The sequence below is a fragment of the Zea mays genome, chromosome 1, assembly GCF_902167145.1.
Source record: "Zea mays cultivar B73 chromosome 1, Zm-B73-REFERENCE-NAM-5.0, whole genome shotgun sequence".
Lineage (NCBI taxonomy): Eukaryota > Viridiplantae > Streptophyta > Magnoliopsida > Poales > Poaceae > Zea > Zea mays.
The window spans coordinates 23,974,007-24,045,585 of NC_050096.1; the positions used below are offsets into that span (position 1 = coordinate 23,974,007).

Consider the following 71,579-nt stretch of genomic DNA (forward strand, 5'->3'; position numbering starts at 1 on the left):
GACCATCACCATCAAAATCCCAAAATATATGATGTGCCTCTGTTATAGGCATGGGTTGTTCCAACTTCGTCAAATCTATGACAAAAGGAGGAAATTTAACTGGACAATGTAAGGTCGCTGATCTCCGAGCTTGCTTCCAAAAAGAGGCAAATCAGCACATGATGAAATGACCCAGGAGAAAAAGGGAACACTCGCTCGCCGACCGTGTCCCACTAATTATATTATCATGAATATTATCCAAGCAATTATATAGAAAAGCCAAGCTTGCGACACCAATTGCTCTATGAATGCCTTCTGATATCTGAACGGCCATCTGAAATACCCCAGGACGAATGTATTGGCCAGCTTCAACAGGAATGCAATAAGTGCATAGCCAAGCTGTTATAAATGCAGCACGGTAAACCGTTGAAGGATATATAGATCGGTAAGATAATGTCTCGGCACCAAGAATGGCTGCAAGACGGTCACCTTGAACCGCGACATGGAAACGAAGCTTCTGAAGTAACGGATCTTTGGGGTTAGCAAAGCCATCCAATAAAGAACTGCCAAAAGAATCAGCTTTATCATCAAAAAAGTGGTCTAACCAAGCGGTAGGACTCACTAATCCTAGGCCTGGCTGCAGCTCTGATGGGCATAAGCTAGCATAAATAGTATAAAGAGTCTCCAAGTGACCATGAACGTCAAAACAAGGAGGAATAAATTCTTCATAAAGTCGACCTGAGATAGGGATCCCCATCGCGTTAGAGATAGTATGTAGTGGATATCCCATCTCCCCTTGACTGGTAACCAATGTATGTCCATCAACATTCCAATATGTCAAGAAGGCAGCTACCAACGATGGGTCAGCTTGAAAACAGTAAAGTGAAGCTAGTACACTGCGATAGATATCAGATTTTTGTAGCATACTTCGGTCTTCGTGGTTCACCAGCATCATACGGGCCCATATCAACATCTTCTGACATACAGGCATGTCCAATCGAAGCTGTGGTTGGCAGTCGTTGAACCACCTTGATGAGGGATGCTTGACCATTTTTTGGGCTAGTGTGGAGGTGGAGCTAGGAATGTCGAGTGACCTTTTGGATGAGTCCAGTACCGGGTAAAGAATGTGTGCACGACCAGCGTAATCTGACATAGGCGGTTCTTGTGGGTTCTTTTGAAGGCCAATGGGAATATTATCCGGGGTTGTGGTCGAGAGGGTCCTCGATGAAGTTGGAACACGACATCGTTTCCGATTTTTTGTTCTTTCTCAATAATTTCATGTGTTGGTTCAATAACAAGCTGATAACCTCGTCCAAGGCCTAAACAATTAGCCACCAAAGTCATAAAATCATCAGGATTTTCTTCTTTCACGTTGTCGACGTTCCCTGCATGATGCATTACTGAGTTTGCATCTGCAAAAAAAATCAAAATCTTTGCGCCAGAGATATATCTCTTCCTCTTCCTCTAGCGGTGCTTGTTCTGTAGACCCACTAAATAAGGTATAAAATGTGCGCTCGCCAGGGCTCATATTTTGAAAAATGGGAGGCAAAAGCATAAGAACAGTTTCCTTCTATGGTATGTTAATAAAAAAGAGAGAAGAAAGAGGATATGATATATAGATTACCCGTGAATGTACACTGGTAATGACGCGTCTGGTATTCGTGGATGGATCATGACACTGGTGTGCGGAGGGGTTGATAGTCTGACTTGGATGATGATCAGGCCTATCACCAGATCTAATTCTCTGGCCTGCTACTTCTTGGGTGTTCCGGTCATACGAGCGAGGGAAGGATGGCTGAGCATGGAAAGTATTCATATTCTGCGAGAAGTCACCTTGGCAGCGTGATCGACCCCTCAGCGGCATGGCGTTAAGTCTCTAAATTATTAACTTGGCAAGAAAGCTAAAAAGGGGCAACAGAAATAGCCGAAGATTCAGAAGTATGTAGCCAGTATTCAGATCCTCATTAGTTTATACTTACATGTGTGAGATCCACAGATATAATCAGAGAAACTGTCAGGCCTCTTCGCTAGCTTATGGCAGCGTGTCACCGAAACTGCAAACTATTTAAGAAGTAGCAGGGCCTTCTTGTTAGCCTGTGCTTGCGTGCTGCAAGAATAGCAGATGCGATATATAAAATAAATCCCAAGACCTCTCGCTAGCTTCTTGTTGACGAATAGAAGGACGTTGGCAGGAGGTGTTTGAAAGACCAGGCTGATTAGCGTGGTGCCTTTTGATCAGCCCCACAGTGAACAAATATATAGATCACGATCAATGCATTGCATCTATAACTGCCTAAGCAATTTGAGGGTCGATTCTTAGGTTTCCACCAAGTTGAATCCGAAATTGCTGTGCCTTCGAACCCAACTTGGCGGGGGGTTGTTCAATGGATTTTTATATGCCGGTACATGTACGTACACGTTGAAAAATAATAATAGAATAATAATAAACAGTTCCGGTGATCAATTAATATAAAAAAGGGGCTGAAGATAAGATATAAAAGAATGGAGCTGTGGTTGGTTACGTGATGACTTTGGGATCTTTCTATCCAACCCATGCATGCATGAATATCCTTATTTATCTACAAATGTTGGCTGCATGCACTGTGATCCAAAATATTCGCGTGATTAGTTGACCGGAACAACCTGAGCAATAAGTTATCTTCAGCGCCAATCATTTAAATCAAATGGCATCCGCGTACATGTATGCAGTCCTTATCTAACTAACAGGCACATGCAAGCGATGGAGGACTTATCCTTACGTGAAGTTCATCCATTTACCAGCTACCTATAAAGAGGGAGGCCATCGCAGATCAAAAAAAGGGGACATCACAGGAAGCAAGCGATCAAGCCAGAGAGATTGGACAGAAGAGAAGACGCGCAAAAAAAAGCGAAGACAGCCGCAGGAAGCCAACGCAGAAAAAAGGCGAAACCAGCCCAGCCGCCGTTGCCAGAGAGGAGCAGACTAGCCGCTGTCCGCCAGGAGTCAGCCCGTAAGCAAGCAGCACTGTCAACCATCTCCCGAAGCCAGCAGCTAGGGATGCGACCAGAAAAAGAAGAAGAAATAAACAGCTCCTGTTACCAAAAAAAGAGAGAGAAACCAGATCAAGATCAGTCACCAGCAAATCAAGACCAGCCGTCAGCAGGTCAAGAAATTTTGCAGCCACCGCAGAAACAAGCAGCCCTTCTCGCAAATCACAGCACCTGCACATTAGCAAAACACTTGTCAGCAACAACGCAGATCATCACCAGATCAGCTTACAATCATATGGTGTTTACAATATCTATGGGTGAAACCAATATTTAATATTTTATTTTGTTGTCTACCCTACAGTGACTTGTCATGTTGAAGGGCCTATGACTTGTGTTATGCACCACACGTCCAGTAAGATCCGATGATTTATTTCGGATGTCGAAGCACCCTACGACTAGCATTTTAAAATGCATCCAAGAAGATCTGATGATTTATTCCAGATGCTGAAGCGTCTAAAAAATCTGATGGTCATGCCGGATCAAATTTAATTTGATAATCTAATGTTGCGCTTGTGCTCCAGATTGGTCTACTGGTACAATGGTTATTCTGGATTAATCTAGAAAAATCCGATAGTCATGCCATTTTAATTTCTACACAAAGGGGCGAACTCTTTTCTCGCTACCTAGAAGGGCGAACTCAATGTTTGATAAAGTGGTAGCCAAATTATTGGCGAAATTTATCATTATTATTCCAACGACACGTCTTGTGTAAACGAGATCAAACACATTGTTGTTGGGCACCGACGAGGCGAAGGCAATACATACGTTCATGCTGATGAAGAATGGCGGACACACGACTGGGCACCTATCGGCGTTTCGGACCCGGGGGACCCTTAACCGAACTGACTAGTGAATTTTGTGCCGCGTGTCCCTGTCCAGATGGGTTGATGCAAGATGAAACACAAGAGGAGGGATGAGGCTTATATTATCTTGCACCAGGGTGCTTGCAGTAGGGGCTACAAGCTTCATGAGAGAGGGAACCGGTCCCAGGCCTCTTGAGAAGTCTAGTGTTGCGGAGTGGAATTCGATGTTTGAGTGAGTTCGTCTCCGTCGTCCTTGCCGCCTCCGCGTCCCTCTCTCCCCTTGAAAAGGCCCTGGGCATCCCCTTTTATAGATACAAGGGGATGGTCCAGCTGTACATATGGGGGTGTAGCTATGTGCTAACGTGGCCGGCGGAGAAGTGCTTGAGCCCTGTAGAAGCGTAGCTAGCGGTGCGGCCCTGGGTCCTGCTGGCGTTTCTTTGCCTTCGTAGAGAGCTTGAGAACAACCGACGTCATGGACGCATGCGGGGAGCCATCATTACCTGTTACCGGAGTAATCTAGATGTGACACCGGTCTTGTTCCTTCGTAGCCTGAGGCGGCTAGCTAGAGGTAGGGTAATGATGTATCCCCTATAGCGTAGTCGGTCTGAGGCCGAGGTCGGGCGAGGCGGTGACTTCTCCTGAGGCCGAGACCGAGGTTGGGCAAGGTTGTGACTCCTCCCGAGGCTGAGGCTGAGGTCGGGCGAGGTTGTGACTCCTCCCGAGGCCGAGGCTGAGGTCGGGCGAGGTGGAGACCTTCTCCCGAGGCCAAGGTTGAGGCCAAGGCTTGGGGTCGGGCGAGGCGGAGACCTTCTCCCGAGGCCAAGGTTGAGGCTGAGGCGTGGGGTCGGGCGAGGCGGAGCTCCCTGTTGCGCCCGAGGCTGAACTCGGGAGAGGCTGTGACTCACTGTTGTTAGTCTTACCCTGGTGGTTGGCACAGTAGTCGGAACGGGGTAAATAGTGTTGTTTTCCTGTCAGAACGATCAGTAAAGGGGCGAAGTGACTGCGGTCATTTTGACCTTGCCAATTGAGGCGCGCGTGTCAGGATAAGGTGTCAGGTGATCCCTGCATTAAATGTGCATGCGATACGGTCGGCGGTAAGGCGATTTGGCCGAGGTTGCTATACGACAAAGTTTGCCCGAGCTTAGCCTCGGGCGAGCCGGGGTGCACCCGCTGCCTGAGGAGGCCCTCGGGCGAGGCATGAATCCGTCCGAGACCACTGTTCTTGCCCGAGGCCGGGCTCGGGCGAGACGAGATCGGGTCCCTTGGTAGATGAGGCTTTAACTTTGCGCTGTGCTTACCAGCCTTTTCGGTCTGTTTTGAAGATGTTTTCTAGCCATGCTTAGGAGTATTGTGGGTACCCCTAATTACGGTACCCGGCAGTAGCCCCCGAGCCTCAAAGGGAGTGTAGGCACTCGCTTGGAGGTTTTGCCGGATTTTTTGCAAAGGGACTTGCCTTTCTTGGTCATATTTTGTTCCGATGGGTGCGCGCGAGCGCACCCGTCGGGTGTAGCCCCCGAGGCCTCGGAGGAGTGGTTTGACTCCTCTGAGGTCTTAATTTTTCTTGTGATTCCTCGGTCGGCCTTGTTGTTCCCTCATGCAGCCTGGCCGCAACCCAGGTGCATGGTCAGGCTCCGAGTTTTTAAGCTGGTTTGTCGACGTGGTCGACAATTTGGCCGTAGCCTGGTGCGAGAGCAGCCCTAGAGCCTCTGCACGGAGCGAGAGGACGATCGAGGATCGTCTCGGCTTTTTATTTTACGCCCCTTCGTCGCCTTTCCGCAAGGAGGGGGGAACGTGCCATGCTACCCTCGGTGGGCGCTGAACATGGTGTTTTCGATGAGTTGCTATTGGGTAATCCGAGCGGACGCCCGAGCTCTGTTCGATAAGGGTCGACTAGTAACCTAGAGGCGCGCTCCAAAAGTACCTGCAGGTGATTTGCTGGACCCGGACACATTCGATAGGGTCCGAGGGCTCGGTGCCTCCCTTCGGTGGGATTCCATTACAAACCGTTCCCGCTGGTCTCGGAAATGTCTTAGGGTACCTCGAGAGCGTAGCCCGAGCCTTGGCCATGTAACGGACGTACCCAGGGTCATCCCTGACTCTGCATGTTCTGGGGCGGCTGTCGAATCCCTTCGAGGGGCCAGCCTTCGAACCCCTGATCAGTAAAGGGCTCAGAGCCCGAGTGCTCTAGGGCGGTCGCCGAACCCCGCGGGGCGCAACCTTCGAACCCCTGATCAGTAGGAGGGCTCGGGGCCCATTTCCTTCGCTGCGAAGGACTCCTTCGAAATGTCCCGTTTCCTGATCCCTGCGGAGAGAGAGAAAGAGAGAGGAAAGGAAGAAAGGAGATATTTCGAAACAGTGTGGCGCACATTTTTTTTGAGGCAGTCATCATGACGGAGGCGAAACGGTGCCTGCCCGCCTGCCAGAGGAGACGTGTGTCCTGCCAGGGAGTTAATGCGACGGGACAGGCGATTCGCAGGGTATCTGTTGCACGTGCGCGAGCCATTCGAGGAATGGAACACGAGTGCGTCGTCTTTATGCTGTAGGAGAGGGCTCCCCTACCGCTTCAGGGGAGGATGCGAGCCTGTAGGTGGGACCAGGGCCTGGTTGGTGGTTGGGCCGCTGCCTCCGCCTGTTGCTGCAATTACCGCCGGTCCGCCTATGGTCATACCGACTGTCGTGTCTATCCCCACGGCTGACTGACCCGTGACCGTCGCACTTAATTGGCACTGTTGGGTCATGCGCGGGGCTACCTCAAGTCGCTGCACTGGTTCTGTAGTCTCGAGAAGACGTGGCATTGGCGCAAGTGGCGATGCGGTTTCTTTGCACGTGGTAACCGGTGCGTCGGTTACATGACATGTAGGCCCGGGCCTCCATGCTGGACCGCCAGTTGCAACAAAGCCGAAAGGATGCACAACCGTGGTGTGGTTGCATGCTTCTCACGTGGCGGCCCGCCATCTTCGTGTTTCGAGTCAGTTTGTATGACATGTGGGACCTAGCCCCCGTGTCGTAAGGCGGGAACCCTAGAGCACATCGGAGGAGACTTTGCCCGTGATCCTTTGGGGCGCGAGTGGGGAGATCTGTCTTTAAAAAGGGATCGATCTCCCGGGCAGTAGCCATGCCTTTGCTCTTCTCGCATTCATCGCGTCTTTCCATCTTCCGGGCCTCCAGATGGGGTGCACCGGCGTTGCCTTCTTCTTCCTGCCGTTGGAGGAGCACGACCTCGTGGGGGTTAGCGCTCTTTAGTCATCGCTCGGCTTCAAGGATTTTCATCATGCAGCCCGGCTGCCATTCCCCACCAGTGGTAACCCAGAATGATGACCACCAGCCTTGTGGCAGAGAACAGCGAGCCGGGCTGTGGCCTCCCCCCTGCCCTCAGCTTCAAGGATGTTCATCATCCGTGCCGGGGGCGAGGGCAAGCCGAGTTGGGGCCCTGCCTTCTGCATGGGCTGGCGACCCGCTTCTTCCTCCAACATTCAGGGGAGAAGGGCGTTCACCAGCCTTGCGGAGGAGGCGAACTGCCACCTGCTGCCTGGTCTGGGTGTGGCTGTTCGTCCACCGCACGGGTGACGGTCGTGCCGTGCGCAGGTCGGCCACATCCACGGCTCGTCCCGCGCCGCCGGCCACACCGGGGGTCGTACAAGACGTCGTACGCCGCAGGGGTGGTGTCCGCGTTCCTGGATGGCCTTGTCCTTACTCCCGTAGCGAGGACGGGAGCGAGGACCTCCTTGTATGCGCCGGGGCGGCCGCCATTCGCCGGTGCGGCGTTGGTGCGCAGGTGGCCGCTGTCGTCGGTGCTGAGGTGGTGGCTGCCATAGGTGAGGCTCCCCACTGCAGAGGTGGTTGCTCCGCCGATGAGACCGTCAGTGCCACCTGCGGCCGGACCTCCGGCTCTTTGGCTTTAATGGCTTGTTCTCTCCCCCCCCCCGTGTGGGGACGGGGGCGAGGGCCTTTTCACAGTAGCATTTGCCCTGGGGCAATCGCTGCTGCTGTCTAGCCGCCCAAGGCAGAGGTCGTTGTTGCTGCTGGTGCAGTGGTCGCCAGTGAGTCGCTTGGAGTTTGTTATCTTGCAGCCCTTCCGGTGTGGAGGTAGTTCATTCCTGCGGGAATGGAGCTGGGGTCCCGTTTGTAAGGGAATGTAATGGCATTTGCCTAAGAGCAAAATGTAATTGCTTTAAATACTAAGACATCTGCTGCAAGTCGGGAAAACCGCCGAGGGTGCTGCCGACGTCTAAGTCTATGTAGCATAGTTATCCCAAGTATGTGTGTTTGTTTTCTGTGGCTGCTGAGGCCTGAACATTTGGGTATTTGAGTATAAAGTCGTGTTTCTTTCCTCTTATTTCGAGCATTAGGACTTGTTTGTCGGTAGCAGAATCACTTATCCGAGCGTGAGCTACCTTTCGCGGAAGGTGATGAGTAAGGTATCCGTATCCCGGAGGCATAGGAGTCCCTCGGCTCGGTCGACCTTGCCGTTCAAGGTATCTGTATTCCGAAAGGCACGAAAGTCGTTTGGGTAGAAAACTTTTCCGAGGAAAATTTTGACGCAGAGGGGATTCTCCCCATCCTAGATCTGAGGCGACCGCTCGGGCCGGGACCCTTGCGGAGGGCCTGGCCGCGGCCATCGCGTCTGCCCGGTCCGCCCAAGCCATGGCCTCACAGCAGCATGCCTGGGCTGAAGGTATGTTTTGCCTGCTTTGCGACTTTGTTTTAGCTTCATCCTTTTCGTCGTGTCTGAAGAATATCGTCCGGCTGTCTTCAGGGTTCGAGGCGGCTCTCGACGAGTCCATCAAGAACTGCAAGGCGCTTGCCCATGTGGTTGAGCAGAAAGAGGCCGACCGCATGGCCATGTCTGAGGCCATCTCGGCCTTCTACCGGATCTTTGGCCTTGACGACGTCCCCTCGGGCAGCTCCCCTAGAGTCGCCTGCGGGCCTTGGGTGGCCACGTGCGCAGCAGACTCCGCGGGGCGCTGCACCACGACGTTAGGCGGGCCTTCGCCGTCCTTGCTTCCCACTATGACGTGGATTTGGAGCGGGTCAGCGAGGGCTACTGCCTACCTGATGACGAGGACGCCGCCCTGGCGGAGGTCTGAAGGCTTGATGCGGCTGCCGAGGGCCCAGGCGCGGCGTTGGCTTCCTTTTTGAGGTGGAGATCCTTCCGCTTGTGTCATCGTCCGAGGCCGGGCAAGATTCCGCCGTAGGTAGGAACGACGCCGAGGGTGCTGCTCCTCCCCCTGCCGACACCTGAGCCTGTGGGGAACAGTTCATTCTAAGAATGTGTATGTTTCTTGCGGCCGCTGAGGCCTAAACATTTTTAGTGTTAGAGTATAAAGCTGCGTTTTCTTTCCTCTTGTTTCGAGCGTTAGGACTTGTTCGTCGGTAGCAGAATCACTTATCCGAGCGTGAGCTACCTTTCGCGGAAGGTGATGAGTGAGGTATCCGTATCCCAGAGGCGTAGGAGTCCCTCAGCTCGGTCGGCCTTGCCGTTCAAGGTCTCTCTTGTCATTTTTAGGATTTCGCCATCGATATAGTCGAAAGGCACGAAAGTCGTTTTGGTAGAAAACTTTTCCGAGGAAAATTTTGACGCAGAGGGGGTTCCCCCCTTCTAGCCCCCGAGGGAGGGCCGGTTTTTTGCTGAGGCAAGGCCGATCCTCCCTTGACAGCTAGACTTTTTATTTCTACATGTAAAGGGACTGAGATACATGAATGACTTGAAACACTTTAAGGGTAAAAGCGACGTAGCTGTTCGATGTTCCAAGCGTTGCTGTAGACCTCGCCTTGATCGTTGCCTAACTTGTATGTCCTGGGCTTCAAAATTTTGGCGATGATGAACGACCCTTCCCAGGGAGGAGTAAGCTTGTGGCGCCCTCGGGCATATTATCGTAGCCGAAGCACCAAATCTCCCACCTGGAAGCCTCGGGGCCGAATCCTTCGGGCGTGGTAGCGTCGCAGAGACTGCTGATATCACACAGAGTGTAGTAAGGCTACATCCCAAGCCTCTTCCAGCTGGTCCAATGAATCCTCTCGGCTGGTCTGGTTGTTTTGGTCGTCGTATGCCTTTATCCTCGGGGAGCCGTATTCTAAGTCCGTGGGTAGGATGGCCTCGGCCCCATAGACTAGGAAAAACAGCGAGAAACCCGTGGCCCGGCTCGGCGTGTCCTCAGACTCCAAACCATCGAGGGTAGCTCTTTTATCCACCGCTTGCCAAACTTACTGAGGTCGTTGTAGATCCTTGGTTTTAGCCCTTGCAAAATCATGCCATTGGCTTGCTCCACCTGCCCATTTGTCATTGGGTGAGCTACGACAGCCCAGTCCACACGAATGTGGTGGCCTTCGCAGAAGTCTAGGAACTTTTTCCCAGTGAATTGCGTGCCATTGTCAGTGATGATGGAGTTCGGGATCCCAAAGCGGTGGATGATATTTGTAAAGAACGCCACCGCTTGTTTGGACTCGATGCTGGTTAAGGGTCGGACTTCGATCCACTTGGAGAATTTGTCGATGGCGACCAGCAGGTGCGTGAAGCCCCCAGGTGCCTTTTGCAAGGGACCGACGAGGTCCAGACCCCACACAGCAAACGACCAAGTGATAGGTATTGTCTGTAGGGCCTGAGCGGGTAGGTGCGTCCGTCTCGCATAGAATTGACACCCTCGGCAGGAGCGTACAATCCTAGTGGCGTCGGCCACTGCGGTCGGCCAGTAGAAACCTTGTCGGAAAGCGTTTCCTACGAGGGCTCGAGGTGCTGCATGGTGACCGCAAGCCCCCAAGTGTATTTCTTGTAACAGCTCTTATCCTTGCGCGATGGATATGCATCGTTCGAGAATGCCCGAGGGGCTGCGGTGGTACAACTCTTTTTCATCACCTAGTAAAACGAATGACTTGGCGCGTCGAGCCAGTCGCCGAGCTTCGGCCTTGTCGAGGGGCAGCTCTCCTCGAAGGAGATATTCTAGGTATGGGGTCTGCTAGTTTAGGTTTGGTGTGACCCTATTCTGCTCTATCTCGATGCGCAGGGCCTCACCCTCGGCGGCCGAGGGTACCTTGGGCTGGGCCGAGGTCTCCTCGGGTTTGGGTGCGTCGTTGAGTTTGACGGATGGTTGATATATTTCCCTGGAGAAGACATTCGGGGGAACTGTTGTCCGTCCCGAGGCGATCTTAGCCAGCTCATCTGCAGTCTCGTTGTACCATCGAGCAACGTGGTTGAGTTCCAGCCCATAGAATTTATCTTCCAAGCGCCGAACTTCGTCGCAGTAGGCCTCCATTTTCTGATCGCGGCAGTGAGAGTTCTACATGACTTGGTCAATAACGAGCTACGAGTCGCCACGGGCGTCGAGGTGCCAAACCCCTAGCTCGACGGCGATGCGCAACCCATTAACCAAGGCCTCGTATTCGGCCACGTTGTTTGACGCCGGAAAATGGAGGCGTATCACGTAGCGCACATGTTTCCCGAGGGGTGAGATGAAGAGCAAGCCGGCACCTGCTTCGGTTTTCATAAGCGACACATCGAAGTACATGGTCCAAAGTTCGGCCTGGATTGGAGCCGTTGGCAACTGGGTGTTGGTCCATTCAGCCAGGAAGTCGGCCAAGACTTGGGATTTTATGGCCTTCCGAGGGGCAAATGAAAGTGTTTCCCCCATGAGTTCCACTGCCCATTTTGCTATTCTACCCGAAGCCTCTCGGCACTGGATGATCTCCCCCAGAAGGAAAGATAACACCACAGTCACCGGATGAGACTCAAAGTAGTGTCGCAGCTTTCGCCGTGTTAGAATCACTGCGTACAGTAGCTTCTGGATTTGCGGGTAGCGGATTTTGGTCTCGGATAGCACCTCGCTGATGAAGTAGACTGACATCTGGATGAGCAGTGCGTGCCCCTCTTCTCGTCTCTCGACTACGACTGCAGCGCTGACCACCTGAGTGGTTGCGGTGACGTAAATCAAGAGGGCTTCTCCCGCAGCGGGGGGCACCAAGATGGGCGCATTTGTAAGGAGTGCCTTTAAGTTTCCGAGGGCTTCTTTGGCCTTGGGAGTCCAAGTGAAGCGCTCGGCCTTCCTTAAGAGGCGGTACAAGGGCAATCCTTTCTCGCCAAGGCGCGAGATGAAGCGGGTCCCATGTTGGTGATGGCCGCGATTTTCTCCGGGTTGGCCTCGATGCCTCGTTCGGAGACGATGAACCCTAGGAGCATGCCTTGGGGGACTCCAAAGACACACTTCTCAGGATTGAGTTTTACGCTCTTCGCTTTCAGGCACCTGAATGTCACCTCAAGGTCAGAGAGGAGGTCAGAGGCTTTCCTTGTTTTGACAACGATGTCATCGACGTAAGCCTCGACCATTCTACCGATGTGCTCTTCGAACACATGGTTCATGCACCTTTGGTATGTTGCACCTGCGTTCCTCAAACCAAATGGCATAGTAGTATAACAATACATGCCAAAAGGTGTGATAAAAGAAGTCGCGAGCTGGTCGGATTCTTTCATCTTGATTTGGTGATAGCCTGAATAGGCATCGAGGAAAGACAGGGTTTCACACCCAGCGTTGGAGTCCACAATTTGATCGATGCGAGGCAGAGGGTAGGAAACCTTGGGACATGCTTTATTTAACCCAGTGTAGTCTACTAGGGATGGCAATGGGTCAGGTTCGGATCGGGTAGAGTAAATACCCGCCCACGACCATACCCGCGGGGATTATCCATATCCGCCCATGACTCTACCAGTGGGTAAAATTTTGTACCCATGCCCGTACCCATCGGGTATCGGGCGGATATCGGGTATCCGTCGGGTATAGCAGCTTGGTGCATTCTCCCTAAATGAAGTCTAGTGCAATTCTGAGCATCGCACATCACCATGATCATCGGAGGCACATAATGTTGTTGCACAGTGCAGTCGTGTAGTTGTAGCCCTAGACATGTGTTGCTAATGTTTTTTGTTAATAAACTTCCAACTCGTCAAAATCGGAGAGTAGCTAGCATAGTCGTTTGGTGTATTAACACTCTCTTAGCTCATGTACTTGTACTAGATAGCACTGGTACTACGTACTGGCACTTTATCAAACGTACTGGCACTAGTACTAGAACCAGATCGGAAGCATCGGCAGACGGGGAGGAATGGTAGTAGGATGAGCTGTCGAGGGTGGACGGCTAGCTAGCGTACTGGTAGGTTGAAAATCTAAAATCACTATTTTCGGATATCCGTCGGGTACCCATGGGTAAGAAATCAAATCCGTACCCAACCTGTAATAAAATCGAGTCAGGTACGGGTAAGACCCACGAGTCAAATTTCGTGCCCGAACCCGTACCCGACGGGTCGGATATCCGGTGGATATCCGAACCCGCGGGTAAAATTGCCATCCCTGTAGTCTACACACATCCTCCATCTCCCACCTTTTTTCTTCACAAGTACAAGGTTAGCTAACCATTCTGGATGGAATATTTCTTTGATGAACCCTGCAGCCATTAGCTTGTGGAACTCCTCGCCTATGGCTCTGCGCTTTTCTTCATCAAAACGGCGCAGGTGCTGTTTCACGGGTCGGGCTCTGGCTCCGATGTCCAGTGAGTGCTCGGCGACATCCCTCGGTATGCCTGGCATGTCCGAGGGACTCCACGCAAAAATTTTGTCGTTTGCATGGAGAAAGTCGACGAGCACTGCTTCCTATTTGGGGTCAAGCTCGGAGCCGATCCTGACTTTCTTGCCGGTGTTGTTGCTGGAGTCAAGAGAGACGGACTTAACCGCCTCGGCTAGTTCGAAGTTGCCGGCGTGCCGCTTCGCGTCGGGCGCCTCTTTGGAGAGGCAATCCAGGTCGGCGATGAGGGCTTCCGATTCGGCGATGGCTTCGGCGTACTCCACACATTCCACATCACATTCGTAAGTGTGGCGATATGTGGATCCAACGGTGATGGTTCCCTTGGGGCCTGGCATCTTGAGCTTGAGGTACGTGTAGTTGGGGACGGCCATGAACTTGGCGTAGCACGGTCTTCCCAACACCGCGTGATAGGTCCCTCGGAACCTGACTACCTCAAAAGTGAGGGTTTCCTTTCGGAAGTTAGAGGGAGTTCCGAAGCAGACGGGCAAATCAAGTTGCCCAAGGGGCAGGACACGCTTGCTGGGGACAATCCCGTGAAAGGGTGCTGCACTGGCTCGGATCATGGATCGATCAACCCCCAAGAGCTCTAGGGTCTCGGCGTAGATGATGTTGAGGCTGTTGCCTCCGTCCATGAGGACCTTGGAGAGCCTAGCGTTGCCGATGACAGGGTTGACGACAAGAGGGTACCTTCCTGGGCTCGGTACGTAGTCGGGGTTGTCGTCTTGGTCGAAGGTGATGGGCTTGTCGGACCAGTCTAGGTAGACTAGCGTCGCTACCTTCACCGAGCAGACCTCCCGGCGTTCTTGCTTGCGGTGTTGAGCCAAGGCATTCGCCACTTGCCCACCGTAGATCCTGAAGCAGTTGTGGACCTCTAGGAACTCTTCTTCCCTATCGCCTCCTTTCTTGTTGTTGCCTTGGTCCTTGCCACCCTCCGCCGAGGGCCCAGCCTTATTGAAGTAACGCCGGAGCATGTCGCACTCTTCAAGGGTGTGCTTGACGGGACCCCTGTGAAAGGGGCACGACTCCTTAAGCATCTTGTCGAACACGTTGGTCCCTTCGGGAGGCTTCCGAGGATTCCTGTGCTCGGCAGCAGCGACGAGATCCGCGTCAACGGCGTTGCGTTTTGCTTGCGCCTTCTTCCTGGTCTTCTTCTTCATGCCACGCTGGACGGACGCCTCGGGGTCGTCTTCCTTCTGCCTTCCCTGAGGCTGCTTGTCCTTCCGGAAGATGGCTTTGACCGCCTCCTGACCAGAGACAAACTTGGTGGCTATGTCCATCAATTCGCTCGCCTTGGTGGGTGTCTTGCGTCCCAGTTTGCTTACCAGGTCCTGGCAAGTGGTGCCGGCGAGGAATGCTCCGATGACGTCTGAGTCGGTGATGTTAGGCAACTCGGTGCACTGCTTTGAGAACTGCCGGATGTACTCTCGCAGGGATTCCCCTAGCTGCTGACGGTAGCTCAGGAGATCCCACGAGTTCCCCGGGCGCACATACGTACCCTGGAAATTTCCAGTGAAGGCCTTGACTAGGTTGTCCCAGTCGAAGATCTGCGCAGGAGGCAGATGCTCCAGCCAGGCCCGGGCAGCGTCGGAGAGGAAAAGGGGGAGGTTGCGGATGATGAGGTTGTCGTCGTCCGTCCCTCCCAACTGGCACGCCAGCCGGTAATCCACGAGCCACAACTCTGGCCTCGTCTCCCCTGAGTACTTGGTAGTGGTAGTCGAGGCTCGGAACCGGGGCAGGAACGGCGCCCGTCGTATGGCCCGGCTGAAGACCCGCGGACCTAGTGGTTCGGGCGAGGGGCTCCGATCCTCCTCACTGTCGTAGCGTCCCCCGCGTCTGGGGTGGTAGCCTCGGTGCACCTTTTCCTCGAGGCTGGCCCAACAGTCGCGGCGGTGTTGCTCGTTGCCGAGGCAATCCCGGGCTGCAGGTGTCTCGTCTCCTGTGAGCTCAGTGTGGACCGAGGCCTCGTGCATGTGTCGGGAGGACGTTGCGTGATGCTCCAAGGGGCATCCTCGCCTTCAGGAGGCAGAGCTCTCGGCTCGTCGGGCTACGGCATTTTCCAGGAGGTCCTTGAGTTTGCCCTGGATACGTCGCCCCTCAGTGGTAGATGGCTCCGGCATCGCTCGAAGTAACATCGGCGCTGCAGCTAGGTTCTGGCTGGCTCTGTTGAAGGCCGGGGGCAGCATTGCCCTGGCATCGTCAATAATACGGTGCTGGACATCCCAGGCCCGATGACGCGCTCCTCCGGCGGGCACTCGGCCTACCCACTCTTGCTCGAGGTTTTGTTGGAGCAGCACAAGTTGCCTCATTTCTTCGTCGAGCTTGGCCTGCATCTCGAGGAGTTGCTCGAGCTATGTGCCCTGACCCCCCGTAGGGACCTGGGCCACAGCTAGCTCCCGCAGGATCTCAACGCGAGACGCAGGTGCAAGGGCGCCGTCGTTTCCTAGCATGCCAAGGTGGTTGTCTCCGTCGTGATCTTCCTGATCGATATGGAAGCACTCGCGAGTCGGGTCGTAACCCTCGTCGTCAAGGCTGTGGCCATCGTTAGAGCAGCCGGAGAGGCAGTGGTCACATGTGGATATGAAGTCTCACATGGCACTGGGATCACGGAGTCCGGAGAAAACCCAACTGAAGTCGGGGTCGTCCTCTTCCTCGGAACCCGCGGGTCCGGAGGTTGAGACGACCGTCAGTAGGTCCCAAGTTGACCACATATGGTACCCTAGAAGGTCAGGATATGCCCTTGCGAAAGCGCTTACCGAAGTGGGGTCTCTTGGTGGGTCGAAGCTGAATCTAAAGGGAACAGGATGGAAAACTGATGGTACCTCCTGGTTGGTGGACGGCGGTGAAGTTGCATCGGAGATGGAATGTGTCGTTATCTCAGGTGCGAGACTAATGCCTGACAAGTCCCTCGCAAGGGTGTCGACGTCATCAGTCCGCCTGGGGTTGGCACGTTGCGGGGAAGCGACACCTGTCGTTGTCCCAGGTGCGAGGATAACACCTGACATGTCCCCCGCAGGGGTGTCGGCGTCGTCGACTCGCTCTGGTCCGACAGCCGATGAGGTGCTGCCTCCTGCCTGGCCATGGTTGCCCCATCTCCGTCTTCTTCGGCGAGGAGGGTGGCGGGGTTGACTCGGGTGTTCCTCTTCCGCTCCGGGGAGATGTCGTCGTCGGGTTCGCCCCCGCCGGGCGAGCCGACGACCGTCGTCGTTGTCGTGCTGCGGGGGGAGGAGTACCATGTCGTAACTGCCATCGAGGGACATGAACTCGAGACTCCCAAAGCGGAGCACCGTCCCGGGCTGAAGAGGCTGCTGAAGATTGTCCATCTGGAACTTAACGGGAAAGTATTGTCAACACGCAGCGTCCCCTACCTTGCGCTTCAACTGTCAGCGTTTCGGACCCGGGGGACCCTCAACCGAACCGACTAGTGAATTTTGTGCCTCGTGTCCCTGCCCAGATGGGTTGATGCAAGATGAAACACAAGAGGAGGGATGAGGCTTATATTATCTTGCACCGGGGTGCTTGCAGTAGGGGCTACAAGCTTCATGAGAGAGGGAACCGGTCCCAGGTCTCTTGAGAAGTCTAGTGTTGCGGAGTGGAATTCGATGTTTGAGTGAGTTCGTCTCCGTCGTCCTTGCCGCCTCCGTGTCCCTCTCTCCCCTTGAAAAGGCCCTGGGCATCCCCTTTTATAGATACAAGGGGATGGTCCAGCTATACATATGGGGGTGTAGCTATGTGTTAACGTGGCCGGCGGAGAAGTGCTTGAGCCCTGTAGAAGCGTAGCTGGCGGTGCGGCCCTGGGTCCTGCTGACGTTTCTTTGCCTTCGTAGAGAGCTTGAGAACAACCGACGTCATGGACGCATGCGGGGAGCCATCATTACTTGTTGCCGGAGTAATCTAGATGTGACACCGGTCTTGTTCCTTCATAGCCTGAGGCGGCTAGCTAGAGGTAGGGTAATGATATATCCCCTGTAGCGTAGTCGGTCTGAGGCCAAGGTCGGGCGAGGCGGTGACTTCTCCTGAGGCCGAGGCCGAGGTCGGGTGAGGTTGTGACTCCTCCCGAGGCCGAGGCTGAGGTCGGGCAAGGTTGTGACTCCTCCCGAGGCCGAGGCTGAGGTCGGGCGAGGCGGAGACCTTCTCACTACAACACATGTGACCTTCTATGACATTTAGATTACGTCACCAACAATGGTATTTTTGTCATAGCATAAGTGGTTGTGACGACTTTATGACAAAAACACTATCATCACAGAAGTGTCGTGTTAAAGCACCTTCTATGACGAATGGTTATGAAACGTCACAGATTTAATGACGACCACGTATTTTCGTCATTAAATCTATGATGCTCCAAATCATCATAGATGAGGGGAAAACGTCATTAAGTGTAGCACTAGACAGGTTGCCACATGGCTGATGACGTGCGATATGACGTGGCAGGTGACGTGGCAAAATTTTTTGACAGATATATTCGTCATAAATAAGCTTACGTGGATGTTGATGTGGCAATAACTTTGTGACAATAAATTTCATCATAAAATGGATGACGTGGCAGATGACGTGTCAAATAAATTATGACGAAATTTATTGTCACAAAACACTTGTATGGTTGATGACATGGCAGGTGACGTGGCAATCATATTGTGATATTTTGGTTCATCACTAAATACATTGATGCCTACAACCATCCAAAACATAATGCATATATTTCACAATCATCCAAAGTCACAACTTTTTCCAACATCCATATATTTCAAGCATAATATGTCCAACACACAAAAGAACATGGTTCATAATTCTTTAACCAGACAAGTACTAAAACTCTATAGCAAGAGAACACATATAATAGACTGTAAGTTGCAGTTCCATATAGCAAACATAAGGATAAAAAGAGGTCCACAGTTTTGTGAGATGTGTCTTCAGGATGGTTGACACCAGCATCTTAGCAAGCATGCTTAAGGATTCACCTGATCACGACTAATACTTAATATCTGTCGAAGTAGGATGCTATTTTCTGCTAAGGACTTCTTTAAATCTGCAATCTCAGTTGATTGATTAGCAATGGTTGCCTCAGATGCTTGTGACTTGGCTTTTAAGGTATCCATATCTTCTCGAAGTCCATCTTTTTCTCACCTCTCATTGACCAATTGAGACCGAAGGTCTTGCATTCTTGCTGAAACAGTCCCTGTGTTGCTTCTCTTGGAGGAGGGCAAAGGGCCAGCATTGTGAAGAAATTTACTTGAACCCGGCAGCACATTGGAAACAACTTCTGTTGCAGACTTTGCAAGCTGTCCATCTTCAGCTGGTGTTGCCACCATTGCTTCCATATCACCCTAGCATAAGTATTAAAACTTAATATTGTGTAATACAAATTGGAATGTAGTAACAAAGAGAAAAACATGTACTTACTATGGCTTTCTGAACAACTTCACTAAATCCTTTTTTCTTGCTGCAATGCATCTCCTTGAAAAGATCAATTGCACTAGGTTTGACATCTTTATATTTTTCTTGTCTCTGAAATGAAGTCAAATAAATTTGATCAGCATGGAGATCAAAACATAAATTAATTTCAATGCAACAATTTGATCAGCATGGAGATCAAAACATAAGCTAATTATAGCAAGGTTTTCTCATGAGTAATTAAATGATAGCAAAAGTATACATCAGCTACTAATACAACTATCAGGTCTGAATTCTTAGCTACTAATACATCAGCTGCTATGCAAAATTATACATCAGCTATCAACAACTAATACATCAAGTGTTGTTCGCCTACAGTTGCTACAGTGCAACTGTTGTTGGCCTGATGTTACTGCAATGCAGCAGCAGGATGCAATTGCTTCCAAAACAATAACAAGTGAACATGTTGGAAGACAATTGGCACACAACAGTGGACAATGCCATGAACATGATTATGTGCTTCATTCAGGTGTATACGCTAACAAATAGGAACCAGGAACTAGGAACAATGCTATAAATACACACTACTGCTAGCAAAAAGCCACTCAATTAGATGCAGCTACACTACTGTAAATACACAAAAAATATTGTTGAAAAAATAGACAACCAGGAATCAGTGTATACACTAACAAACAAAAGATGTGACTCAAATATTAGAGATAATGAAGCGATTGTGTTGGTAGCAGTAGCCATTCATACAATAACCAAGATTGTGAGAAGCAACAAGTTCCTCCAAGCATAACATAATTAGTTTCTTACCACTACATAAGCTTTTGCAACATATGATTGAGATCCTGTGCACTGTGGAAATTGCACCTTCTCACGATTAAGTTTGTTCTTCACACAATTGTTCTGTATGTAAAATACAATTTTAAGGTAGACAAAATAGCGATAATAAATTTATAGATTATGTTTATGAATATACAATCAACGTTAGTCATAAAACGGGTGCAGCTTGCAACATATTTTCATAATTGTAGGAGCTATCTTTTCATCACAAATACAAAACAAAAACAGACTACTTTTAGAAGATAATATGGACATTGAAAAGCATATAAGACACTTCAATAATTTTGTCTTGGGTTACATTAATATTGAGTGAAGGTAAATAATAAGTCTGTCAACTCATATATCACATGGAAAATTCAGAAATTCAGAAAACTGGTTGAAACTGAAATGGTTGCTTGCTTGTTGTTCTTGCAGCGAGTAAGACAGAAAACCGGTTGAAACTGAAACAATTGTTGAACCATTTGCTGTTGAAACTGAACGGGTTGCTGCTTGCTGTTCTTGCTGATCAGAAAACAATTTTTGGTGTGCTTGCAAGTGAACTGCTTGCTATTGAAAATGAACTAGTTGCTGCTTGCTGTTGTTGCTAATCATAATTTTTAGAAATCATGTTGCTTGCTGCTAGCATCAGAATTCTTGCTACTTCATTTCTTACAGCATGACAGCAAGCAACACCTTCATTTGATGGAACGGCAAGCAGCACTTTACCAACAGCAAGCAAAACTTGGCCATGACCGTGTTAGAGAAGAGAGCGAGGAGGGAGAGGGAAGGGCACTGTCGGGTACAATAATTAGGGGTACCCCCAACGCTCCTAATCACGGCTGGTTAACACCCTCACACCAACTGACGGGTGCGGTTCAAGCCAAGACTTCGTCTGCCCAAGGAACGCGATCTCACCCGAGCCCAGCCTCGGGTTGGAACAGTGGTCCCAGACGAATTCACGCCTCGCCCGAGGGCCTCCTCAGACGGCAGGCGCCCCCTCGGCTCTCCTGAGGCCCGGCTCGGACAGGCTTCGTTGTGAAGCAACCTTGGCCATACCGCCTCACCAACCAACCGCTTCGCAGGCGCATTAAATGCAGGGGACGCCTAACGCCGTATCCTGACACACGCGCCTCAGTCGGCCAGGCCGAAGTGACCGCAGTCACTTCGCCCCTCCACTTTACTGTCCAATATGATAGGAAAATAACGCTGCTCGCTCCGTTCCGACTGCCGTGTCAGCCACCCCGGCAACGACTGACAACAAGTCACGATCAACCACCAAGTTCAAGCCTCGGGCGCAACAGGAAGCTCCGCCTCACCCGACCTCACGCTCCAGCCTCAGGAGGAGGTCTCCGCCTCGCCCGACCTCAGGCTCCAGCCTTGGGAGGAGGTCTCCGTCTCGCCCGACCCCCAGACTCGGCCTCAACCCCGGTCTCGGGAGGAATCGCGTCCTCGCCCGACCCCGGCCTCGGCCTCAAGAGAAGTCTCCGCCTCGACCGACCCTGGGCTCGGACTGACCGTGCTGATAGGGGATGCATCATTCCCCTATTCCTAGCCTGCTCAGGCTAGGAGGAACAAGACCGGCGTCCCATCTGGCTTACCCCGGCGACGAGTAATGATGGTGCCCCGCGTGCGCCATGACGCCGGTGGCTCTCAGCCCCTTACGACAGCAAGGAGACGTCAGCAGGGTCCTCGCAGTGCTGCCAGCTGTGCTCCTACAGGACTCAGGCGCTCCTCCGGCGGCCACGCCATCACATGTACAGCGCCCAAGCTCTCCCCCAACGGCCACGTTGGCATGTACACAGGGCTTAGGCACTCCACTACCGGACACGTTAGCGCATAGCTACGCCCCCCGTTGTACACCTGGACTCTCTCCTTGCCTCTATAAAAGGGAAGTCTAGGGCCACCCTGAGGGAGGTTCACGCGAGGGAAGCAGCGGACGAGCTCTGTGTCCCCCTCTCTCTCTCCCTCACGCGACGCGCTTGTAACCCCTACTGCGAGCGGCACCCCTGGTGCAGGATAATACAAGGCTTGTCCCACATCTTGTGTTCCATCCCGTGCCAACCCATCTGGGCAGGGACATGCAGCGACAATTTACTCGTCGGTCCAGGGACCCCCCCCGGGGTCGAAACGCCGGCAGTTGGTGCGCCAGGTAGGGGCCTGCTGCGTGTTAACGAACACCTTCCCGTTGAGATCCAGATGGGGAGTCTTCAACAACCTCTCCAGCCCGGGACGGTGCTCCGCTTCGGGAGTCTCGAGTTCATGTCCCTCGATGGTAGCTACGACATGGTACTCCTCCCCCCGCGGCGTGACGACAACGACGGTCTTCGACTCGCCCGGTGGCGGCGAGCTCTACGACAGCATCTCCCCGCGACAGAAGAGGAGCACTCCGGTCGTCCTCGCCACCCTCCTCGTCGGAGGAGGCGGAGACGGGGCAACCATAGCCACGCAGGAGGCGGCACCTTGTCGGCTGTCGCACCAGAGCGAGTCGACGACGCCGGCACTCCCCCGCGGGACATGTCGTACATTGCCCTCGCACCTGAGGCGACGGTGGGTGTCACTTCCCCACGACGTGTCAGCCCCAAGCGGACTGATGACGCCAGCACCCTCGCAAAGGCCTGTTGGGCGTTACCCTTGTACCTGAGATGACGGTGTGCACCGCCCCCGACGCGACTTCACCACCGTCCAACGACCAAGAGGTACCGTCCGTTTTCCATCCCATACGTTTTCGGTTCAGCTTCGATCCACCTAGCGACCCCGCTATGGTGAGCGCCTTCGTAAAGGCGTATCTAAACCTTCCGGGGTACCACATGTGGTCGACCTGGGACCGACTGACAGCTGTCTCGACCTTCGGACTAGCGGATTCTGAGGAAGAGGACGACCCCGACTCCGGTTGGGATTTCTCTGCCCTCAATGACCCCGGTGCCATGCGGGGCTTCATGTCCGCATGTGACCACTGCCTCTCCGGTTGTTCTAATGATGGCCATGACCTTGACGACGAGGGTTACGGCCCAAGTCATGAATGTTTCCACATCGATCTGGGAGATCACAACGAAGGCAACCACCTCGGTATGCCAGAGGTTGACGATCCCCCTGGGCCCTCATCTCGCGTTGACATCCCGCGGGAGCTAGCTGTCGTCCCAGTCCCTGTGGGGGGTCAGGACATATAGCTCGAGCAAATCCATGAGATGCAGGCCCGGGTCAACGGGGAAGCAGGCCGGCTTGTACAGCTCCGACAGAACATCGAACAGGAGTGGGTAGGCCGATCACTCGCCAGAGAAGCCTGTCATCGGGCCCAAGACATCCGGCACCGCATCGTCGACAATGCCAGGGCAGCGCTGCCTCCGACCTTCAGCGAGTCCGGCCAGGACCTAGCTGCAGCGGCGATGCTGCTTCGGGCCATGCCGAAGCCATCCACCACCGAGGGACGGCGCATCCAGGGCGAACTCAAGAATCTTCTAGAAGGCGCCGCGGTTCGACGAGCTAAGAGCTCCGCCTCCCGTAGGCGAGCTGACCCCTCGGAGAATCACGCAGTGTCCTCCTGGCGCATTCGGGAAGCCTCGGTCCATCCCAAGCGTACATGGGACGAGGTGCCCACCGCCCGGGAACGCCTCGACAACGAGCACCACCATCTCGACCATCGAGCCTGCCTTGACGAGAAGGTGCGCTGAGGCTACCATCCTAGGCGCGGGGGACGCTGCAACAGCGAGGAGGACCGCAGTCCTTCGCCCGAACCACCTGGCCCGCGAGTCTTCAGCTGGGCCATACGACGAGCACCGTTCCCTGCCCATTTCTGAGCCCTGACTACTATCACCAAGTACTCGGGGGAGACGAGGCCGGAGCTATGCCTCGCGGACTACCGACTGGCCTGCCAGTTGGGAGGGGCGGATGATGACAACTTCATCATCCGTAATCTACCCCTTTTCCTCTCCGATGCCGCCCGAGCCTGGCTGGAGCATCTGCCTCCTGCGCAGATCTCCGACTGGGATGGTCTGGTCAAAGCTTTCGCGGGGAACTTCCAAGGCACGTACGTGCGCCCTGGGAACTCATGGGACCTCCGAAGCTGCCGCCAGCAGCCAGGGGAGTCCCTCCGAGAGTACCTCCGGCGGTTTTCGAAGCAGCGCAGCGAGCTGCCCAACGTTACCGACTCGGATGTCATCGGGGCTTTCCTTGCCGGCACCACTTGCCGAGACCTGGTGAGAAAACTGGGGCGCAAGACTCCCACCCACGCGAGCAAACTGATGGACGTCGCCACCAAGTTTGCCTCGGGTCAAGAGGCGGTTGAAGCCATCTTCTGGAAGGACAAGCAGCCTCAGGGGGAGCCGAAAACAGACGCCCCTGAGGCGTCCGCTCAGCGGGGCACGAAGAAGAAGGCCAAAAACAAGTCACGAGCGAAGCACGACACCGCAGACGTGAATCTCGTCGCTGCGGCCGAGCACAGGAACCCTCGGAAACCACCTGGAGGGGCCGGCGCGTTCGACAAGATGCTCAAAGAGCCGTGCCCCTATCACCAGGGGCCCGTCAAGCACACCCTCGAAGAATGTGTCATGCTCCGATGCCACTTCCATAAGACCGGGCCCCTGGCGGAGGATGGCAAGGGCCATGACAACGACAAGAAGGAGGGCGGCAAGGAAGAGGGATTCCCGAAAGTCCATAACTGCTTCATGATCTACGGTGGGCAGGCGGCGAACGCCTCGACTCGGCACCGCAAGCAGAAGCGCCGGGAAGTCTGCTTGGTGAAGGTGGAGGCGCCAGTCTACCTAGACGGGTCCGATAAGCCTATCACCTTTGACCAAGGCGACCACCCCGACTTCGTGCCAAGCCCAGGAAGGTACCCGCTCGTCGTCAATCCGATCATCGGCAATGTTAGGCTCTCCAAGGTCCTCATGGACGGAGGCAGCAGCCTTAACATCATCTACGCTGAGACCCTGGAACTCTTAGGGGTTGATCGGTCTGAAGTCCGGGCCAGTGCGGCACCCTTCCACGGGATCGCACCCGGGAAGCGAATCCTACCCCTCGGACGGATCGACTTACCTGTCTGCTTCGGAACTCCCTCTAACTTCTGAAAGGAAGCTCTCACCTTTGAGGTCATCGGGTTTCGAGGAACCTACCATGCGGTGTTGGGAAGACCATGCTACGCCAAGTTCATGGCCGTCCCCAACTACACCTACCTCAAGCTCAAGATGTCGGGCCCGAATGGGATCATCACTGTCAGATCCACGTACCGCCACGCGTACGAATGCGACATAGAGTGCGTGGAGTACGCCGAGGCTCTCGCCGAGTCCGAGGCCCTCATCGCCGACCTAGAACGCCTCTCCAAGGAGGCGCCGACGCGAAGCTGCATGCCGGCAACTTCGAACCTGTTGAGGCGGTCTAGTCCGTCTCTCTCGACCTCAACAACGACGCCAGCAAGCAAGTTCGGATCGGCTCCGAGCTCGACCCCAAATAGGAAGCAGTGCTCGTCGACTTTCTCCGCGCAAACGCCGAAGTCTTTGCGTGGAGTCCCTCGGACATGCCCGGCATACCGAGGGATGTCGCCGAGCACTCACTGGACATCAGAGCTAGAGCCCGACCCGTGAAGCAAACCCTGTGCCGTTTCGACGAGGAAAAGCGCAGGGCCATAGGCGAGGAGATCCACAAGCTACTCGCGGCAGGGTTCATCAAAGAGGTATTCCATCTCGAATGGTTAGCTAACCCTGTTCTTATAAGGAAGAAGGATGGGAAATGGAGGATGTGTGTAGACTACACTGGTCTAAACAAAGCATGTCCGAAAATTCCCTACCCTCTACCTCGCATCGATCAAATCGTGGACTCCCCTGCTGGGTGCGAAACCCTGTCATTCCTCGATGCCTACTCAGGCTATCACCAAATCAAGATGAAAGAGTCCGACCAGCTCGCGACTTCTTTCATCACACCTTTTGGCATGTACTGTTACACCACAATGCCATTTGGGTTGAGGAATGCAAGTGCCACTTACCAGAGGTGCATGAACCACGTGTTCGGAGAACACATCGGCAGAACGGTCGAGGCTTACGTCGACGACATCGTTGTCAAGACGAAGAGAGCCTCCGACCTCCTCTCTGACCTTGAAATAAACGACATTCAAGTGTCTGAGAGCGAAAGGCGTGAAACTCAATCTCGAGAAGTGTGTCTTCGAAGTCCCCCGAGGCATGCTCCTTGGGTTCATCGTCTCCGAGCGAGGCATCAAGGCCAACCCGGAGAAAATCGCGGCCATCACCAACATGGGACCGATCAAAGATTTGAAAGGAGTACAGAGGGTCATGGGATGCCTTGCGGCTCTAAGCCGCTTCATCTCACGCCTTGGCGAGAAAGGCTTGCCTATGTACCGCCTCTTAAGGAAGGCCGAGCGCTTCACTTGGACCCCCGAGGCCGAGGAAGCCCTCGGAAACCTTAAGGCGCTCCTTATGAACACGCCCATCCTAGTGCCCCCCGCCGCAGAAGAAGCCCTCTTGATCTACGTAGCCGCGACTACTCAGGTGGTCAGAGCCGCGATCGTAGTCGAGAGACGAGAAGAAGGGCATGCACTGCCCGTCCAGAGGCCAGTCTACTTCATGAGTGAAGTGCTTTCCGAGACCAAAGCTCTCTACCCACAGATCCAGAAGCTGCTCTACGCAGTGATCCTGACACGGCGAAAGTTGCGACACTACTTCGAGTCTCATCCGGTAACTGTGGTGTCATCTTTCCCCCTGGGGGAGATCATCCAGTGCCGCGAGGCCTCGGGTAGGATAGCAAAGTGGGCGGTAGAGCTTATGGGCGAAATGCTATCATTCGCTCCTCGGAAGGCCATAAAATCCTAAGTCTTGGCAGACTTCCTAGCTGAGTGGACTGACACCCAGTTACCGACAACTCCAATCCAGCCCGAGCTCTGGACCATGTACTTTGATGGGTCACTCATGAAAACAGGAGCGGGCGCTGGCCTGATCTTCGTTTCACCCCTCGGAAAGCATCTCCGCTACGTCATTCGCCTCCATTTTCCGGCATCAAACAACGTGGCCGAGTACGAAGCACTGGTTAACGGGCTACGCATCGCCGTCGAGCTAGGGGTCCGATGCCTCAACGCTCGAGGCGACTCACAGCTTGTCATTGACCAAGTCATGAAGAACTCCCACTGCCGTGGCCGGAGGATGGAAGCCTACTGTGACAAAGTCCGGAGCCTAGAGAACAAGTTCTACGGGCTGGAGCTCAACCACATCGCCCGGCGGTACAACGAGACTGCGGACGAGCTGGCAAAAATAGCCTCAGGGCAAACAACAGTTCCCCCGGACGTCTTCTCCAGAGACCTACGTCAACCATCCGTCAAGATCGACGACGCGCCCGAGCCTGAGGAAGCCTCGGTCCAGCCCGAGGCACCCTCTGCCGAGCCCGAGGTACCCTCGGCCGCACCCGAGGCACCCTCGGCCATCGAGGAAGAGGCCTTGCCCGTTGAAGAGGAACAGAATGGGGTCACGCTAGATTCGAACTGGCAGACCCCGTACTTGGAATATCTCCTCTGAGGAGAGCTTCCCATCGACAAGACCAAAGCTCGGCGGCTGGCTCGGTGCGCCAAGTCATTTGTCCTGCTGGGTGATGAAAAAGAGCTCTATCACCGCAGCCCCTCGGGCATCCTTCAACGATGCATATCTATCGCCCAAGGACAAGAGCTGTTGCAAGAAATACACTCGGGGGCTTGCGGCCACCATGCAGCGCCTTGAGCCCTCGTGGGGAATGCCTTCCGACAAGGTTTCTACTGGCCAACCGCGGTGGCCGACGCCACTAGGATTGTGCGCTCCTGCCGGGGGTGTCAATTCTACGCAAAGCAGATGCATCTGCCCGCTCAGGCCTTGCAGACGATACCCATCACCTGGCCATTTGCTGTGTGGGGTCTAGACCTTGTCGGTCCCTTGCAGAAGGCACCCGGGGGCTTCACGCACCTGCTGGTCGCTATCGACAAATTCTCCAAGTGGTAAACAGCATCAGGTCCGAGCAGGCGGTGGCATTCTTCACCAACATCATCCATCGTTTCGGGGTTCCAAACTCAGTCATCACCGACAATGGCACACAGTTCACCAGAAAAAAGTTCCTGGACTTCTGCGACGACCACCACATCCGTGTGGACTGGGCCGCCGTAGCTCATCCCATGACGAATGGGCAGGTGGAGCGTGCCAACGGTATGATTCTGCAGTGGCTCAAACCAAGGATCTACAACGACCTCAACAAGTTCGGCAAGCAATGGATGAAAGAGCTACCCTCGATAGTCTAGAGTCTGAGGACGACGCCGAGCCACGCCACGGATTTTACGCCGTTCTTTCTAGTCTATGGGGCTGAGTCCGTCCTCCCCACGGACTTAGAATACAGGTCCCCGAGGACCAAGGCGTACGATGACCGAAGCAACCAGACCAGTCGAGAAGACTCGCTGGACCAACTCGAGGAGGCTCGAGACGTCGCCTTAGTACATTCGGCACGGTACCAGTAGTCGCTGCGGCGCTACCACGCCCGAAGCGTTCGGTCCCGAGGCTTCTAAGTGGGAGACTTGGTGCTTCGCCTGTGACAGGACGCCCGAGGGCGCCACAAGCTCACTCCTCCCTGGGAAGGGCCCTTCATCATCGCCAAGATCTTGAAGCCCGGAACATACAAGCTAGCCAACGACCAAGGCGAGGTCTACAACAACGCTTGGAACATCCAACAGCTACGTCGCTTCTACCCTTAAGATGTTTTAAGTCGTTCATATACCTCGTTTACATACACAAAGTCTAACCGTCAAGGAAGGGTCGGCCTTGCCTCAGCAAAGCTCGACCCTCCCTCGGGGGCTATAAGGGGGGAACCCCTCCGCGTCAAAATTTTCCTCGGAAAAATTTTCTACCAAAACAACCTTTGTGCTTTCGACTTCCGGAGAGTACACGTAAGCGGCAAGGCCGGCCGATCCGAGGGACTCCTACGCCTCCGGGATACGGATACCTCACTCATCACCTTCCGTGAAAAGTAACTCCCGTTCGGATAAACGATTCTGCTATTGACAGACAAGTCATGATGCTCGAAACAAGAGGAGAGAAGATGCAGCTTTTTAAACATGGCGATAAAGTGTTTAGGCCTCGGCGGCCACAAAAAAGCATGTGCATGCTACAGACAAACTGTTCCTGCAGGTTCTGGCATCGGCAGTGGGAGCGGCAGCACCCTCGGCATTGATTCCACCCTCGGCGGAACCAGGCCCAGCCTCGGACGGCGACCCGAGCAAAAGGACCTCCACCTAAGGGAGGATGCCAACACAGCGCCAGCAGATGTCTTGGCCAAGCTCCAGCGGCTGCTACCACATCTTCCTCGGCCTAGGAAGTCGCCATCTCCCGGGCCGATGAAGTCTCTTTCTGAGCCGACTCCGCGTCTGTCCGCGCTAACACCGCTGCCTCCGGCTCCGGCTCATCGCAGAGCAGCCGAGGGTTCCAAAAATTGAGCAAGGGAAGCCTAGAGCGGCAAGGCCGACAGAGCCGAGGGACTCCTATGCCTCCGGGATACGGACACCTCACTCGTCACCTTCCGCGAAAGGCGACCGACGCTCGGTTAAGTGGTTCGGCCAGCCAACAGACAAGTCCCAGTGCTCGGAATGAGGAAGACACACAGCTTCACTCTCGAATACCCGAATGTTCAGGCCTCGATAGCCACAATGAACATACACTGGCACTCAAGGTGCCATTACAAATGGGACTCTGGTTCCGTTCCCGCGGGTACGAACAACCTCCACATCGGAGGGCCTGCGGGATGACAAACTCCAAGCGGCTCGCTGGTGACCTCTGCAGTAGCAGAGATAACGACCTCCACCTTGGGCGGCTAAACAGCAGCAGCGATGACCTCAGGACAAACGCTGCTGTGAAGAGGCCCTTGCCCATGTCCCCACACGAGGGGCGAGGACAAGCCGCTAAGGCCGAAGAGTCGGAGGGCGCCAACCGTGGGTTCGAACCCACTGACACCACGCCGGCGAACAGCGGCCGCCCCAAAGCGCACCGGCAGGTCCTCTCTCCCGCCCCCGCTGAGGCCGCCCCAGAACACGAGCACCGCCCTCGCGGCGCGCAACGTGCAGGGCAACCCTCTGGCGCGACTGACGGCGCGAGGAAGACCTAGACGTGGCCGTCGCGTGCGCGGCACGACCGCCACCCGGACGAAGGATGGAAAGCTGCACCCTGTCCAGGAAGCAGCAGTTCGCCTTCCCCCGCATGGCTGGAGGAAGCCTCCGCAGGGCTAGAGGATGCTTTTCTCCCCCAAATGCTGGGGGAAGAAAAGGGTTACTGGCCCACGCGGAGGCAACCCCCTACTCGGTGCGCCCCTCCGCCTCAGCAAGGATGACGAAGATCCTTGAAGCTGAGGGCAGGGCGGAGGCCGCAGCCTGGCTTGCTTCTCCCCACCAAATTGCCCATTGGTGAGGGAATGCAGCCGGGCTACACGACGAAAATCCTTGAAGCCGAACGATGGCTGAAAGGTACCGATCTCCACGAGGCCGCGCTCCTCCAACGACAACAAGAGCAAGGCGACGCTGGGGCACCCCATTTGGGGGCTCAAAAGGCGGAAAGGCGCAAGGCATGAGGGGAGGACGAAGGCATGGCCACTGCCCAGGGGATCGATCCCCCTTTTATAGGCAGACCTCCTCGCTTGCACCCCTTAGCATCATGGGCGAAATCCCCACTGGCATCCTCTAGGGTTCTCCCCCCACGACACGGGGGCTAGGACCCACACGTCATACGAGCTGATCCGAAGCACGAAGAAGGCGAACCGCCGCGCGCGTGTCATGTAATCGTCCCGCGGTTACAAGCGCTCTCCCATCTTCGCAGAAACCGGTGGTCGAAAGGGTGGACTGCCACGCGACCAGCATCCAACTGCACCACAACTGTGCGCCCCTTCGGCTCCATCCACATCCGGTGGACCAGCGCAAAGGAAGCGGGCCCGCATGTCATGTAACCTGCGCGCCGGTTATGACGTGCAAGAAGCTACAGTCACTCACGCCAATGTTGCGCCTCCTCGACTGTGGGACCAGTACCGCGATTGAGGTACCCCTGCGCATGACCCAACAGTGCTAATTAAAGGCGACGCCCATGGGTCAGTCATCCGCGGGGTAGGCACGATGGTTGGCATGGTCAAAAGTGGGTCGGCAGTAACTGCAGCGGCAGACGAGCGGAGGCAGCAGTCAAGTCGCCTGTAGGCTCGCATCCCCTCCTGAAGCAACGGGAGAGCCCTCTCTCACGGCGTGAAGACGACTCGCCCGTGCCCCGTTCCTCGAATGGCTCGCACGTGCAACGGGCGCCACGCGAATCGCCCGTCCCGTCGCATTAACTCCCCAACGGAGCAGGCAACACCTCTAGCAGGCGAGGCAGGCGTCGCTTCGTCTTCCCCTCCTCAAAAAAGGTGTGCCACCTTATTTAAATTCATATCCTTCCCCTCCTCCTCTCTCTCTCTTGCCACAGGGACCGGGAAAGGGGATGTTGTGGAAAGGATCCTTCTCGGTGGAGGAAGCGGGCCCCGAGCCCTCCTACTGATCAGGGGTTCGAAGGCTGGCCCCTCGGAGGGGTTTCGACAGCCGCCCCAGAGCGCCCGGGCTCCGTGCCCACTACTGATCAGGGGTTCATAGGCTGGCCCCTCGGAAGGGTTCGATAGTCGCCCCAGAGCATGCAGAGTGAGGGATGACTCTAGGTACGTTCGATACATAACCAAGAATCGGGCTACGCTCCCAAGGTACCCTAGGACATTTTCGAGACCGGCGGGAACGATTTGTAACGGAATCCCACCAGAGGGAGGCATCGAGCCCTCAGACCCTGCGAAGGGGTCTGGGTCCAGCGAATCACCCGCAGGTACTTTTGGAGAGCGCCTCTGGGCCACAGCCGACCCCTAACGAACAGAGCACGGGCGTCCACTCGGATCACCCATTAGCAGCTCACTGGAAACACCATGTTCGGCGCCATCCAAGGGCAACATGGCGCCTTCCCTCCCTCCTCCTTGCGGAAAGGCGACGCAGGGGCGTATAATAAAAGTCGGGAAAGTCCTTGATCATCCTCTCGCTCCGTGCAGAGGCTCGAGGGTTGCTCTCGCACCCGGCTACGGCCAAAACTGTTGACAGCGTCAACAAACCAGCCTGATAACTTGGAACCCGACCACGCACCCAGGCTACTGCCGGGCTGCATGAGGGAACGATCAGACCAGCCAAAGCACCACGAAAAGCATTCAGACCTCAGAGGAGTCAAACCACTCCTCCGAGGCCTCGGGGGCTACACCCGGCGGGTGCGCTCGCGCGCACCCACCAGAACAAGGCAAAAACCGAGAAAGGCCGGTCCCCTCACTGAAAACGTGGCAAAAGCCTCCAAGCGAGTACCATCACTCCCATCGAGGCTCAGGGGCTACTATCGGGTACCATAATTAGGGTTACCCCCAACGCTCCTAATCACGGCTGGTTAACACCCTCAGACCAACTGACGGGTGCGGTTCAAGCCAAGACTTCGTTTGCCCAAGGAACGCGATCTCACCCGAGCCCAGCCTCGGGTTGGAACAGTGGTCACAGACGAATTCACGCCTCGCCCGAGGGCCTCCTCAGACGGCAGGCGCCCCTTGGCTCTCCCGAGGCCCGGCTCGGGCAGGCTTCGTTGTGAAGCAACCTTGGCCATACCGCCTCACCAACCGACCGCTTCGCAGGCGCATTAAATGCAGGGGACGCCTGACGCCGTATCCTGACACACAAGCCTCAGTCAGCCAGGCCAAAGTGACCGCAGTCACTTCGCCCCTCCACTTTACTGTCTGATATGACAGGAAAACAGTGCTGCTCGCTCCGTTCCGACTGCCATGTTAGCCACCCCAGCAACGACTGACAACAAGTCACGATCAACCACCGAGTTCAAGCCTTGGGCGCAACAGGAAGCTCCGCCTCGCCCGACCTCATGCTCCAGCCTCAGGAGGAGGTCTTCGCCTCGCCCGACCTTAGGCTCTGGCCTCGGGAGGAGGTCTCCGTCTCGCCTGACCCCCGGACTCGGCCTTGACCCCGGTCTCGGGAGGAATCGCGTCCTCGCCCGACCCCAGCCTCAGCCTCAAGAGAAGTCTCCGCCTCGACCGACCCTGGGCTCAGACTGACCGTGCTAATAGGGGATGCATCATTCCCCTATTCCTAGCCTGCTCAGGCTAGGAGGAACAAGACCGACGTCCCATCTGGCTTACCCCGGCGACGGGTAATGATGGTGCCCCGCGTGCGCCATGACGCCGGTGGCTCTCAGCCCCTTACGACAGCAAGGATACGTCAGCAGGGTCCTCGCCGCGCTGCCAGCTGTGCTCCTACAGGACTCAGGCGCTCCTCTGATGGCCACGCCATCACATGTACAGCGCCCAAGCTCTCCCCCAACGGCCACGTTGGCATGTACACAGGGTTAGGCACTCCACTGCCGGACACGTTAGCGCATAGCTACGCCCCCCGTTGTACACCTGGACTCTCTCCTTGCCTCTATAAAAGGGAAGTCCAGGGCCACCCTGAGGGAGGTTCACGTGAGGGAAGCGGCGGACGAGCTCTGTGTCCCCCTCTCTCTCTCCCTCACGCGACGCGCTTGTAACTCCTACTGCGAGTGGCACCCCTGGTGCAGGATAATACAAGGCTTGTCCCACATCTTGTGTTCCATCCCGCGCCAACCCATCTGGGCAGGGACACGCAGCGACAATTTACTCGTCGGTCCAGGGACCCCCCCAGGGTCGAAACGCTGACAGGCAGATTAGTCCTACACCCATAATACTCAATTAAATTATGTTGGCCAAAAAAATATCACTGTGATGTACAAGGTGTTTTTGTAGCCAATAGGAAACTGCTCATTTTGTAGCAAACTAGTGTTCTCATGTCCTAAATGAGGTAACATGCAAGAGGCTCTGATAATGATCAATACAGGCCACACATAAACGGTTACTGAACTATTGGAGGTGGAATCAACCACTAGGTTCTCAAATAGTACTAACAAAGAACAATTTTCCCAAGAAAAAGAAAAGTTGCATTCCAAACACTTCATAAATGAAAATATTATTTATATAGAGGGATAAGTGGAGCTTGATCGCAAATACCTTGTGGTTTGGGCTAGACCACATTTGTACCAACTCTCTCCATTGATCATCAGTCATACATGAAACAGGTGATGTAGTCCTCACTTGATTTGCAGGAACTCCAGTGAAGTACTTTTTTCAGCCTATACCTCATTTGGCGCTGTCCACCCTTTAGCATATCAACACATGCATCTTTTACTGCATTACTCTCAACATCCATGGTGAATTGACCCTAGCAAAGAAGTGGTGACTCTATGATACTCAATTGAAAAGGGCAATGAACTGTAACTGAACAAGTGAGGGAAAAATGACTTACAACAAGCTTCCCAATGAAGTCTGTAATTTTACCCTCGTTCTCTTGATTCTTGTACTCCTTCTAGTGCGGAAATATTGGAATGTGTTGCCTCAATATGATCCCACCCTCCGATGCAAACTTTGCAGTCTGAATAGGTGGCTCTGGCCTTCGCTTCCCATTAGAGATTTGGATTGGAATCTTAGTGCCTAACCCTCTGCTCAAGGATTCAAGTTGTTTGCCCCTACTTCTTTGCCTTGGTACCAATTCTGGTGATTACCATCATAAAAGGCAAAAAGATATTAAATTTTCAAACTAGCAGAAACAATCTAGTGAATGGCAAAGATCATATGGGTTCTGGTGCATGTGAGCATTTTCCCTAGACAGAGCAGAACATACAGTAATATCTAGACAAATATGCAACTTCATTGCTCTAGCCTTGTTCTATGTTTAACAGCCCAATAATCAAAAATCAAGTACTAGTTGCATCTGTTACCTACACATGCATTCTATAACTGAAATCTGTATATAGAGGATTTGTTACCTACACAGGCACTCTGTTACACGAAGATCTTTGTGCTTAGGCTTTTTATCAATATTATAAATAGCTACTACAGATCATGAGAATGACAGATTAATTTATTTGAAAAATTTTAGATTATTTGATACATTAATAAATGCATTGAATAACAAATAATCACTTGCCTTCATCTCTATTGTGGTCATTGACCTCAGCTTGTGTGGGAGATCTAGGTTGTGCAGCAGTAGTCAGGCCTGCGGTGTAATCTTGCTCAGTGGCAACACTTGAAGTAAATTGTGTTGCAGCAGCCAAGTTTTGGGTGGATTCTTGGTTTGTGGTGGCTCTTGAACCAGCTTGTGTAGTAGTAGTTAGGCTTAGGGAGGATTGTTGATTTATGGCAGCACTCATTTGCCTAGTGAATCTAATCTATTGTCCATGAACATTAGGGGCCACAACCCTTTTAGAACCTCGTGCTTGTTGTGTAGGTTTGTCAGCAACATGAGTTGGGTTGTGGCTACGTACACCTTGTGCAACATGGGAATCCTGTAGGTATAACACAATAATGATCAATGGCTATTTTCAACAAAAATGGGGGTTGTGTGGCCATTGATCATCGACCAGAGGCTCATACACCTCACCCCACATATGTTTCCTTACCATAGATCACATTCTTGGATTTTTGGTGGAGAACATTTCTTGGTCAAAAATCCGTAGGTGTTAACCTTCGGTATTATTGAAAATTATCATTCATGGCTATTTTCGACAAAAATGGGGGTTGTGTGGCCATTTATCTTCGACCAGAGGCTCGTACACCTCACCCCACATATGTTTCCTTGCCATAGATCACATTCTTGGATTTCTGGTGGAGACCATTTCTTGGACAAAAATCCACAAGTGTTTGCCTTCGCTATTATTGAAAATGGTCGTTCATGGCTATTTTCGACAAAAATGGGGGTTGTGTGGCCATTTATCATCGACTAGAGGCTCGTACACCTCACCCCACATATTGTTCCTTGCCATAGATCACATTCTTGGATTTATGGTGGAGACCATTTCTTGGTCAAAAATCCGTACGTGTTAGCCTTCGGTATTATTGAAAAGGGTCGTTCATGACTATTTTCGACAAAAATGGGGGTTGTGTGGCCATTGATCATCGACCAGAGGCTCGTAAACCTCACCCCACATATGTTTCCTTGCCATAGATCACATTCTTGGATTTCTGGTGGAGACCATTTCTTGGTCAAAAATCTGAATGTGTTAGCCTTCGGTATTATTGAAAATGGTCGTTCATGGCTATTTTCGACAAAAATGAGAGTTGCGTGGCCATTGATCTTCGCCAGAAGCTCATACACCTCACTACACATATGTTTCCTTGCCATAGATCACATTCTTGGATTTCTAGTGGGGACCATTTCTTGGTCAAAAATCCGTAGGTGTTTGCCTTCGCTATTATTGAAAATGGTCGTTCATGGCTATTTTCGACAAAAATGGGGGTTGTGTGGCCATTGATCATCAACCAGAGGCTCATACACCTCACCCCACATATGTTTCCTTGCCATAGATCACATTCTTGGATTTTTGGTGGAGAACATTTCTTGGTCAAAAATCCGTAGGTGTTAGCCTTCGGTATTATTAAAAATGGTTTCATGGCTATTTTCGACAAAATGGGGGTTGTGTGACCATTTATCATCGACCAGAGGCTCGTACACCTCACCCCACATATGTTTCCTTGCCATAGATCACATTCTTGGATTTCTCGTGGAGACCATTTCTTGGTCAAAAATCCGAATGTGTTAGCCTTCGGTATTATTGAAAATGGTCGTTCATGGCTATTTTCGACAAAAATGGGGGTTGTGTGGCCATTTATCATCGACTAGAGGCTCGTACACGTCACCCCACATATGTTTCCTTGCCATAGATCACATTCTTGGATTTCTGGTGGAGACCATTTCTTAGTCAAAAAACCGTACGTGTTAGCCTTCGGTATTATTGAAAATGGTCGTTCATGGCTATTTTCGAAAAACAATGGGGGTTGTGTGGCCATTGATCATCGACCAGAGGCTCATAAACCTCACCCCACATATGTTTCCTTGCCATAGATGACATTCTTGGATTTCTGGTGGAGACCATTTCTTGGTCAAAAATCCGAATGTATTAGCCTTCGGTATTATTGAAAATGGTCGTTCATGGCTATTTTCGAGAAAAATGGGAGTTGTGTGGCCATTGATCTTTGACCAGAGGCTCATACACCTCACTACACATTTGTTTCCTTGCCATAGATCACATTCTTGGATTTATGGTGGAGACCATTTCTTAGTCAAAAATTTGTAGGTGTTAGCCTTCAGTGTCATTGAAAATGGTCATTCATGGCTATTTTCGACAAAAATGGGAGTTATGTGGCCATTTATCATCGACCAAAGGCTCGTACGCCTCACCCCACATATGTTTCCTTGCCATAGATCACATTCTTGGATTTCTGCTGGAGACCATTTCTTGGTCAAAAATCCGTAGGTGTTAGCCTTCGGTATTATTGAAAATGGTCGTTCATGGCTATTTTCAAACAAAATGGGGGTTGTGTGGCCATTGATCATCGACCAGAGGCTCGTAAACCTCACCCCACATATGTTTCCTTGCCATAGATCATATTCTTGGATTTCTGGTGGAGGCCATTTCTTGGTCAAAAATCTGTAGGTGTTAGCCTTCGGTATTATTGAAAATGGTCATTCATGGCTATTTTCGACAAAATGGGGTTGTGTGGCCATTGATCATCGACCAGAGGCTCTTACACGTCACCCCACATATGTTTCCTTGCCATAGATCACATTCTTGGATTTCTGGTGGAGACCATTTCTTGGTTAAAAATCCGTACGTGTTAGCCTTCGGTATTATTGAAAATGGTCGTTCATGGCTATTTTCGACAAAAATGAGGGTTGTGTGGCCATTGATCATCGACCAGAGGCTCATACACCTCACCCCACATATGTTTCCTTGCCATAGATCACATTCTTGGGTTTCCGGTGGAGAACATTTCTTGGTCAAAAATCCGTAGGTGTTAGCCTTCGGAATTATTGAAAATGGCCGTTCATGGCTATTTTCGACAAAAATGGGGGTTGTGTGTCCATTTATCATCGACCTGAGGCTCGTACACCTCACCCCACGTATGTTTCCTTGCCATAGATCACGTTCTTAGATTTCTGGTGGAGACCATTTCTTGGTCAAAAATCCGTAGGTGTTTGCCTTCACTATTATTGAAAATGGTCGTTCATGGCTATTTTCGACAAAAATGGGGGTTATGTGGCCATTGATCATCGACCAGAGGCTCGTACACCTCACCCCACATATGTTTCCTTGCCATAGGTCACATTCTTAGATTTCTAGTGGAGACCATTTCTTGGTCAAAAATCCGTAGGTGTTAGCCTTCGGTATTATTGAAAATGGTCATTGATGGCTATTTTCGACAAAAATGGGGGTTGTGTGGCCATTTATCATCGACTAGAGGCTCGTACACCTCACCCCATATATGTTTCCTTGCCATAGATCACATTCTTGGATTTCTGGTGGAGACCATTTCTTGGACAAAAATCCGCAGGGGTTTGCCTTCGCTATTATTGAAAATGGTCGTTCATGGCTATTTTCGACAAAAATGCGGGTTGTGTGGCCATTTATCATCGACTAGAGGCTCGTACACCTCACCCCACAAATGTTTCCTTGCCATAGATCACATTCTTGGATTTCTGGTGTAGACCATTTCTTGGTCAAAAATTCGTACGTGTTAGCCTTTGGTATTATTGAAAATGGTCGTCCATGGCTATTTTCGACAAAAATGGGGGTTGTGTGGCCATTGATCATCGACCAGAGGCTCGTAAACCTCACCCCACATATGTTTCCTTGCCATAGATCACATTCTTGGATTTCTGGTGGAGACCATTTCTTGGTCAAAAATTTGAATGTGTTAGCCTTCGGTATTATTGAAAATGGTCGTTCATGGCTATTTTCGACAAAAATGGGAGTTGTGTGGCCATTGATCTTTGACCCGAGGCTCAAACACCTCACTACACATATGTTTCCTTGCCATAGATCACATTCTTGGATTTATGGTGGAGACCATTTCTTGGTCAAAAATATGTAGGTGTTAGCCTTCAGTGTCAATGAAAATGGTCGTTCATGGCTATTTTTGACAAAAATGGGGGTTGTGTGGCCATTTATCATCGACCAGAGGCTCGTACGCCTCACCCCACATATGTTTCCTTGCCATAGATCACATTCTTGGATTTCTGGTGGAGACCATTTCTTGGTCAAAAATCCGTAGGTGTTAGCCTTCAGTATTATTGAAAATGGTCGTTCATGGCTATTTTCGACCAAAATGGGGGTTATGTGGCCATTGATCATCGACCAGAGGCTCGTAAACCTCACCCCATATATGTTTCCTTGCCATAGATCACATTCTTGGATTTCTGGTGGAGACCATTTCTTGGTCAAAAATCCGTAGGTGTTAGCCTTCGGTATTATTGAAAATGGTCATTCATGGCTATTTTCGACAAAAATGGGGGTTGTGTGGCCATTGATCATCGATCAGAGGCTCATACACCTCACCCCACATATGTTTCCTTGCCATAGATCACATTCTTGGATTTCTGGTGGAGACCATTTCTTGGTCAAAAATCCGTACGTGTTAGCCTTCGGTGTTATTGAAAATGGCCGTTCATGGCTATTTTCGACAAAAATGGGGGTTGTCTGGCCATTGATCATCGACCAGAGGCTCGTACACCTCACCCCACATATGTTTCCTTGCCATAGATCACATTCTTGGATTTCTGGTGGAGAACATTTCTTGGTCAAAAATCCGTAGGTGTTAGCCTTTAGAATTATTGAAAATGGTCGTTCATGGCTATTTTCGACAAAAATGGGGGTTGTGTGGCCATTTATCATCGACTAGAGGCTCGTACACCTCACCCCACATATGTTTCCTTGCCATAGATCACATTCTTGGAAATCTGGTGGAGACCATTTCTTGGTCAAAAATCCGTAGGTGTTTGCCTTCGCTATTATTGAAAATGGTCGTTCATGGCTATTTTCGACAAAAATGGGGGTTGTGTGGCCATTGATCATCGACCAGAGGCTCATACACCTCACCCCACATATGTTTCCTTGCCATAGATCACATTCTTGGATTTTTGGTGGAGAACATTTCTTGGTCAAAAATTTGTAGGTGTTAGCCTTCAGTCTTATTGAAAATGGTCATTCATGGCTATTTTCGACAAAAATGGGGGTTGTGTTGCCATTTATCATCGACCAGAGGCTCGTACACCTCACCCCACATATGTTTCGTTGCCATAGATCACATTCTTGAATTTCTGGTGGATACCATTTCTTGGACAAAAATCCGCAGGTGTTTGCCTTCGCTATTATTGAAAATGGTCGTTCATGGCTATTTTCGACAAAAATGCGGGTTGTGTGGCCATTTATCATCGACTAGAGGCTCGTACACCTCACCCCACAAATGTTTCCTTGTCATAGATCACATTCTTGAATTTCTAGTGGAGACCATTTCTTGGTCAAAAATCCGTACGTGTTAGCCTTCGGTATTATTGAAAATGGTCGTCCATGACTATTTTCGACAAAAATGGGGGTTGTGTGGCCATTGATCATCGACCAGAGGCTTGTAAACCTCACCCCACATATGTTTCCTTGCCATAGATCACATTCTTGGATTTCTGGTGGAGACCATTTCTTGGTCAAAAATCCGAATGTGTTAGCCTTCGGTATTATTGAAAATGGTCATTCATGGCTATTTTCGACAAAAATGGGAGTTGTGTGGCCATTGATCTTCGACCAGAGGCTCATACACCTCACTACACATATGTTTCCTTGTCATAGATCACATTCTTGGATTTATGGTGGAGACAATTTCTTGGTCAAAAATCTGAGGTGTTAGCCTTCAGTGTCATTGAAAATGGTCGTTCATGGCTATTTTCTACAAAAATGGGGGTTGTGTGGCCATTTATCATCGACCAGAGTCTCGTACGCCTCACCCCACATATGTTTCCTTGCCATAGATCACATTCTTGGATTTCTGGTGGAGACCATTTCTTGGTCAAAAATTCGTAGGTGTTAGCCTTCGGTATTATTGAAAATGGTCATTCATGGCTATTTTCGACCAAAATGGGGGTTGTGTGGCCATTGATCATCGACCAGAGGCTCGTAAACCTCACCCCATATATGTTTCCTTGCGATAGATCACATTCTTGGATTTCTGGTGGAGACCATTTCTTGGTCAAAAATCCGTAGGTGTTAGCCTTCGGTATTATTGAAAATGGTAATTCATGGCTATTTTCGACAAAAATGGGGGTTGTGTGGCCATTGATCATCGACCAGAGGCTCATACACCTCACCTCACATATGTTTCCTTGCCATAGATCACATTCTTGGATTTCTGGTGGAGACCATTTCTTGGTCAAAAATCCGTACGTGTTAGCCTTCGGTGTTATTGAAAATAGTCGTTCATGGCTATTTTCGACAAAGATGGGGGTTGTCTGGCAATTGATCATCGACCAGAGGCTCGTACACCTCACCCCACATATGTTTCCTTGCCATAGATCACATTCTTGGATTTCTGGTGGAGATCATTTCTTGGTCAAAAATCCGTAGGTGCAAATACTAAATGCCTCTGGCTTGTCACGGTTTTCAACTTTCCCATCAAAGTCTTTCTTTTTTCTCCATGGATGATCCTTTTCAAGAATCGTCGATGCCCAATATAGCAAATCTTATTCTGTATTCTTCTAGAGTAGGGATTTTTGTCACAATGCAGACAAGCATAATACCCTCTGGTGACTCTACCAGACAATGTGCTTAGCGCTGGATAATCATGTATGCACCATAGCACCGTAGCATGTAGAATAAACTCTTTTCCAGCTCTTGCATCAATAGTATTGACACCCAACCAAAGATCTTGCAACTCGTCAATTAGTGGCTCTAAAAGACATCAAAATCCTTTCCTGGGCATTCTTTGCCAGGGATGAGTAGACACATCATGAAGTTTGATTGCTCGACACATACCCATGGAGGAAAGTTGTAAGGGATAACAAAAACAGGCCACATACTATAAGAGGAGCTCATTTTCCCAAATGGATTGAAACCATCTGTTGCAAGACCAAGCCTGATATTCCTAGGATCTTCTGCAAACCAACCGTGTTGCTTATCGAAGTCCTTCCATGCCTTACCATCCGCTGGATGGTTGAGCTCATTTTCCACAACTTTCCTCTTCAACTTATGCCATTGTGCCTCCTCAGATATTTTTTTCGAGGAAAACATCCTTTTCAACCTAGGAATCAAAGGAAATGTCGCAGTACCTTTTGAGGACTCTTATTTTTACCTTCACCATCTTTCCATCTAGATTCTTCACACACTGGGCATTCATCTTTTTTTGCATAATCCTTCCGAAACAAAACACAATTATTTGGTCACACATGGATTGACTCATATCCGAGTCCTAATACACGAATAAGTTTCTTTGCTTCATTATAAGATGCTGGAAGGCTACATTGTGGGAATGATAATGATAATAACTTCAAAATTGCATTGAATGCCACATTGCTGATCCGATAAAATGACTTGATATGAAGTAACCGAACCACAAAAGAAAATTTTGTGAATGGTGAACCTGGGTGAAGTGTCTGCTTCATCTCATCTAACACAACTGCAAACATGGACTTCCCTGTACCTTCTTCAGATGTGAATAACTCATGCACCATATCTGGTAATCTATCATCAGGGTTATCTTGTTCATACTCATTCATACTAGCATCCTCATTCAAACTAGGTTGTTCATCTAGATGGTCAGCATTTTCATTTATCCATAGTGGCTCTCCATGATGTATCCATGTTGTGTATGTGCTCGCCATCCCATTAATATATAAGTGATCCTCTACTTCTGATTTATGTTTAGAAAGTTGATTCAAGCACTGTCGACATGGGCATAGGATCTCCTCGGCATCAGGAAATCGCTCTTCAACAAACTTCATGAACTCATCCACCCCGGCTAGATACTTGTTGCTGAAAAGCCTAGAATTGATCCAAGATCTGTCCATCTGCCATACATTGAAATAATAAAAGAATGTAGGTTAGATAAATTAAAATTCTAACCCACTAAAATTTTCTGAATAAATGTAACTAATACCAACTAAATATAATACTAGCCATGAAGATAATGCTTCATTTTTTATTCAATTGCAAGGTAGCCAGAATGTTGATCTAGTTTTAGATTTTTAATTACTTCTTCAAATTCTTTATTATTCTCATGATTTTATTTTTGAGAGGTTACACAGTAACTGAAAGTTCTGTATATTTGAATCCCATCTTGCAGGAAACTAATTTGATGGTACAAAATGGCATTCTAGAGAAGGTAACAGATCTTCTTATCACAGTTGTAGAGCCAAAAAGCATCGTTCTTGGTTCAGTTCCTAGTTGGTTGTTCTACCGAAGTTGTACGGGTAGTGGCACGCTCTCGCTAACCATATGGTCTTTATTGCAGCATTTCTCCTCAGAAAATTGTGTCAGCATGTAACATTTTTATTTTTTGTTTCTAATAAAATTCACAAGAAAAAACATTCTTGGTAGTGCAGGTAATCACAGAATACACACTTTTTTAGTACTCTTTTAGAATCTCTAATTCCCACATGTACTTCTAAAAGTGAAAATGTGCACTCTATTTCAATGGAAGTTGTCTTTCTTTTAGTTTCTCATCAGTTGCAGCACAGCTGATCTAACCAGTTTTCAGTCTGTGAAACCTGTTAACTTTTGTGTGTGTACCAGTGAACATCAGAGAAACCTGTGAACTTGTGTGTGAATTCTATGAATCTGTGTACCTGTGGACTTGGGTGTGAATATGTGAAACCTGTGTGAAATCTGAAACCTGTGAACTAGTGTTCTGTCTGTGAAACATGTTAAGTTTTTATGTGTAACCTGTAAACTAATGTGAAATCTGAAACCTGTACTATATTAGTCACTAACCTGTGAACTTGTGCAGACACTGGTTTCCCTTGGCCGGACAGATTTCAAATTGAATATGTGGTTGTCTCTATCAGCAGCAGGGGATGAAACCTTGATGGTGAATCCTAGAAGATGGTGAATCCTGGAAGATGGTGAGTGCTCTATCTTGGAGACTTGGAAGATGGCGAATCCTGGAAGAACAAGCAAAAGTATGGTAAGATTAATGGTTTGAGGCCAAACATTAGGCCATGTTATGTTCCTACACCTAGAAGGATGGATCACGGATCATAACAGCCATTAGGAGTAACACCTAGGGCTGTTTTCATGGTGACAGATGGTACTTAAGATCTACAAACCTTTTGATGTTTCTTCTCCCTTGTACGGCAGGAAACACCTTGCCGCGGTGATAGCGCCAAAACAGTCGTCGACGGCTTCAAGCTCCTGCGTGTGTTTATTTGGGCAACAGAACTAGACGTGGATCACAAGCAGCCGCATTGTTTATTTGGGCAACAGAACTAGACGTGGACTTATTTGGGCATGGACGTGGACGTGCAACAGAACTAGACGGCGGGCTACTTGACGTGTATGGACCTGGACGTCCATGGACCTGGACACGTCTTGCCATTGGGCCATGTTGCCTGGGTCGCTTCTAAAGGCAGTAAAATCATTCACCAAGGAGTCGACGACATAGCTAGCTGATTTGTCTGCTCTGACGTGTGTGTAAGCAAATGTTGTATCAGGTCATGTTTGTAAGGTGTGGGAAATGAAGTCCAGGCTTATGTAGTGCCACAAGTGTTACAACAAAAAATGTAGCATGCGCTCCTCTGATTCGTCAACATTATATTATATATTATATTTATTCATCGTTGTTATATTTATTTTGGGGTGAATCGAAAATCATGAAAATCTTGATAGATATAAATTATGTAATATATATGCAACTTTTGTTGAAAAAAACAATAGGATTCAACTGAATACTCTTCAATTGAAGTGGGCTCCTAGTCAAAGATGCTAGATCGGTCGAGAATTAAAAGATGTGTAACAAAGTTGGCCTTGCCTCTCCACATCTATAAAATAGTAGCTTGACCATATGCGTATGTGCGAAAGATTTGTCATCGTGGGCAAGTTAATATATTATGGGCTAAAAAACAATGTGATAGGAGGCAAAATCCTATAGATTAGCTATATACTAGAGACACTTTAATATAAATAGATGAAAAATTAAAAAATAATTTAATGTGTTACATCAATAAGCACCTCATGCAGAACCCATTTAGCCTTGATGGTGGACCTCTCATTACATCGATTATATAATATTTCATTTTAAAAATTCTATCACATATATCAATGATGAATGAGCTTGTCATACAATTGTCACAAGTCTGATGTAGAGCAAAATATGACGATTTATTCTCATGACGAACTCGTATTGTCATGGATCATCGTCACAAAAAGTATGTTAGAATGAGTTATGACAGTTTTAATGACGGTGGTTAATTTTTTGTCATTAAACTTACACGTCTCATTGAAATCGTCATAAACAGAGCGATCTAATGACGATTCTCACTAGTGTCATCACATATTTGTCATAAAAGGTCACATGTGTTGTAGTGTCTCCCGAGGCCGAGGCTGAGGCCGAGGCCTGGGGTCGGGCGAGGCGGAGCTCCCTGTTGCGCCCGAGGCTGAACTCGGGAGAGGCCGTGACTCATTGTTGTTAGTCTTACTCTAGTGGTTGGCACAGTAGTCGGAATGGGATAAATAGTGTTGTTTTCCTGTCAGAACGATCAGTAAAGGGGCGAAGTGACTGCGGTCATTTTGACCTTGCCAACTGAGGCGCGCGTGTCAGAATAAGGTGTCAGGTGATCCCTGCATTAAATGTGCATGTGATACGGTCGGCGGTAAGGCGATTTGGCTGAGGTTGCTATACGACAAAGTTTGCCCGAGCTTAGCCTCGGGCGAGCCGGGGGTGCGCCTGCTGCCTGAGGAGGCCCTCGGGCGAGGTGTGAATCCGTTCGGGACCACTGTTCTTGCCCGAGGCCGGGCTTGGGCGAGACGAGATTGCGTCCCTTGGTAGATGAGGCTTTAACTTTGCGCTATGCTTACCAGCCTTTTCGGTCTGTTTTGAAGATGTTTTCCAGCCATGCTTAGGAGTATTGGGGGTACCCCTAATTACGGTACCCGATAGCACCGACGAGGCGAAAGTCATCCCCTTCATCAACAACATCTCGTTTACCAATCAACGTGACAATGGCGTAGTCATGATTAAGTTTTGGCAAATTTTAAAAGACACTCACATCATACACCGTGCACTCACCCTGGAGATACGACGACCACTATGTGCAGCTTAATCGGAGGTGTTCTACATATTTTACTTTGTAGATGTAATTAACCGGGCGAGCCTCTCTCGCATAAGGCACCGAGAATCAGCAAACTACACATTCTCCAAGTCAGAAGCTTGTCCAAGCAATGACGTAGAAGACAGCGGAAGACAAGTTCAAGCGAATGATGTATTTTGTAAATCTGATGATTAATGAAATACATGGTTCATGATTGCAACACTTGTCCTCATTAGCCTGATTCTTTTTATTTCTTTTGTTCTCACGAACAGTCATCAAAACTGAGATGAAAAGGATAAATAAAAAATACCAATCTATTGCATTGCTCATGAGCACACCAAATTTTAAGTGCTCATATGAGTACGAGTACGGAGGCCATGTGAGCACAAGGTACATTTCCATAAGAGTTCTAGAATCTTCATATATCATAAAGGTGGCCTTTGGTTCCTATGGATTCTCAAAATTCAAATACTACACAAAATCCAAGACAAATCTGTTCGTCAACCTAAGAAGAGCTACTGAGATTTTAGACACAGTCCAATGCAAAATACCAGAGTTGTTTGGCTAACAATGAGGTTCTACAATGAAACTTAAAAAATGAGCCATGAACCAAACATGGCCAAACTTTATTATCTTTATACAGGTAGACTCCACTGTACAAGCAAGCTTTGCTACCCTTTTTATAGTACACATGGAAAAGGAAGTTAATTTGTAGATGTTTTGAACCTAGAATGCAGGAAAGAAGAGTTGCAAGTTAGATCTAATAATGTGGGTTAGTTTGAATCTACATGTGTCAGGTGTTTCGTACCTCACTCTGACAAGTAAATTTATTGTGCGCATTTCAGGCTCCGAACGGAGTGCGGGGTAGGCGCAAGATTTATACTGGTTCGGGAGAACGTCCCTACTTCCAGTCATCGGCGGCTTGCAACCGGCACCATTGATGATCAAAGTGAGAGCACCTAGAGGGGATGAATAGGTGGTCCTGCAAAACGTGCTCCAAACAACACAAACTTGGTCTATAATATGAACTAGGGTAAATAAAACCAAGTTTGAGAGTACAGAGAAAGAGAGAAGTTTGTTTCACTTGATTGCTCTATCAAGATGTAATTTAAACTTAGAGCAATATCACAAGTGAAAAATTGGAACTTGGAAGAGATAAAATTGCAATAAAGTAAATGGCACAAGAGACACGACAATTTTTATCCCGTGGTTCGGTCTAGCGTAATATGCCTGCCTACTCCACGTTGTGGCGTCCCAATGGACGAGAGTTGCACTCAACCACTTTCAAGTGATCCAAAGATCAAACTTGAGTACCACGGTTCTTCCTTATGTCACAATATCTCATTTGCGAGACATCTCCACAAGTTGGAGTCTCTCACGCCTTACACAAGATGATCACAATCAAAACCGGAGTAAGGGAGAGTAAAAGTACACACATAAGAGCACAACGTGGCAACAACACGCACAAACACAAAGAAGAGAGCGCATGAACACAAAGACAGCGTGACAGCTCAGAAACGCGCTTAAATCTCTCTCAAACACTAGAGTAGCGTGGTCGCGAAGTTTCAGAGTTGTAGACTGCTCTTAAAATGCTTGGTGTGCATGAGAGGGTGCTTATGGGCTTCTTTTATAGCCCCAAGAAGCTTAGGAGTCATTGCCTTCTCCATAAGGAAGCTGAAAAACTTCCCTATCTATGGGCTCACCGGACAGTCCAGTGTGCCACTTGAATTCTGGCAAGCAACGGTCATCCAGCGATCTGATTAGCCAATTTCCTTTTCCAACGTGGCACCGGACAGTCACGTGTGCCACCGGACAGCTGCCATGTCAGCTAGGCGTTGGAGGCTGGTGACCACTCGTAGATAGAACCGTTGGAGAGGATGTCCGGTGCATCGGACAGTGCACTGTTCATTGTCTGGTGAACTTTATAAATAAAATTCCTGGGAGCAGCGTCTTCGGCCGTACACATCATCGGACATACTTACCGGACAGTCCGGTGGGTCCCAGACTGCCAAACTTCTCCAACTTCTTTTAACTCTTCTTGAGAGGTTTCCTAGCACTTAGACAAACATAGTTAGCAACTAAAACAGCTGATTAAGTGTAGGAACCATACCTTTATCACTTCATTTCGCAAGGATTTGTTATACTTGCAAACTCAAGCCCAAAAAGTGCTTTTCTCATTTTACAAAATGTTGCATATGTGGGTCCATGCTTGAGCTCTTTTGGACTTGACATTTTCAATTTTCTTTCTTCTACACATGTGCTTATGCTCATACAAGGAGTGTTAGTACAAAGAGTTGTGTTGGGTATTTAATCACTAAAACAACTAGAAATGGCTAAAGGGCACATTTCCCTTTCACAAAGCTCATAGTAGGGGTTACAAGCAGGCGAGAGAGGGAGGATAAGCTCCCAAGTCTCTTATCGTGGTGGAGGTTCTGGGAGTCCAGATTGCGCTACTGCCATTGCTAGCCATCCGAAGCTTGGAGAACTTTGTCGTGGAATGCGCAAGTCCCCTACCTGGCGTGCTAACTATCGGTGTTTCGAGCCTTGCTCTGACAAGTAAATTTATTGTGTGCGTTCTAGGCTTCGGACAATGTGCGTGGTGGGCGCAAGATTTATACTTGTTCGGGCATAACGTTCCTACTTCCAGTCATCGACGACTTGCTCTACCGAGACCATTGATGATCAAAGCTCATAGTAGGGGTTACAAGCTGGCGAGAGAGGGAGGAGAGGCTCCCAAGTCTCTTATTGTTGTGGAGGTAGAGCTAAGGGTTACAGAGTAGAGTCCTAGCTAAGTCTTGGCTTGGCATCGGGGCTACGGGCCTCTAGGTCCTCGTCGGTGCGTCTGAGAGCACCTAGAGGGGGGGGTGAATAGGTGATCCTGTATACTTCAAAACTTAAGCCACAAAACTTTGATTAAGCGTTAGCACAGTTAATGCCAAGTGGCTAAAGAGAAGACCTTGCACAATATGATAACCACAAGAAGTTCAACACAGAGAAGACACAGTGATTTATCCCGTGGTTCGGTCAAGTACAAAACTTGCCTACTCCACGTTGTGGCGTCCCAACGGACGAGAGTTGCACTCAACTCCTCTCAAGTGATCCAATGATCAACTTGAATACCACAGTGTTATGCTTTTCCTTTCAATTTCCCGTTTGCAAGGAATCTCCACAACTTGGAGTCTCTCGCCCTTACACTTGAGATTCACAAAGAAATACGGAGTAAGGGAGGGAAGCAACACAAATCCACAGCAAAATGCGCACACACACGACCAAGAATCGAGCTCAAAGACTATCTCACAGTTCTCACAAGAACGGAGCTCGAATCACTTAGAATAACAAACGGATGCGCAAAGACTGAGTGTGGATGATCAAGAATGCTCAAAGGTTGCTTGGTATTCTCCTCCATGTGCCTAGGGGTCCCTTTTATAGCCCCAAGGCAGCTAGGAGCCGTTGAGAGCAATTCCAGAAGGCCAAACTTGCCTTCTGTCGTCGGGTGCACCGGACAGTCCGGTGCACACCGGACACTGTCCGGTGCCCGATTTCCTTCCTTAAACAGCGCAGTCGACCGTTGCAGATGCGGGAGCCGTTGGCGCACCGGACATGTCCGGTGCACACCGGACAGTCCGGTGCCCCTTCCCGACCGTTGGCTCGGCCACGTGTCCCGCGCAGATCGCGCGGCCGACCGTTGGCCCGGCCGACCGTTGGCTCACCGGACAGTCCGGTGCACACCGGACAGTCCGGTGAATTTTAGCCGTACGCCGTCGGCGAATTCCCGAGAGCGGCCTCTTCGGCTGGGGCAGCCTGGCGCACCGGACACTGTCCGGTGCACCACCGGACAGTCCGGTGCCCCAGACCGAAACAGCCTCTTGGCTGTACACAGCCAAGTCTTCTCTTCTCTTCTTCTTTCTGTTTCTAACACTTAGACAAATATATTAGTACACAAAACCAATGTACTAAGACTTAGAAACATACCTTTGCTCTGGATTTTCACTTTGTTCATCCATGGCATTGATTCACATTTAAGCACTTGTGTTGACACTCAATCACCAAAATACTTAGAAATGGCCCAAGGGCACATTTCCCTTTCAATCTCCCCCTTTTTGGTGATTTGTGCCAACACAACATAAAGCAACTAGAACAAGTGCAAAATCACTTCAAATAAAACTCAAATTGATTTTGATTCAATTTTGGCATATATGGATCATCCTTTGCCACCACTTGGTTTGTTTTTGCAAATCAAACTCAAATCTCTATCTCTATGTCAAACACACATATTGAGGCATAAAGAGAGTCATTCCAAAAGAGATTGATCAAAGATTTCAAAAACTCCCCCTATTTCCCATAATCAACATTTCTCCCCACACGAAGCCAACTTTTGACAAGAGAGACAATAAAAGAGTTTAACAAAACAAAAACTCTATTCTACTATTTTCAAAATCTCTCAAGTGGTAGCTGATCCATTTATCACTTTGGCCTTTATTTTCTCCCCCTTTGGCATCAAGCACCAAAATGGGATCAATCTTGGCCCATTAACCCCATTGCCTCACCAAAATCTTCAATAAGAATACAAAGGCAATAAGAGTCTAAAGATGAACTTGGAATAAGTTACCCTCTCATCGGAGTGCAGTGGAAGTCTTTCATGATCCAAGTCCACCTTTTCCCTTTCAATTCTCCTTCGAGACTAAATCATCAAACTCAAGCACATGGTTAGTCTCGAAAGGGTCAAGTTGTAACACATCTCCCCCTAAACATGTGCAGCACTTTGCAACGGACTTGTGAGGTCCAGGGAGTGTTTGTACAAATTGAGCACCACAATAAGCAACAAAATGCAGAATGAACCTGATCAAGGGCATAAACACATGTATGCTATAATTCAATCCAAGTTCCGCGAATCTAAGACATTTAGCTCACTACGCAACCTGCAAAAGGTCTTCTCATCTAGAGGCTTAGTGAAGATATCGGCTAGCTGGTTCTCGGTGCTAACATGAAACACTTCGATATCTCCCTTTTGCTGGTGGTCTCTCAAAAAGTGATGCCGGATGTCTATGTGCTTTGTGCGGCTGTGCTCAACAGGATTTTCCGCCATGCGGATAGCACTCTCATTGTCACATAGGAGTGGGACTTTGCTCAGATTGTAGCCAAAGTCCCGGAGGGTTTGCCTCATCCAAAGTAGTTGCGCGCAACACTGACCTGCGGCAACGTACTCGGCCTCAGCGGTGGATAGGGCAACGGAGGTTTGTTTCTTAGAGTTTCATGACACCAGGGACCTTCCTAAGAATTGGCACGTTCCTGATGTACTCTTCCTATCGACCTTACATCCAGCATAGTCGGAGTCTGAGTATCCAACTAAGTCAAAGGTAGACCCCTTTGGATACCAGAGCCCGAGGCAAGGCGTAGCAACCAAATATCTAAGAATTCGCTTTACCGCCACTAAGTGACACTCTTTAGGATCGGATTGAAATCTAGCACACATGCATACGCTAAGCATAATATCTGGTCTACTAGCACATAAGTAAAGCAAAGAACCTATCATTGACCGGTATGCTTTTTGATCAACGGACTTACCTCCTTTGTTGAGGTCGGTGTGTCTGTCGGTCCCCATCGGAGTCTTTGCGGGCTTGGCGTCCTTCATCCCAAACCGCTTTAGCAGATCTTGCGTGTACTTCGTTTGGGAGATGAAGTTGCCGTCCTTGAGTTGCTTCACTTGGAACCCAAGGAAGTAGTTCAACTCGCCCATCATCGACATCTCGAATTTCTGCGTCATCACCCTGCTAAACTCTTCACAAGACTTTTGGTTAGTAGAACCAAATATTATGTCATCGACATAAATTTGGCACACAAACAAATCACCATCACATGTCTTAGTAAAAAGAGTTGGATCGGCTTTCCCAACCTTGAAAGCATTAGCAATTAGAAAGTCTCTAAGGCATTCATACCATGCTCTTGGGGCTTGCTTAAGTCCATAGAGCGCCTTAGAGAGCTTACACACGTGGTTGGGGTACCGTTCATCCTCGAAGCCAGGGGGTTGCTCCACGTACACCTCCTCCTTGATCGGCCCGTTGAGGAAAGCGCTCTTCACATCCATTTGGAACAGCCTGAAAGAATGGTGAGCGGCATATGCTAGCAGGATACGAATAGACTCTAGCCTAGCCACAGGAGCAAAAGTCTCCTCGAAATCCAAACCTGCGACTTGGGCATAACCTTTTGCCACAAGTCGAGCCTTGTTTCTCGTCACCACCCCGTGTTCGTCCTGTTTGTTGCGGAACACCCACTTGGTTCCCACAACATTTTGCTTCGGACGAGGCACCAGCGTCCAAACTTCATTTCTCTTGAAGTTGTTGAGCTCCTCCTGCATGGCCAACACCCAGTCCGGATCTAGCAAGGCCTCCTCTACCCTGAAAGGCTCAATAGAAGAGACAAAGGAGTAATGCTCACAAAAATTAACTAATCGAGATCGAGTAGTTACTCCCTTGCTAATGTCACCCAGAATTTGGTCGACGGGATGATCCCTTTGAATCATAGCTCGAACTTGGGTTGGAGGTGCTGGTTGCGCATCTTCCTCCATCACACGATCATCTTGTGCTCCCCCTTGATCACACGCCTCCTGTTGATGAACCTGTTCATCGTCTTGAGTTGGGGGTAGTACCATAGTTGAGGAAGATGTTTGATCTCGTTCATCGTGTTCCTGTGGCCGCACTTCTCCAATTGCCATGGATCGAATAGCGGCCGTTGGAACATCTTCTTCATCTACATCATCACAATCAACAACTTGCTCTCTTGGAGAGCCATTAGTCTCATCAAATACAACGTCGCTAGAGACTTCAACCAAACCCGATGATTTGTTGAAGACTCTATACGCCTTTGTATTTGAGTCATAACCTAATAAAAACCCTTCTACAGCTTTGGGAGCAAACTTAGAATTTCTACCCTTCTTCACTAGAATGTAGCACTTGCTCCCAAATACACGAAAGTAAGATACATTGGGTTTGTTACCGGTTAGAAGCTCATACGACGTCTTCTTGAAGAGGCGGTGAAGGTAGACCCTGTTGATGGTGTGGCAAGCCGTGTTCACGGCTTCCGACCAAAAACGCTCGGGGGTCTTGAACTCTCCAAGCATAGTCCTCGCCATGTCGATTAGCGTCCTGTTCTTCCTCTCTACCACACCATTTTGCTGTGGTGTGTAGGGAGCAGAGAACTCATGCTTGATCCCTTCCTCCTCAAGGAACTCCTCTACTTGAAGGTTCTTGAACTCGGACCCGTTGTCGCTCCTTATCTTCTTCACCTTGAGCTCAAACTCATTTTGAGCTCTCCTGAGGAAGCGCTTGAGGGTCCCTTGGGTTTCAGACTTATCCTGCAAAAAGAACACCCAAGTGAAGCGGGAAAGGTCATCAACAATAACTAGACCATACTTACTCCCTCCTATGCTCAGATAGGCGACGGGTCCGAAGAGGTCCATATGCAGCAGCTCCAGGGGTCTTGAAGTGGTCATCACATTCTTGCTGTGATGTGCTCCTCCCACTTGTTTACCTGCTTGACAAGCTGCACAAGGTCTATCCTTTTCGAATTGCACGTTAGTCAAACCTATCACGTGTTCTCCCTTTAGAAGCTTGTGAAGGTTCTTCATCCCCACATGTGCTAAGCGGCGATGCCACAGCCAGCCCATGCTAGTCTTAGCTATTAAGCATGCATCTAGACCGGCCTCTTCTTTTGCAAAATCAACTAAATAAAGTTTGCCGTCTAATACACCCTTAAAAGCTAGTGAACCATCACTTCTTCTAAAGACCGACACATCTACATTTGTAAATAGACAGTTATATCCCATATGACATAATTGACTAACAGATAGCAAATTATATCCAAGACTCTCTACTAAAAATACATTGGAGATAGAATGCTCATTAGAAATTGCAATTTTACCTAACCCTTTTACCTTGCCTTGATTCCCATCAACGAATATAATTGAATCTTGGGAATCCTTATTCTTGACGTAGGAGGTGAACATCTTCTTCTCCCCCGTCATATGGTTTGTGCATCCGCTGTCGATAATCCAGCTTGAACCCCCGGATGCATAAACCTGCAAGGCAAATTTAGGCTTGGGACTTAGGCACCCAACTCTTGTTGGGTCCTACAAGGTTAGTGCAAATATCCTTAGGGACCCAAATGCAAGTTTTGTCTCCCTTGCATTTTGCCCCTAACTTCCTAGCAACTATCTTCCTATCCTTTCTACAAATAGCAAAGGAAGCATTTAAAGCACAATAAATTGTAGAAGGTTCATTTACTACTTTCCTAGGAGCATGAATAGTATTCTTTCTAGGCACGTGATGAATAGCATTTCTCCTAGTCATACTTCTACCATGCATATAGGAAGAACTAGAAGCAGTCATGGCATAAGAATCATAAGCATGTGAATCAAAAGCATCATAACTTCTAAAAGCATTTCTAGAATTTTTCCTATCATGATACAAAAAGGCATGGTTCTTTTTAGCACTAGTAGCCATAGGGGCCTTCCCTTTCTCCTTAGCGGGAATGGGAGCCTTATGGCTTGTTAAGTTCTTGGCTTCCCTTTTGAAACCAAGTCCATCCTTAATTGAGGGGTGTCTACCGATCGTGTAGGCATCCCTTGCAAATTTTAGTTTATCAAATTCATTCTTGCTAGTCTTAAGTTGGGCGTTAAGACTAGCCAATTCCTCAGTTAATTTGGAAATTGAAACTAAATGATCGCTACAAGCATCAACATCGAAATCTTTACACCTAGTGCAAATCTTAACATGTTCTACACAAGATGTTGATTTACTAGATTTTTCTAGTTTAGCATTTAAATCATCATTTATGCTCTTTAAACTAGCAATTGAATCATGACATGTAGACAACTCATAAGAAAGCATTTCATTTCTCTTAATCTCTAATGCAAGTGATTTTTGTGCTTCTACAAACTTGTCATGTTCTTCATACAACAAATCCTCTTGCTTTTCTAAAAGCACATTCTTATCATTCAAGGCATCAATCAATTCATTGATTTTGTCTATCTTAGATCTATCTAAGCCCTTGAATAAGCATGAATAGTCTATGTCATCATCATCACTAGACTCATTATCACTAGAAGAAGCATAAGTGGAGTCTCGAGTACTCACCTTCTTCTCCCTTGCCATAAGGCATGTGTGACGCTCGTTGGGGAAGAGGGATGACTTGTTGAAGGCGGTGGCGGCGAGTCCTTCATTGTCGGAGTCGGAGGAGCAATCCGAATCCCACTCCTTTCCGATGTGTGCCTCGCCCTTGGCCTTCTTGTAATTCTTCTTCTTTTCCCTCTTGTTCCCCTGTTCCTGGTCACTATCGTTATCGGGGCAGTTAGCGATAAAATGACCAATCTTACCGCACTTGAAGCATGAGCGCTTCCCCTTTGTCTTGGTCTTGCTTGGCTGCCCCTTGTGACCTTTTAGCACCGTCTTGAAGCGTTTGATGATGAGAGCCATCTCTTCATCATTAAGTCCGGCCGCCTCAATTTGTGCCACCTTGCTAGGTAGCGCCTCCTTGCTTCTTGTTGCCTTGAGAGCAAGGGGTTGATGCTCGTTGATTGGTCCATTCAAGGCGTCGTCCACGTATCTTGCCTCCTTGATCATCATCCGTCCGCTTACGAATTTTCTGAGTACCTCCTCGGGCGTCATCTTCGTGTACCTGGGATTCTCACGAACATTGTTCACGAGATGAGGATCAAGAATGGTAAATGACCTTAGCATTAGGCGGACGACGTCGTGATCCGTCCATCGTGTGCTTCCGTAGCTCCTTATTTTGTTGATAAGGATCTTGAGCCGGTTGTATGTTTGGGTTGGCTCCTCGCCCCTTATCATTGCAAACCTTCCAAGCTCGCCCTCCACCAACTCCATTTTAGTGAGCATGGTGATGTCGTTCCCCTCGTGAGAAATCTTGAGGGTGTCCCATATCTGCTTGGCATTGTCCAAGCCGCTCACCTTATTGTACTCGTCCCTGCACAAAGAGGCTAGCAACACAGTAGTAGCTTGTGCATTTTATGAATTTGTTCATTAATAAGCATAGGGCTATCCGAGCTATCAAATTTCATTCCATTCTCTACAATCTCCCATATGCTTGGATGGAGAGAGAATAAGTGACTACGCATTTTGTGACTCCAAAATCCGTAGTCTTCCCCATCGAAGTGTGGAGGTTTGCCAAGAGGAATGGAAAGCAAATGCGAATTCGAACTATGTGGAATACGAGAATAATCAAATGAAAAGTTCGAATTGACCGTCTTCCTGTAGTCGTTGTCGTCGTCCTTTTGGGAAGAAGTCGACTCATCGCTATCGTCGTAGTAGACGATCTCCTTGATGCGCCTTGTCTTCTTCTTCTTCCCATCTTTACGCTTGTGGCCCGAGCCCGAGTCAGTAGGCTTGTCATCCTTCGGCTCGTTGACGAAGGACTCCTTCTCCTTGTCGTTGATCACGATTCCCTTCCCCTTAGGATCCATCTCTTCGGGCGATTAGTCCCTTCTTGAAGAGAACGGCTCCGATACCAATTGAGAGCACCTAGAGGGGGGGTGAATAGGTGATCCTGTATACTTCAAAACTTAAGCCACAAAACTTTGATTAAGCGTTAGCACAGTTAATGCCAAGTGGCTAAAGAGAAGACCTTGCACAATATGATAACCACAAGAAGTTCAACACAGAGAAGACACAGTGATTTATCCCGTGGTTCGGCCAAGTACAAAACTTGCCTACTCCACGTTGTGGCGTCCCAACGGACGAGAGTTGCACTCAACTCCTCTCAAGTGATCCAATGATCAACTTGAATACCACAGTGTTATGCTTTTCCTTTCAATTTCCCGTTTGCAAGGAATCTCCACAACTTGGAGTCTCTCGCCCTTACACTTGAGATTCACAAAGAAATACGGAGTAAGGGAGGGAAGCAACACACACAAATCCATAGCAAAATGCGCACACACACGACCAAGAATCGAGCTCAAAGACTATCTCACAGTTCTCACAAGAACGGAGCTCGAATCACTTAGAATAACAAACGGATGCGCAAAGACTGAGTGTGGATGATCAAGAATGCTCAAAGGTTGCTTGGTATTCTCCTCCATGCGCCTAGGGGTCCCTTTTATAGCCCCAAGGCAGCTAGGAGCCGTTGAGAGCAATTCCAGAAGGCCAAACTTGCCTTCTGTCGTCGGGTGCACCGGACAGTCCGGTGCACACCGGACACTGTCCGGTGCCCGATTTCCTTCCTTAAACAGCGCAGTCGACCGTTGCAGATGCGGGAGCCGTTGGCGCACCGGACATGTCCGGTGCACACCGGACAGTCCGGTGCCCCTTCCCGACCGTTGGCTCGGCCACGTGTCCCGCGCAGATCGCGCGGCCGACCGTTGGCTCACCGGACAGTCCGGTGCACACCGGACAGTCCGGTGAATTTTAGCCGTACGCCGTCGGCGAATTCCCGAGAGCGGCCTCTTCGGCCGGGGCAGCCTGGCGCACCGGACACTGTCCGGTGCACCACCGGACACTGTCCAGTGCACCACCGGACAGTCCGGTGCCCCAGACCGAAACAGCCTCTTGGTTGTACACAGCCAAGTCTTCTCTTCTCTTCTTCTTTCTGTTTCTAACACTTAGACAAATATATTAGTACACAAAACCAATGTACTAAGACTTAGAAACATACCTTTGCTCTGGATTTTCACTTTGTTCATCCATGGCATTGATTCACATTTAAGCACTTGTGTTGACACTCAATCACCAAAATACTTAGAAATGGCCCAAGGGCACATTTCCCTTTCAGCGTCCTCCTCTTGTTCGTCCATCCTCCTAGGTGTCTTCTCGTTTGGGTCTGTCCTTGCGTGTGTGTCTGTCCATCCATTTGGGATCCCGTGGTTCGGGGGGCAACCTCTTCCTTTTATAGGCCAAGGAAGGGGTCAGCCAACAGTGGCTTCCTTAAGAAGGAGTCACCAAACGACGGTAAACTAAGCGTTCTACCATGGGGTGAAGCCACGCGTGCTCGTGGGCCTCGGGATCACATGGCTGTCCCGAGTGCCATCGTTTGGGATATGCCGACCCTTGGCCTTTGTAGCCTGGGGCTCGGTGCAGCTCATTGTGTTGCGCCCTGCCAACGGTCTGTGCCCTTAGGCCTAGTCCGATAGGTCATGAGCGCGCCGTAGGCCGGGAGGGGTGTGTGGGCCAAAAACGTACTATAAACCGAGGGGTTCTTAGGTCATGAGTGCACTATGGCCCAAGGGGTTCATAGGTCATGAGTGGGAGGCGGATTGGCGCCTCCGCCGTGGCTCGTCACCAGGCGCAGTTAATGCAGCCGGTCACTTTATGACGAGTCGGTCTCAGGCTAGATCCAGGATCAACTCGAGTGGTTTCCCTTTGGCACGCCCAACCCCCTGTTAGGTTTATCCACGCCTGACCCCGGGCTCGGTGCCACGAGATTCGTCCGAGGGCGAGTGCCACCAGAGTAGTCGTTACCTATCTCCTCTAGCTGACCAATGGACCCCAGTTGCCAGAGGCCTTTCTCCAGTGCGCTTTCGCTTCCAGTGCGCTCGCTGACTAGTGGGCCCCAGGGGACGGGGATCTTATCCCTGACAGCATGGAAACAAAAAAACAATTTATTTGCACAACTTTTATTCTTTTCTTTTCTTTTCTTTGTTAGCTGAGGTCCTGCGCCCAATGCCTTTTCCCTATGGCTTGGGTTGTTTGGTACTCGATCTGCAGCTGAATACACGTTGTATAGAAAATGTTGCTTCAGTAGTCCAGTATGGTTTTCCTATTAGTCTTTATTGGAATGTGTTGTCTATAGATTGAATGGATGATAGTATCGTTGTCGAAGATTCAAACATTGCATACATAGTGGGAATTAGATATCGTTTAGTAGAGAAATCCAAAGATGTAGGAGCATGGTATTTTTATGTCTTTGCATGTAGGGGTTCTTGAGAACGGAAATATTCTAGCGATGATTCCTTTATCATACAAGCATATATAAGGAGTGTTTAGAACGGTTTCAGTTCAAAAAATTATAGATCCATTACAACTCCTCCCAACCAAACAGCTTTAGCTCCACCAAATCCAGCTCAAAAATGTGGTTCTAGTCTTCTAGACATCAGCTCTAGGTTTTTTTGTGGAGCTCCAGAGAGGGTGCTCTAGAAATTGATGTTTTCCAATATAATCATGGAGTTGTAGGTTATTTATCCATCTTTGCCACACGTTGCCTAAAAATGTTTTGATCTTTTCTCCCCTGTCCCGTGACCCTCCTTCCTCCCTCCTCCCTCTTGCGTACACAACAGCTATCGTGTGTCCTACAGGTAGAGGTCGTGCGCGTGCGTTGTGTGGGTGGAGGCCGGATGTGCTCTTTCTTAGGGACGTGCGTGTATAGCGTACTCCTCTCCAAGTCCGACGCCTCCAGCGAGCTTCTCGCACTCACGCACTGCGCACACACCAACGGCGCCTACCTCGTCTCGCTCACCTTTGTGGCTCTGTGGCCTCATGGGCCGACTGCACACTTGCCACAACCTACGACCTCAACATCCACCTGCCGCTACAAGGGGAGGTGTGCCGGGCCTTCGGCCTCACACCTGTCACCTCCATCGCCATCCAGATGGTGTTTGAGGACACTGTCATCACTGCCATCATGGAGGCAAGCGACTCTCTGGACCAATACGCCTCCAACCATCATACTAGCAAGATTGGCAAGCCCCTCATTTTCAAGGTAATAAATCACCTCTAACCCTAACCGACGCATTTAGGATCATGAACTACCTCCACACAACCCCGAGTCCCGACATATGTTGTCTTGGAGCCAGAAGTGGGCCCAGACATTTGAAATTGAGTATTCAAAATTCAAAAGATTAAAGAAATTAGTACTCTAACGCTATTTTGTGTAATACATTATTGATAAATTACTATAGATCACAAAAAATTTAGGTATTCAATGAATACCCACTGTCGGTGTTTCGGACCCGGGGACCCTCAATCGGACCGACTAGTGAATTTTGTGCCGCATGCCCCTGTCCAGATGGTTTAATGCAAGATGAAACATAAGAGGAGGGATGATGCTTATATTATCTTGCACCGGGGGTGCTTACAGTAGGGATTACAAGCTTCGCGAGAGAGGGAACAGGTCCTAGGCCTCCTGAGGAGTCTAGTGTTGCGGAGTGGAGCTCGATGTTTGAGTGAGTCCGTCTCTGTTGTCCCTATCGCCCGTGTTCTCCTCCCCTCTCTCTCTGAGAAGGCCCTAGGCATCCCCTTTTATAGATACAAGAGGATGGTCCAGCTGTACATATGGGGGTGTTGCTATGTGCTAACGTGGCCTGCAGAGAAGTGCTTGAGCCCTGTAGAAGCGTAGCTGGCGGTGCGGCCTTGGGTCCTGCTGACGTTTCTTTGCTTTCGTGAAGAGCTCGAGGACTATCGACGTCATAGACGCACGCGGGGAGCCATCATTACCTGTGGCCGGAGTAATCTAGATGTGACTCCGGTCTTGTTTCTTCGTAGCCTGAGGTGGCTAGCTAGAGGTAGGGTAATGATGTATCCCCTGTAGCGTAGTCAGTCCGAGACCGAGGTCGGGCGAGGCGGAGACCTTCTCCCGAGGCCGAGGTCGGGGTCGGGCGAGGCCGAGCTCCCTGTTGAGCCCGAGGCCGAACTCGGGAAAGGCCGTGACTGTTGTTAGTCTTTCCCTGGTGGTTGACACAGTAGTCGGAACGGGGTGAATAGTGTTGTTTTCCTGTCAGAACGATCAGTAAAGTGGCGAAGTGACTGCGGTCACTTCGACCTTGCCAACTGAGGCGCGCGTGTCAGGATAAGGTGTCAGGTGATCCCTGCATTGAATGCGCATGCGATACGGTCGGCGGCAAGGCGATTTGGCTGAGGTTGCTATACGACAAAGTTTGCCCGAGCTTAGCCTCAAACGAGCCGGGGGTGCGCCTGCTGCCTGAGGGGGGGCCCTCGGGCGAGGCGTGAATCCGTCCGGGACCACTGTTCATGCCCGAGGCCGGGCTCGGGCGAGACGAGATCGCGTCCCTAGGCAGATGAGGCTTTAACTTTGCGCCGTGCTTACCAGCCTTTACTGTCTGTTTTGAAGATGTTTTCCAGCTATGCTTAGGAGTATTGGGGGTACCCCTAATTACGGTGCCCGATAGTAGCCCTCGAGCCTCAAAGGGAGTGTAGGCACTCGCTTGGAGGTTCTGCCGGATTTTTTGCAAGGGGACTAGCCTTTCTTGGTCATATTTTGTTCTGATGGGTGCGCGCGAGCGCACCCGTCGGGTGTAGCCCCCGAGGCCTCGGAGGAGTGGTTTGACTCCTCTGAGGTCTTAATTTTTCTCGTGATTTCTCGGTCGGCCTTGTTGTTCCCTTATGTGGCCTGGCCGCAGCTCGGGTGCATGGTTAGGCTCCGAGTTTTTAAGCTAGTTGGTTGACGTGGTCAACAATTTGGCCGTAGCCTAGTGCGAGAGCAGCCCTCGAGCCTCTGCACGGAGCGAGAGGACGATCGAGGACCGTCTCGGCTTTTTTCTGTACGCCCCTTCGTCGCCTTTCCACAAGGAGGAGGGGGGAACACGCCATGTTACCCTCGGTGGGCGCTGAACATGGTGTTTCCAGTGAGTTGCTAACGGGTAATCCGAGTGGACGCCCGAGCCCCGTTCGATAAGGGTCGGCTAGTGGCCCAGAGGCGCGCTCCAAAAGTACCTGCAGGTGATTTGCTGGACCCTGGCCCATTTGATAGGGTCTGAGGGCTCGGCGCCTCCCTCTGGTGGGATTCCATTACAAAATTGTTCTCGTTGGTCTCGGGAAAGTCCTAGGGTACCTCGGGAGCGTAGCCCGAGCCTTGGCCATGTAATGGACGTACCCAGGGTCATCCCTGACTCTGCATGTTCTGGGGCGGCTGTCGAATCCCTTCGAGGGGCCAGCCTCCGAACCCCTGATCAGTAAAGGGCTCGGAGCCCGAGTGCTCTAGGGCGGTCGTCGAACCCCGCGGGACGCAACCTTCGAACCCCTGATCAGTAGGAGGGCTCGGGGCCCGTTTCCTTCGCTGCGAAGGACTCCTTCGAAATGTCCCTTTTCCCGATCCCTGCAGAGAGAGAGAAAGAGAGAGAAAAGGAAGAAAGGAGATATTTCGAAGCAGTGTGGCGCACCTTTTTTGAGGCAGCCATCATGACGGAGGCAAAACGGCGCCCGTCCGCCTGCCAGAGGAGACGTGTGTCCTGCCAGGGAGTTAATGCGACGGGACTGGCGACTCACGGGGTATCTGTTGCGCGTGCGCGAGTCGTTCGAGGAATGGAAAACCCGTTTTGCCTTCGAGTTTGAAATTCACGAAGGGTTCGGGCGAAGTTTTGGGTGGATTTTGCTCGGGCCTTTATATACCTGGGAGGGGGACCGGCAGCAGTTCTTTACCCTATCACTCGTGCTTCCGCTCTTGCCTCTGCCTTTGCTTTCGCAACCTGAGAGAGTAGACAGAGAGAAGAGAAAATCCGCGCACCTCTTCCCCTCCGCTTTCACCGCTTTAGCCCGGCGATGGCTGACAAGGCGACCGTCATTCCGCCGCGCGACCCGTGGCCTTTCTCCACCGTCACTACAGAGGATCTGCAGGCCCTTGTTACCGAGGGTTTGCTCTGTCCTCTCTTCGGTGAGCCGCAGCATGAGTGGCTGGCCCCCGGGAGCGAGGCCGAACCGACTCCGCCGCCGGGATACGTGGTCAGTTTCACCCCCTTCCATGAGCGGGGGTTTGGGATGCCGGCGAGTCGCTTCATGCGGGCGCTCTCGCACTACTATGGGGTGGAGCTGCATAACTTCAACCCCAACTCCATCGCGCAGGCGGCCATTTTCGTGGCGGTTTGCGAGGGGTTTTTGGGGATTTACCCCCACTGGGACCTGTGGACCCATCTCTTTTGCGTGGAGTTTTTTGCTGCGTCGACGGACGTGAAGAAGGTCCGTATGGCGGTGCAGGCTGGTGGTTGCACCCTTCAGCTAAGGTCGGGGCGCGCACCGCAGTACATCCCGGCCTCCCTTGTATCTTCGAACAAGGGGTGGTAGAACCGGTGATTTTATCTCCGGAACGACGACAGGATGCTTCCGTCGTATTCTCAATGAGTGGTGACCGCCGCCGGTGATAACTGGCGCTGGGGGCCACTCGCGAGAACCAGGAGAAGCTCCAGCCCATTCTCTATGCCCTGCAGAAGTTACAGGCCGAGGGCCTTACTGCTGCGGGGGTCGTCGCCGCTATCCACCGCCGGAGGGTGCTCCCATTGGCGGAGCGGTGGTTGCGGCTCTCAGAGATGAAGCCGGGGATTGATTTGGAGGGTTCATGGATGTCCTCGACCTCCCTCACCGCCGACGACCTCCTCAGACGGGTAGCGGGCACGGTGGGGAGGCTGGACGCTGGTGTCCTTAGCCAGCCCTCGATGCATCCCGATCATGGGTATGTGTCCCTGGTAAGTGTCTGACCCTCCTTCTGCTTCGCGTCGTGTTTCTTACGTCTTGTAGTTCTTACTATTGGGATTTTCGTTCGTCCCCAGGGGTTGAGGGGTTTTAAACTCTCCCGGCCACCGGTCCCGGAGGACGCGGCGGACCGAACCGCGCGTAGGCTCGCCGCGGAGAAGGATAAGGAGAGGAAGGATGCGGAAAAGGCCCGAGCTTGCGAGAAGATGCGAGCTCGGGAGGCCTTGGAGAAGCGTCGTCGGAGGCAAGCAAGGGATGGGCTCCCGTTGGAGTCGTCGCCGGACATGCCTGACGATGACGACGATGATGATGATGATGATGATGATGACGACATGGTGGCCCGGCTTGGCCTCAGTCCGGATCCGAGGCTGGACCAGGGGTCATCAAGCCAGCTTCCAGGAGGGCTAGCGCCACCAGTGCTCAGGGCCAGGACGCCGGGGTCCCGGTCCGAGGAGCAGAGGCGGGCCGAGGGGGTACTTGACCCCTTGGCCGAGATAATCGGGGTGACCCCGAGGGGTTAGGCCGAACCACATGTCCCCCAAGAGCAGGTGCACGTGCCGGTCGTATGGGAAGCTGGTCCCTCAGCTGTTGTGACATCGCCGTGGCAGGTTGCTCCCTCGGCGCCTCAGGCGTCCGAGGCGGGAGCGGCGTCGAAGCCGACTGCGGGACAAACCCCGACAGCGCCTGCGGAGACCGGGGCCCGAGGGGTCTCCCCGCAGGCACGGTTGGCCTTGCCCCGGAGCGGGTAAGTATCCAAGGGTACCCCTATTTCCGTTATTTCGCTGTGTGTCTTGAATTTGCCCCTTCTCCCTTTCAGCAAGCGGAGGCAGGGCTCGGCTGGACTGGCCCCCATGAAGGCGCTTAAGACGGGGCCGGCCTCTGTAGCCGGAGTTGCGGCGCGCCATGCTGGTTGGCTGGCCTCCGCGCAAGGCGCCCTCCGGCGGGGGGCCCAAGCGGCACGGGCTGTCATGGGGCAAGCCTCCCAGGTCGAGCCCCCTATTGGAACGGCCATCATGCCGGGCGAGGCCGCTGACGTGGCCACGGTCCCGAGTCCGCATGTCTTGTTGCCGGCGCCGGCATCGATTCCTGTCGGGGCCGTTGCTGATTCGTCCGCGGAGCCGCGCGCCACCGCCGATGTTGAGATGGCTGAGGCGCCTCTGCCCTCGGTCACCCCCGATCTCCCCATTTTCGACCATGAGGAGGGGGCGACAGTTGTTACTGAGGTCGGTGAGCGGAGGCGTGTCACCTTGGCTGAGGAGAGGCCCGACACGCCGACTGTGGCGGCGCCCGATGCATCGACTGTAGGGGGACCCAGCGCCTCTGCCGTGGGGCATGCAGAACCGTGGCCCGTCTTGGGGAGCAGCGGCCTTATCCCCATGCAGCTTAATCCCAATGAGTGGTGTGGGCAGCCGCTCCTGTTCTGGAGCCGCGACACCTCAGAGCCCCTCCTTTCCCTTAACGATGAGTTGGAGGAGCAGCTCCGGGGTAATTTCCATGAATATACCGAGGCGGCGATGAGGTCGCTTCAGACGACCATGGAAATCCTTTCTAGGGACGTCCCCAGGGTCTTCCAGGTAAGCATTTAAGCGTACGTCTCGCGTGATTAGGGCATTTTTTGTGATATCCTATTTTTCTCCCTCAGGAGCTCGCGGACATGAGCACCGCTAAGTCGCTGTTCATCCGTCGCGAGAGCGACGTTTGGGAGTCACCACGGTCCCAGTGGGCCGCGCTTACTGAGGCGAATGAGCGCCTCGCCCAACGGAGCACCGAGGTGGCGGACCTTCAGCTCCTCTGTGATGAGCTAAAGTCGGAGGCAGCGACGACGCGGATAGAGGCGGCGTCGGCACGAACGGAGGCTTCGTCGGCACGAGAGCAGGTGGTCTCCCAGGCCGAGGAGATGTAGCAGCGGCAGCTGGAGCTCGGCCAGGTCACCAGCGAGCGGGACCAATTCCGGAGCCGAGCCACCGAGGGCGTGAGCCGGGCTATGGCCTTTAGGGGATAGCTGACTGAGGTTATGGAGCGGCTAGCCGAGGCGACCGCTCGGGCCGGGACCCTTGCAGAGGGCCTGGCCGTGGCCGTCGGGTCTGCTTGGTCCGCCCAAGCCAAGGCCTCACAGCAGCGTGTCCGGGCCGAAGGTATGTTTTGCCTGCTTCGCGACTTCGGTTTAGCTTCATCCTTTTCCTCGTGTCTGAAGAACATCGTTTGGCTGTCTTCAGGGTTCGAGGCGGCTCTCGACGAGTCCGTCAAGAAGTGCAAGGCAATTGCCTAGGCGGCTGAGCAGAAAGAGGTCGACCGCACGGCCATGTCTGAGACCATCTCAGCCTTCTGATGGACCTTTGGCCTCAACGACGTCCCCTCGGGCAGCTCCCCCTAGAGTCGCCTGCGGGCCTTGGGCGGCCACGTGCGCTGTAGACTCCGCGGGGCGCTGCACCATGGCGTTAGGCGGGCCTTCGCCGTCCTTGCTTCCCACTACGATGTGGATTTGGAGCGGGTCAGCGAGGGCTACTGCCTACCTGATGACGAGGACGCTGCCCTGGCGGAGGTCCAAAGGCTTGATGCGGCTGCCAAGGGCCCAGGCGCGGCGTTGGCTTCCTTCTTTGAGGTGGAGGTCCTTCCGCCCGTGTCACAGTCCGAGGCCGGGTCAGATTCCGCCGCGGGTAGGAAAGATGTCGAGGGTGCTGTTCCTCCCCCTGCCGACACCTGAGCCTGTGGGGAACAGTTTATTCTAAGTATGTATATGTTTCTTACGGCCGCTGAGGCCTAAACATTTTCAGTGTTAGAGAATAAAGTTGCGTTTTCTTTCCTCTTGTTTCGAGCGTTAGGACTTGTTTGGTAGCAGGATCACTTATCCGAGCGTGAGCTACCTTTCGTGGAAGGTGATGAGTGAGGTATCCGTATTCCAGAGGCGTAGGAGTCCCTCGGCTCGATTGGCCTTGCCATTCAAGGTCTCTCGTGTCGTTTTTAGGATTCCGCTATTATCGGCGTTTGGACCTGCGAGGACCCTCAACCGACCAGTGAATTTGATGTTGCGTGTCCCTGCCCAGATGGGTTGATGCAAGATGGAACACAAGAGGGAGGATGAGGCTTATGTTATCTTGCACCGGGGTGCTCATAGTAGGGGTTACAAGCGTCGTGGGAGAGAGAGAGAGAGGGTTCAGCCTTGAGGTGAGTTGTCTGAGTTAGCCTCCTCCGTGTCTCTCCCACTCTGCCTTCTCCGCTTGTGTGCGTGCGTGCCTCTAGGAAGGCCCTGGACATCCCCTTTTATAGATACAAGGAGATGGTCCAGCTGTACAATGGGGGTGTAGCTATGTGCTAACGTGGCCGGCGCAGAAGTGCCTGAACCCTGTAGAAGCGTAGCTGACGGTGCGGCCCAGGGTCCTACTGACGTTTCTTTGCCGATGTCATGGACGCATGCGGGGAACCATCATTACCTGTTACCGGAGTAATCTAGATGGGACACCAATCTTGTTCCTTCGTAGCCTAAGGCAGCTAGCTAGGGGTAGGGTAATGATGTATCCCCTGTGGCGTGGTCGGTACGAGCCCGAGGTCGGGCGAGGCGGAGACTTCTCCCGAGGCCGAGGCTGAGGCCGAGGCCCATGGTCGGGCGAGGCGGAGACCTTCTTCCGAGGTCGAGGCTGAGGCCGAGGCCTGGGGTCGGGCGAGGCAAGGCTCCCTGATGCGCCCGAGGATGAACTCGGGAGAGGCCGTGACTTACTGTTGTTAGTCTTACCCTGGTGGTTGGCACAGTAGCCGGAGCGGGGCGAACAGTGCTGTTTTCCCGTCAGAACGGTCAGTAAAGGGGCGAAGTGACTGTCGTCACTTCGACCTTGCCGACTGAGGCGCGCGTGTCAGGATAAGGTGTCAGGCGATCCCCGCATTAAATGCGCATGCGATACAGTTGGTTGGTAAGGCGATTTGGCCGAGGTTGCTGCACGACAAAGTTTGCTCGAGCTGGGCTTTGGGCGAGACGAGGTTGTGCCCACTGCCTGAGGAGGCCCTCGGGCGAGGCGTGAATCCATCCGGGACTACTATTCCTGCCCGAGGCCAGGCTCGAGCGAGGCGAGATCGCGTCCCTTGGTAGACGAGGCCTTGACTTGAACCGTGCTTATCAGTCTTTGCGGTTTGTTCTGAAGATGTTTCCCAGCCATGTTAAGGAGTATTGGGGGTACCCCTAATTACGGTACCCGACAGTAGCCCCCGAGCCTCGAAGGGAGTGTAGGTACTCGCTTGGAGGTTCTGCCGGATTTCTTGCAAGGGGACCAGCCTTTCTCGGTTATATTTTGTTCTGATGGGTGCGCGCGAGCGCACCCGTTGGGTGTAGCCCCGAGGCCTCGGAGGAGTGGTTTGACTCCTCTAAGGTCTTAATTCTTTTGGTGATGCCTCGGCCGGCCTTGTTGTTCCCTCATGCGGCCTGGCCGCATCCCGGGTGCATGGTCAGGCTCTGAGTTTTTAAGCTGGTTTGTTGACGTGGTCTACAGTTTGGCTGTAGCCTGGTGCGAGAGCAGCCCCCGAGCCTCTGCACGGAGCGAGAGGACGATCAAGGACCATCTCGACTTTTATTGTATGCCCCTTTGTCGCCTTTCCGCAAGGAGGAAGGGGGGAAAGCGCCATGTTACCCTCGGAGGGCACCGAACACGGTGTTTCCAGTGAGTTGCTAACGGGTGATCCGAGTGGACGCCCGAGCCCCATTCGATAAGGGTCGGCTAGTGGCCCAGAGGCGTGCACCAAAAGTACCTGTAGGTGATTTGCTGGACCTGAACCCATTTGATAGGGTCCGAGGGCTCGGTGCCTCCCTCCGGTGGGATTCCATTACAAATCGTTCCCGCTGGTCTCGGAAATGTCCTAGGGTACCTTAGGAGCGTAGCCCGAGCCTCGGCCATATAACGAACATACCCAGGGTCATCCCTGACTCTGCGTGCTCTGGGGAGGTTGTCGAACCCTTCCGAGGGGCCAGCCTTCGAACCCCTGATCAGTAAAGGGCTCGGAGCCCGGGTGCTCTAGGGCGGTTGCCGAACCTCGCAGGGCACAACCTTCGAACCCCTGATCAGTAGGTGGGCTCGGGGCCCGTTTCCTTCGCTGAGAAGGATCCTTTTCGAAATATCCCCTTTCCCAGTCCCTGTGGCAAGAGAGAGAGAGGAAAAGGAAAAGGATATAAATTTAAATAAGGTGGCGCACCTTTTTTGACGCGGTCATCATGACGGAGGTGAAACGGCGCCCGCTTCGCCTGCCAGAGGTGTCGCTTGCCCTGCCAGGGAGTTAATGCGACAGGACGAGCGATTCGCGGGGCGTCTGTTGCGCGTGCGCAAGTCATTCGAGGAACAGAAAAACCGTTTCACCTTCGAGTTTGAAATTCGCGATGGGTTTGGGCGAAGTTTTGGGTGGATCTTGCCCGGGCCTTTATATACCCGGAAGAGGGGCCGGCGGTGGTTCTTTACCCTCATCCCCTCCACCTCCACCGCTTCCGCTCGGCCATGGCTAACAAGGCGACCGTCGTTCCGCCGCGCGACCCGTGGCCTTTCTCCACCGTTACCGTGGAGGAGCTGGAGGCCCTTGTTTCCGACGGTTTGCTCCGTCCTCTCTCCGGCGGGCCGCAACCTGAGTGGATGGCCCCTGGGAGCGAGGCTGACCCGACTCAGCCGCTGGGGTACATGGTCAGTTTCACCCCCTTCCATGAGCGGGGGTTTGGGATGCCAGCAAGCCGCTTCATGCGGGCGCTCCCGCATTACTACGGGGTAGAGCTGCATAACTTCAATCCCAACTCCGTTGCGCAAGCGGCCATCTTCGCGGCGGTTTGCGAGGGTTTTTTGGGTATTGACCCTCACTGGGACCTGTGGACCCATCTCTTCTTCGCGGAGTTCTTCGCCGCGTCGACGGATGTGAAGAAGGTCCGCATGGCGGTGCGGGCCGGTGGCTGCACCCTCCAACTGAGGTCGGGGCGGGCGCAGCAGTACATCCCTGTCTCCCTTGTATCTTCGAACATGGGGTGGCAGAACCGGTGGTTTTATCTCCGGAACGACAACGGGATGCTTCCGTCGTTTTCTCAACGAGTGGTGACCGCCGCCGGCAATAACTGGCGCTGGGGGGCCACACGCGAGAACCAATAGAAGCTCCAGCCTATTCTGCATGCCTTGCAGAAGTTACGAGATGAGGGCCTTACCGCTGCGGGGGTCGTCGCCGCTATCCATCGCCGGAGGGTGCTCCCTTTGGCAGAGCAGCGGTTGCGGCTCTTGGAGATGAAGCCGGGGATCGATTTGGAGGGCTCGCGGATGTCCTCGACCCCCCTCTCCGCCGACGACCTCCTCAGGTGGGTAGCGGGTACGGTAGGGAGGCTGGATGCTGGCATCCTTAGCCAGCCCTCGATGCGCCCCAACCATGGGTACGTGTCCCTGGTAAGTGTCCGATCCTCCTTCTGTTTTGTGCCGAGTTTTTTACGTCTTTGATTCTTACTGTTAGGATTTTTGTTCGTCCCTAGGGGTTGAGGAGTTTTGAACTCTCCCGGCCACCGGTCCCGGAGGACGTGACGGACCGAGCCGCGCGTAGGCTCGCCGCAGAGAAGGAAAAGGAGAAGAAGGACACGGAAAAGGCCCGAGCTCGCGAGAGGATGCGAGCTCGGGAAGCCTTGGAGAAGCGTCGTCGGAGGCAGGCGAGGGATGGGCTCCCATTGGAGCCGTCGCCGGAGACGCCTGACGACGACGACGACGATGATGATGATGATGATGATGATGATGATGATGATGATGATGATGATGATGATGATGACGATGACAAGGCGGCCCAACTTGGTCTTAGCCCGGACCTGAGGCTGGGCCAGGGGTCGCCGAGCCAGCCTCCAAGTGGGCTAGCACCATCAGTGCCTAGGGCCGGGACACCAAGGTCCCGGTCCGAGGAGCGGAGGCAGGCCGAGGGGGTACTTGACCCCTTGGCCGAGATAATTGGGGTGACTCCCGGGGGTCAGGCCGATCCACCTGTCCCCCAAGAGCGAGCGCCCGTGCCGGCTGTCCAGGAGGTTGGTCCCTCGACCGTCGGGGCGACGCCTGGGCGGGCCGCCCCCTCGGCGCCTCGGGCACCCAAGGTGGAAGCAGCGCCGAAGCCGGCAGCGGGGCAACCCACGGCAGCGCCTGCGGAGATCGGGGCCCGAGGGGCCTCCCCACGGGCACGGTTAGCCTTGCCCCGGAGCGGGTAAGTATTTGAGGATACCTCTATTTTGGTTTTTTTCCTGTGTGTCTTGAACTTGCTCCCTCTCTTTCTTTCAGCAAGCGGAGGCAGGGCTCGGCAGGGCTCGGCGGGTAAGATGGGGCCGGCCTCTGCAGCCGATGCTACGGCACGCCATGCCGGTTGGTTGGCCTCCGCACAAGGCGCCCTCCGGCGAGGGGCCCAGGCGACATGGGCTGCCATGGGGCAAGCCTCCCAGGCTGACCCCCCTATTGGAGCGGCCATCATGTCGAGGGAGGCCACTGACGCGGTCGCGGCCTCGAGCCCGGATGACTTGTTGCCGGCGCCGGCATCGACTCCTGCCTGGGTCGTCGCTGATTCGCCCGTGGAGCCGCCAGTCGCCGCCGACGTCGGGATGGTTAAGGCGCCGCCGCCCAAGGTCATCCCTGACCTCCCCGTTCTCGGCCATGAGGAGAGGGCAACCATCGTTGTCGAGGTCGGTGATCGGAGGCCTGCCACCTTAGCCGAGGGGAGGCCTAGTACATTGACTGCGGCGGTACCCGATGCATCGGCTGCAGGGGGACCCGACGCCTTGGTCGAGGGGCGCGTAAAACCGTGGCCCGTCTTGGGGAGCAGCGGCCTTATCCCGGTGCAGCTCAACCCCAATGAGTGGTGTGGGAAGCCGCTCCTGTTCTGGAGCCGCGACACCTCGGACTCGGAGCCCCTCCTCTCCCTCAACGACGAGCTGGAGGAGAGGTCCCGGATAATTTCCGTGAGTATATCGAGGCGGCAATGAGGTCGCTTCGGTCGACCATGGAGATCCATTCCAAGGACGTTCCCAGGGTCTTCCAGGTAAGGATTTAGACGTACACCTTGCGTGACCAGGGCATTCTTTGTAATATCCTATTTTCCTTCCTCAGGAACTTGCGGACGTGAGCACCGCCAAGTCGCTATTCATCCACCGTGAGAGCGACGTCTAGGATTTGCTGTGGTCCCAGTGGGCCACGCTTACCGAGGCCAATGAGCGCCTTGCCCAACGGAGCGCCAAGGTGGCGGACCTTCGGCTGCTCTATGATGAGCTGAAGTCGGAGGCAGCGGCGGCGCGGGCAGAGGCGGCGTCGGCACGGACGGTGGCTTCGTCGGCCCGGGAGCAGGTGGCTTCCCAGGCCGAGGAGATGCAACAGCGGCAGCTGGAGCTTGGCTAGGTCATCGGCGAGCGGGACCAATCTCGGAGCCA

At 51.7% G+C, this 71,579-nt stretch overlaps 1 protein-coding gene across 1 annotated transcript; it reads right to left on the reverse strand.

Moving 5' to 3' along the window:
- Positions 1-18,057: 18,057 nt before the first annotated feature.
- LOC103644503 (uncharacterized) lies at positions 18,058-33,886 on the reverse strand. The gene is made up of 4 exons (XM_035963021.1): positions 33,653-33,886; positions 19,586-19,678; positions 18,776-18,880; positions 18,058-18,699 (listed from the first exon to the last, which is right to left on the reverse strand). Exons 1-4 carry the CDS (start codon positions 33,707-33,709, stop codon positions 18,496-18,498), a joined length of 459 nt encoding a protein of 152 aa, XP_035818914.1. The 5' UTR covers positions 33,710-33,886; the 3' UTR covers positions 18,058-18,495.
- Positions 33,887-71,579: the final 37,693 nt, after the last annotated feature.

What these genes read in the sequence shown, in the direction of transcription:
- LOC103644503 (XM_035963021.1), bottom strand. Translation starts at nt 33,709, where the DNA reads ATGACTGATGATCAATGGAGAGAGTTGGTACAAATGTGGTCTAGCCCA. An exon ending in TTGCAAAAGCTTATGTAGTG is followed by an intron (nt 18,881 to 19,585) that starts GTAAGAAACTAA and finishes ACTTCATTTCAG; the next exon opens with AGACAAGAAAAATATAAAGA. An exon ending in AAGTTGTTCAGAAAGCCATA is followed by an intron (nt 18,700 to 18,775) that starts GTAAGTACATGT and finishes TACTTATGCTAG; the next exon opens with GGTGATATGGAAGCAATGGT.